Here is a 54,009-nt window from a genome sequence, read left to right as displayed (position 1 = left end):
GCTTCTTTATTAACTTGTTTGACCCTCTGTATTAATTATTTTCCTTGTTGCTATGGTGAAATAGTGACGAAACAGCTTAAGGGTTAAACAAAAAAGAGTTTCTTTCGGCTCCTGGTTGAGCACACATTCTACCACAGAAGGAAAAGCGTGCCGGCTTCTCCAGCTATGGCCACAGGAAGGTGAGGCATGTGGTCACATTGTGTCTACAATCAATAAGCAGAAAGAGGTGGATGCTGGTGTTTGCCTCACTTTCTCTTTTCTTCCCTTTTTCTTCTTCTTCTTTTTTTCTTCTTCTTTTTCTCTGTGTAGTTTTGGAGCCTGTCCTGGAACTCACTCTGTAGACCAGGTTGGCCTCAAACTCAGAGATTCCCCTGCCTCTGCCTCCTGAGTGCTGGGATTAAAGGCATGTGCCATCACCTGGCTTTCTTTCCATTTTATTCTATCTGGGATCCCACGCCCTGGGATGGTGCCACCCATATTTGGAGTGGCTCTTCCCACTCAGTTAAACCTCCCTGGAGACACCCTCACAGACACACACAGAACTCTGTTTCCTAGATGATCTGGGTCTTGTCAAGTTGACAAAATTAACCATCACACTCTCTCCACTGTCCTGTGAAATAAACACCACCCTTGTCTCTGTTATTCAAAGAGAATGAGCATGGGAAGGCTTAGTGGTGTATTTAGCTTGCTGGTCAGTGGGAATGGTGGGATTTGAACCCGGGCAGATTAAATTCAATACTTGTTAAAATACCATGAAAAGTGCTTAGATATTTGTGTATAGAATGAGTTTTAAAAGGAGCCCTTCATTTCACCCATGTTTTCAAAAGCTGGTGGGGTAAGGGTCTCACCCTTGTGTGAAGGAATAGGGAACCACTCCCAGGGCCTTTTTGGGCCTGAGGATATTTGCATCCTGGCCATTATCTGACCATGGAGGAACATGCATCATCAGTCCTGAAAACTGACTCTTCTGCTTGCAGATGGACCCTGGGTGAGCCCAGAAGGACCAGGGTCAGCCCCGGGGATGCAGAAGATATTCCATGGCCCAAAAGGACTCTGGGGAGAAGAACTCTGCTTTCTGGAGTGAGGAGGGGTTAGCATACACCAGGAGCTGCAGATCTGTGTGGTGTAGAGTGACAGAAAGAGGAAACCAGCAGAGCAGGGTCTCTCACCGCAAAGCGAGAGGGGAGCACGGGGGGGGGGGTGTCTAATAGAAGCCACGCCAGCCTTTGGCTGACCACTTTCAGCTGGGGCACCTCTCACTGAAGGATGAGGCTGCCAGGCCATTGGGAGAGGGTGAAAGCTGGGAGGTCAGAGCCGGGGCCTGGGTGGCAGTAGTTAGAGAGGGGTGGGGAGACTCTTTGGTACCGTTTTCACCTCCCGCTGCGGAAGGCTGTGGATGGCTGCACACACACAGGCCACCTGGGTTGAAAGTCAAAAGAAATGGCTAAAGGCCAGAGTCTTTTCCAGGGAGAAGTATGACCACTGATGGTTGATGCACCAGGGATTTATGGAGACGGGGAGCCCAGCGTTCCCGAGAAGTGTTACCAACCCCCTGCTTTCAAGACTTCCAGAGAGTTCCGTGGTCACCATCAGTTGTCTTCCACTTGAGGCAAAAGTCCTTCTTCACTCTTCCTGCAAGCTTCACTCTTCCTGCTCGGCCTCTGGCTCACCCCCTCCCCGGCGCCTGCTGCTCTCTTGCGCACCCCCCATCTCCCACCAAGGGAGCCTCTGGCAGCATCTCCACTTTTCTTGCTACCTGCCACAGAAGCTTCAGTGCTCAGGAGTCTCCCCCGCTCCTCCTGATCACCACACAGAGCAGTCTTTCCACACCCCACAACCTCTTCGGCCCTGTGTAGTGAACACCATCAACGGATGTTACTCAGAGCGCTGCTGAGAACCAGAACCAATAAGACACTCATTTAGTGATTTCCCCCCTTTGTGCTCAGGGAATGGGTCCTCAGGCCCTCGGTGGAAGGACATCTGAAGCTGTAGACAGCACAAACCACAGATACTTGTTTGTTCCTATACATAGACCTATGGTAAAACTTAACTCATAAGTTAGACATAGTAAAAGACGGATAGTAAGTACAATAAAATGGAACAATTATTAAAATATTGTGTTTAAAGTTATGTGAGTGTCGTCAGTTTCTCTTAGCTACCTGATTGCACTTAGTACAGGCCAACTGGTGTGTAAGATTCACACCACAGATGTGCTAGACAAAGACCTAAGAGTGTAAAAATGTCATAATTATCACTAGTCTGTTAACTAAAAGTAAATAAGAGCAATGATAGTTTAAGTTACTTGTAGCCATACTGTGCACCTAAACAGGAAAAAAAGAACATAAAATGTGAATATTCCAAAATAAAGTATAAATTGAATACAATTATAGTATCTTTTTAAACTAGGAAACATCATTTTTAAATTCATACAAACGATTTCATATGCAAGAACTGAAAAAAATTAAAGGAAAATTTATGTAATTGCACAATGTATTCCACACATGTAAAGAAACCAATCAGATGAACAGATTAGGAAGTCTGATACAGTTCTAAGTTTGTTTGAGAAACTTCATGTACATAGAAATGACATATTAATTTGGCAAAGAAGGGTAGTGTGATGGTTCATCCCAGTTGTCAACATGATGAAATCTAGAATCTCTTGGAGTCAGGCATCTGGGTATGCTTGCAGGGACTTTTCTTAATTAGGTCAATTGAAGTAAGTGGACCTGCCCACTGTGGGTGGCATCACTCCCTAGGCTGGATCCTGGACTGTAGAGAAAGAAGAAAGCGAGCTGAGCACTGGTCTTCCTAGCTCCCTGCTTCATGACTGTGGATGCGATGTGACCAGTTACTTTAAGCTCCCGTTGCTATGACTTCCGAGCCATAGCAGACTGCACCCTGAAACTGTGAGCCTAAACAAGCACTTTCTCCCGTTAGCCGCTTTTGTCAGAGTATTTTACCATAGCAAATGGATGAAGACAGTTTCTCTGACAACAATGTTACAGATCAGGTTACTAATCTAGAATAAAATAAGCCAGACCACTATTCTACCGCCCCCCCCCCGCCCCTACACACACACTCGTACACGTGGAGTCACACGCATGCATTTCATTTTGGTTGGATATAAAAAGAACACAATAGAAGCTAAATGAAGACGAGGAGGGTAGTGGTCTGTCTTTGAGTTGAAGGAAGAATTTCTCAAACAAGACAGGAAACGCAGCGACTAAAGAAAAATATAAACACATTTTATTTGTGTAAAAACATGAGACTGCCCCCACAATCAAAGGAAAAAGACAAGTACATGATAGTTTGCTAGAAAACGGGGCTGGAGATAGGGCTCTGGGGTTGAGAACCCTTGGTGTTCTTCCAGAGGTTTCAAGTTTGGATCTCAGCACTCATATCAAGCAGTCCACAACCACCTAGAACTCTAAGTCCAGGGCATCTGACACCCTCTTCCACCTCCCTGGGCACATGACACACACACAAATACATACAGACACATAAATAAAAATAAAATAAATCTAATTTATTTACTAGATTTAATAAATTTATTTGTTTATTAGATTTATTAGATTAATAATTTATTTAGTAAAAAATAAGATAAAATCTAAAAGAAAGAGAACTTGGCTGGGCTATGGTGGCACATGCCTTTAATCCCAGTACTCAGGAGGCAGAAGCAGGCATATCTCTGTGAGTTCAAGGCCAGCCTGGGCTACAGAGTGACTTCCAGGAAAGGTGCAAAGCTACACAGAGAAAACCTGTCTCGAAAAACCAAAAAAAAAAAAAAACAAAAAAAAAACAAAAAACAAAAAACAAACCAAAGAAAAGAAAGAAAGAAGAACCTGGAACACACAAAGGATTACTTTCCTTGCTTTTCTTTGTTTACTTAAAATTGTTAGAAAAACACAAATAACTTGTTAAAATAAACACACAATATGGATAGCCAAGACACAGTAAAGGAAATTTTATTTCAAAACAAGGAGTTGAAACCAGTAAATATACAAATTTTTGCGACAGCTAATGCCTGCCTCTCTGTCTCTGTCTCTGTCTGTCTCTCTGACTCTCTCCCTGTCTCTGTATCTCTCTTTCTCTTTTATCCTGAGGCAGGGTCTCATTAAAAAGCCCAGGCTGGTCTGAACTTGCTATGTAGCTCAGGCTGGCCTCCCTCAAACTCATGATACTGACAGGCAACTAGTGTTGGTGGAAGATGTTACTTTTCAACTCACCCAACTGGCACATCCAAAGGACAGCATCTATCATGGTGGTCATGTTGGGGGAAGGGGCATTCTTAGAGAAGCTGAAGTCCCAGAAACCCTTGGAGGAAAGTCAACAGACAATGTATCTGAACATTAAGAACAAGTGGCGCACACCTTTAATCCCAGCACTCGGGAGGCAGAGGCAGGCAGATCTCTGTGAGTTCGGGTCAGCCTGGTCTACCAAGTGAGTTCCAGGAAAGGCACAAAGCTACACAAAGAAACTCTGTCTCGAAAAACCAAAAAAAAAAAAAAAAAAAAAAAAAAAAAAAGAATGAGTCCTCTCCAGTGCACAGGGACCAGAGTTTGCATGTCCAGAACCCACATCCAGACATGTCCACGCCCATCTGAGATCTCAGTGCTCCTACAGAGAGATGGGAGTGTGGCTAGGCTGGTACAAAGCAGAGAACAAGAGATCCTGTCCCAAACAAGGTAGAAGGTGAGGACTTACACCCAAGGTTGTTCTCTGACCTCCACTCATGGTCCATGGAACACATACAACAAACCCATACACCCTTACGGGAACATGTGCACACACTTCACACATAGAGTTTTTTTTAAAAAAAGAATGAGCTGTCTGCTTCTGCTTCATCTTTCAGTATGTTCACCTTGTTGGGAGCAACAAGGGCATCAATAAATTCAGAGTCATGTGGAAGGTCGTGATTTATGGTAGTGCTTAGACAGGCAAAATTGGATTAAGAGAATGATTGGATAAAACATATTTAGTTTTACCATGGGATGCTGTGAAGCTACCCAGAAATATGGGTTAGGTTTTCCTATGTATTGACTCAGAGTGATGTCAATGATATTTCATTAGGTGGAAGAGAGCAAGTTGCATATGATTTAATACTGTTTTAAAAACTATGTATGTATGTGCAGTACCTGAGGAGGCCAGAAGAGGGAGTTAGATCACCTGGAACTGGAGTTAGAGGCTGTTGTGTGCCACCATGTAGGTGCTGGAAACTGAACTTAGGTCCTCTGCAAGAGCAGCAAGTGCTTGCTGTTAACTGCTGAGCCATCTCTTCAGTGTTTTTAATGTTTAATATATATATTTTGTTTTTTTCGAGACAGGGTTTCTCTGTGTAGCTTTGCGCCTTTCCTGGAGCTCACTTGGTAGCCCAGGCTGGCCTCGAACTCACAGAGATCCGCCTGGTTCTGCCTCCCGAGTGCTGGGATTAAAGGCGTGCGCCACCACGCCCGGCCCAATGTTTAATATTTTTAAAAAGAAGAGAAAAAGGTCAACAATCTACTTTTTACTTACATAGTTGTTTGTAAACACACACACTACATGCAAATGTATGCTTATAAATGAACATCTACTACTTTAGAAGCATGAAATTCAAAGAGAAGCTGACAATAAGACAGACAAAGAAAGGAAGATGGTTACTGACTGTGTATCCTTTCCTTTAAATCTTTGAAGGAATGTGGAGCCAGAAGTGTCTTGTGTCTTTGTGTCCTCCAAGCTTGCCCCACAGGTCAGTTTACATCAGTGTGAGAAGCATATTATGTAGTCGGAAGGTTTCTCTGGTCCAACCCAGCCCCAAGGTCCTGCAGCTGCTTATAAAATAATCACTCAGTGGCTTAATATTATTTACACACTGTATGGTCTATGGCAGACCTCTTGGTAGCAAGCTCTTATATCTTAAATTAACCCATTTTTATTAATCTATGTTTTGCCACATGTTCTGTGGCTTACTGACATGCCTGTCTACTGGCATGTTGTTCCTTGGGCGGCAGGCTGGTATCTCTCTAGATTCTGCCTTTCTCTTTCCTGTCTCTCTTCTTGGATTTCCCACCTGTCTCTAAGCTGCCTTGTCATAGGCCAAAGCAGCTTATTTACTAACCAATGGGAACAACATATATTCATAGCATACAGAAAGATATCCCCCAGCAACAGTATTGTGTATTTTGTGTATTATATAAAAATGAGCAAAGACAGGGCCCAGGAAATCACAAATAGAAAGTGTGTGCTACTGTCCCACATGGGCACTCAACCAGGTGTCCTTTGTTTAGCCTAAAGCCACACATAAAGGCAAAGTGGAGCGTGTTTGGGGCAGGGATGAAGAGAGTTAGGCATTTGACACCCCATATGAAGAGGTTGAAGGAAACATGGGGACGGCCAGACACATTTTGGACTTTCAGATGTTTGGCCAGTTGGCTCGTGGAAGAAAGGACAACATATCACATATTGTCTTAGAAAGAAGACATAGGAGGCAACTGCAGGGGCTTCAGCCAGAGTGGGCAAATACCGGCTAGGGTTCCTCTGAGTCCTCTTCCCCCACGCTCTCTGTAAAGGGAATAACACTACACACTAGGACAGAGAAGATCAAACGCAGCAAAGACTAAGCCAACAATTTGCAAATTGTGTTTCTAAACTGTGGCTGCTTTTACTTGGATGCATACACATATAATATATGTATTGATATATATTAATATAAAATTATATATGTACTAATATATTAATATAAAATATATTACAAATATATTGTGTATGTATTCAGATGATGTAGCAGATGAATTCAATCATAACTGCTGGGTGGGGGGACTCAGCTATTGGTAATTTGAATATAATTTAATTAATTTTAAGACAGGGTCTTGTGTATCTCAGGCTGGCCTCAAACTTGTTACATAGCTGATGTTCTTGAACTCCTGATCCTCTTGCCTTCACCTCCTGAGTGCTGGGATTGCAGGCATGTGCCATCACTGGAGTATTCTGGATATTGTATCCAGATCCTCATGCATGCTAGGCAAGCCTACCAACTGAGATATGTTCCTAGTCCTCACTGGTAAGTCCATTGTTTAGCCATTGGCTGGTTCCATAGAAATGCATAGATCTGGGGGTTGGGGATTTAGCTCAGTGGTAGAGTGCTTGCCTAGCAAGCACAAGGCCCTGGGTTCGGTCCTCAGCTCTGGGGGGGAAAAAAGCATAGATCTGAAGAAGTAATAATTGGAGTTTAGGTAACTGTAGAAAAATAAGTCTCAATCTGAGGCAGATCTGTGGGTCGCTTGTTTTTCAAGGCTCATTAGCTTAACATTTGAAGATAAAGGCTGGGATTGAGAAATTTTGAAGTGAGATAGAGTGTAGCCTGTTTGCAGTACAAGGAATGATAAGTTTGTTTAAGGAACATTTATCTGTTTCAAGCACATAATAAGCAATTCACGATTGACTGGCCACAGCTCTCTCTCCTGGGCAATCTCAAATGGGAAGATGAGAAGGACCAATTGATGAGATATTTCTGGACCTCGGTGATGCCTAGAAAAGATGCTGAGGCTTCTTCTTCATAAACCCTTAGCAGATTCAGTTATTTATAATTTTATGGCCCATGATGTCATCATGGGCCCGTGATTGACTTAACGTACCCTTAAATAATTACTGCCTAAAGAATGATTCTTAATGTGGGTCGCGAGACTCTGCTCATGTCCATTTCTACTTTGTTTTGTTGGTAACTGAAGTCTCCTGGTTGCATGCTGAGTTCACTGAGCTGGCTAATGGCAGGGCTGTGGGGTGTGTAGGAAGGGCACCAAGTGAAAACTCAGATGCAAAGACATTTGGGCAGCCCGAGATGCTGAGCAAAGCTTAAAGAGAAAAGGAGATCGCCACAAAGCTCTTCACTTACTCCAGCACTCTTCCCCCACAACCTCACAGAAAAGAAACCAGCTGACTGCCCCAGTCACAGCTGTACAGGTCCACGGTGGGAGAACAGTGGGAAACAGCAACCCCAGCCGACAAGCTGATGAACCCTGTGAATCAGCCCATGACTCAGCATCTAGCTCAACGCTAATGAGGAGTATTTAGGACAAGGAAGTGGGTGGTCCTATTCTGCTCTGCGTGGTCATGTCACTCTGGGCATTGGCAGGCTCAGAGCTGGGTTTTGGGAGGTTTCAAGAGCAGCAAAGTCAGAAGGTCAAAGCCTGGAAGAGTCTGCAAACGATGACATACACGGACCTTCCAGCTCCAGGCCTCTGAGGGAAGCAGACTGAGTTGCTTTCCACCATCAGAAGGCCTTTGGGAGACATAACTAGGATTTCTTTGTGTGGTTCTGAGGACAGAATTGAGCTTAGGGACAGCCCTGACAGGAGCCAGTAGGCTTCAGCCAAGATGCCCTAAGTATCAATGGCTAAAGAACTAAAGAACTCAATTGTAGCTAGAGTTTTCCTGCCTTGCCCACAGTCAGGACAAATCTCTGTCACCTGCCAGTCCCACAGCGGCTCAGACCCAACCAAGTAAACACAGAGACTTATATTGGTTACAAACTGTATGGCCGTGGCAGGCTTCTTGCTAACTGTTCTTATAGCTTAAATTAATCCATTTCCATAAATCTATACCTTGCCACATGGCTCGTGGCTTACCGGCATCTTCACATGCTTCTTGTCATGGCAGCAGCTGGCAGTGTCTCCTTCTGCCTTCCTGTTCTTTCTTTTCTCCTCTCTGTTAGTCCCCCCTATACTTCCTGCCTAGCCACTGGCCAATCAGTGTTTTATTTATTAACCAATCAGAGTAATTTGACATACAGACCTTCCCACATGTTTACAAGGGAAGTAGCTAGTTCTCAGGTTGGGGGCATCCAAATAGAAGCAACGGAGCACCTGACAGGGATGCTGAGTAGGAAGGAGATCTTACGTGAGGGTCAAACCAGCTGTCTGTGGCAATTCTCCTAGAATACTGAAAAGCCAGGGCTGGGGAGATGAAGTAGTTCATCCAATGCAGGCATGAGGACCTGGGTCAGATCCCTGGTACCTGCGTAAAAAGTGGCCCGGACTCATAATCTCAGAGGTGGGGAGGTAGAGACAGGAGGCTCCTAGGGCTCATTGGTGAGCTGCTGGCCTAGCCTACCTAGTGAGTTTCACGCCAGTGAGAGATCCTGTCTAAAGCACGCACAGTTGGGCTCTACCCGAGAAGGGACGTTCGAGGTTGTCCTGTGGTCTCACATGTGCATGCATATGCATCTGCACACACGAGCACATCCGCAAACACACAGAAGCACACACGAATCAAGTGGTGCCGTCAAGATCTGTGCCGTGCCGGAGGTTCCGCTCTCTCTGGTTTTACGTCCTCTCCTTCAGGACTGCTTCCTTCCTACGAGTGTGCTCTCTGAGCTGGAACGCAGTAGGGCTGTCGGGCTCAGCTTTGTTAGTTACGGCCCCTCTCAGCCATGCTTCATGTCCAGTAACTTGACTTCAGAGGTTTGGGGTTAATTCCGCAAATGCTGAGTTAGCCTAAATGAATCCTCTGCCCAGTATGTGAGAAACGAGTAACGGGATGGGAGCGATTTCTACTTCCTAAGATGGCCTGAACTGACATTCAGGGGTGTGGGGCTCGACGGCATTGCCGACACTCTCTAGAGGCTGAGGCAGAAACGGTATGATGGGAGAGCAAGCCCAAGGGCAGAAATGGATGCACATGCTAGTGCAACTTATCGCCACTGCCAATATCCAGACAACTCCCTTTGCTCTAGTTCCGTGTGCAAATAAGCTTTGGACTGTAATTTGCTTCCATGTAGTCTCAATTTATAATCAGTCCCTACTGAATCATTTTCCACTTCCTGTTGTACCGTCTATCATATTTTCAGTCCTACAAATTCAAGAACCAAAAGAGAAACTGAATGTTCATCCAAGGAGGCCGTGAACTTCTGGGGTGGATCTGGCGCCCAATGTCCAGAAACATATATCCACATAAGACCTGAGAAAGCTTTAAAAAAAAAGGGGGGGGGGTCTAAACACACAAAAATGGAGCCAAACACGGCTTCCTACTCTTGTGTCTCCCATGCTGGCCATGGTACAGAGACATGTCTCCCAGCAACTACCTATGTGCCTGAGCGGCCAGTGTGCAATGAGCCATGCGACAGGTTTAAGGTTTTGCTCATGCAAACAGAAAAAGTTAAAGATACACAGTAAAGCAGGTTCAGATGGGGGAAAAAAAAAGATTTGTGCCAGTTTTCTCAAAGTTGGATTTCCAAATCATGCATACTTGGGAACTGGAGAAAAGCGGCCACTTGTAATCGTGGCCGGGGAATCCTTATCGTCCTCTTCCCGGATCCCCTACCTCAGCTGACTAAGGCAGATCTTCTTGCCTGACCTCCAAAGAGCAGTTCTTACAGATATAGCTATTGTAGTCTCTGCCCACAACATCCAGCAATGGGGCTGTGGAACAAAAAAGTTACAAGGACACCAGTGTCCACGGAAAATGTAGCTGTTACTGAGAATTCTTTTTTTTTTTTCTTCTTCTTCTTCTTCTTCTCCTTAAGGAAAAACAAAGAAGTTTCTAGGGGATAAAAATCCCCCAAGGTTCTGTTGACGCTGTTCTTTGGTTAGTTATCTTCTCAAACTTGGCGTTGGATCAGGCTAGCTAAAGGAAGTCCTAGAGAGGACACATTTCAAACCCACCCTTCCCAGACGGAAGAAAATAAAGCCCGAGGGCAATGTGGTTCATCCAAAGGCACCGGGTGCCTCTAGGCACAACTGGGACGGTAGCCAGCCCTAGCCCACTTCTGCCTAGGCCTAGACACTTCCTGTAGGCTGCCTTTTGGGAAAGGTCCAGATCACCATAGCCTCTGGCCTTGGGCAAGTGGAAAGCTGGCCTCCCGCGCGCTGTTCTTTTACAGACATGAAAGGGACGCCCAGGCCCTGACAACACGTCTCTCCTTCAAACCCTTTCTCTTGTACACAAAATTCAACGCCTGCCACCCAAACGGCCTTACCTGCCCTGGGGCCTCACCAGCTTGAGCGGAATGCCAGGCTCTTGCCCTGTCTCTTGACACACAAATGTTCCAGAGTCCAGAGTGGGAAGCTTGGTTCCTTCTCCAAGAAGTAGCAACATGGTAGAGGCTCCTAGACTGTTCTTTCTCTCCAGAGATCCCAGTAACAGATGTTCCTGCTCTCCCAAGAAAACAGCTGGGGAACGTCTCAGCACCTCTGGACACAGACCAGCTACTTCATCAGCAGGGCCTAGTGGAGAACTTCCACGACAGGCTCCTTGTCCAGAAACCGATGTGAATGACAAGTCTGGGACAAAGTAGTCTTTGCTTTAAATTTCTTATGAGTGTATATATTAATTATACATAATAATGAGTTCAATAGTGACGTTTCCGTACATGTATATAATGCATTTTGATCTTATTCAGACACCTCCGTTTACTCTTTCTTATCCTCTCCCGCCTCCCATAATCTCTTCTTTCTCTTCTCTTCCTCTCTCATGAGTTTCCTTAGGGTTGCTTACAGGAGCATGGAGAGGCAAGTTATTTACAGAAACCCGGGCACCTTACCCGTGGCCATACCACTGAAGAAAGTGGAACAGTGTACTTGAAAGTCGGTGCGAGGTTCCTAGGGCCAGAACCAGTGAAGCCCACCCCGCTTGACTGGGTCCCAGTGGCATGGGAACGATGCTGAGGTTCTATGGATCCCAGAGACAGGGAAGGCCTTCTGGACTCCTGGTGTATAATTTGTTCATTTCTTAACCCGTTTCTGTTTCCTGCATCTGTCTGCCAAGGGACAGGCAGCCCAGCGCGGCGTTTAGAGAGCCAAGTATTTCCTAACACAATGCCTTGTGTTATCCTCAGTGTTTCTGATACTCTCCCATTTAAATGGGGGAAAAGAAAGCGGTTAATGGGTTAATGTGGAAGATGGATGTGCAATGGAGTGGACCGTGATTAGGCCAGAGTAGTGTGTGTACCATCTTCCTCTAAGGCTCTTCTTCTGTTAGGGCCTGGCTGTGAGGCCTCCGGTAGCACGCAGTGAAAAGAGCAGCCAGCTAGCTAGGGTCCCTCTGGCACCGGCAGTGTCATTTGTGATGCCCATGCGCCCCCCGGTGCCCCCCGCCGAGTCCTGCACCCCCCACCCCCACCTCCAGGCTTCCAGAAAGCTCCTGGTGCATTCCCCGGCATTCTCTGGGCGTGAGTCATGCAGGTTTGCAGCCAGCCCCGAAGGGGGTGTACTTGAGCCGAGCACTATAAATAGGGCGCTTCCCCGGTGCTCACTACCAGCGTCACCAGGAGGAGCGCACTGGAGCGACGCTGCGGACCGGTGAGACATCCGCACCTTTCCTACCCCAGCGCTGTGCTGAAGCCACAAAGGGAGGGATGGGAGGACGGGGACAGCAGCCAGGTGGAGAGATGGCGCAGCCCTGGGGAAGTGGGAGGAGGCCAGAGTCCCGTCACCAGGCAGCCGAGCCTCGGGTCGGATGGCACGGGGGCTGCGCGCTGGCTCAGACTCGGGAGTCCCGGTGTTCATTAGCCCGGATCACAATTTCAAGGTTGTGTAATAGGCCGCAATGCAAAGATCTTCCTTTTGCAAAAATGGGGAAACTGAGGGTTGAAGCCTGCGCTGCGTTGCGGGAGGCGCAGGGGCGCGAGCGGCTGCGTGCTGCGTGCAGGTGCGTATCTTGGTGGGCGGCTGATGTCTTACATGCATGAGTCACCGTGTTTACACCTCCCTTCTAGCTCCTGGGACAGCACATAATAAAAAAGATGTGTGTATAAGGACGCGCTGAAGCCATTCAGTCCTGCTTAACACAGGGCTGAATGCATTCAGTCTTTCAGAGAATTGCTCCACCAGGCCTGAGACGTCTGACCCCACCAGATCGCGTTATACGTTAAACGAATGAGAACTGAAGCCCGATGGCTTTCAGAATTTCTGGATCCAATTTTAAAAACTGCTGCTGCTGCTGCTGCTGCTGCTGCTGTTGCTGCTGCTGTTTTAAAGGAAGAAGTTAGGAATCCAAGTGTCTATGCAGGCTCTGTAACTGGAAGCTCAAGAGAGTACCATTTAGTGCCCAACCTTGTGAGAATAATAAAATAAACCTCAAATGTTAGTCAGTGGGATATTAGACAGCCACAGATGTGTGACTTTAAAGAATATTTGAAAACAGGACCTATAAAGGGATGGTTCATAAAAATGCATTGAAAATAAATGGAGGAAATACGCCACAAGGGAAAAGACAGTGTTGTCCTGTTAGATAAGGAGGTCCTTGGCCCTGGGGAGGCTCATCCACTCAGGGCAGTTGGTAGCCAGGCAGCGAGCCAGCCTCCGAATGACGAGAGGAAGTGAGTCAGTGTAGAGAGGGAGGGCACCAGGCTGTGTGCATTGTCCTTGGACCAACAGCACCGCAGCACCTGGAAGCTTCTGAGACAAGCAAATTCTGACCCAGAGTCAGCATTACCACCAGACATCAGGGGAGTCTGTACTTGGGAGATTTACAGAGTGGAGGCTCCGTCGATCGCTCCTTTGAGGTCTGTATCAGGTCCATTTTACAGATAAAGAAACCGAGGCGGAGAGATGTAAGACTTTTGATGTCAAGGAAAGAATATTAAAGTGGGGTTTTGGAGTGCTGGGCTCTCATCCTGGGGTGGCCATTGGCTTACGGTGTGTCTTGGGAGACTCAACAGTAACTGGGCTTTGGCACTGCCATAGAGGTGCAGAGGTTGGGTGGAAGAGCCACCCTCCCCTTTCTTATCTGGGAGCTGGGTGGCTCTCCAGGCCCCAGGTCTCCCTTGGCAGGACCCAGGGCCACTGCCGCTCATCTTGAAACCATCTCACCTCCCTCCCATTCAATGCTCTTCCTTGGCTACCCTGCCCTGCTTCTGGGCATCATACTATCCTCTGGTCAGAACCCATTTCCAAGGCTGTTGAATGGATTATTTCCCAAAAGTCACGCTCGAGGCTTCTCCCACCCACAGGTATTTCTGTGGCTTCATCTCTGATACGGCCAAGGGTCTGTCCCTGCCTGAGGCGTTTCAGGCCTCAGTGAGCATCTGGGAGACCGGGACCTTCCTAGTGGATCTGAAACCAGGCTGGTCCAGCTGCCCACCCACTGCTGGGGAAAGTGCCTGTCTCTTCTCCCACGCGGCTCCTCTGCCTCTGTGTCCATAGCTACACCTCAGTAGAGGCCTTCCCTATTAATGATCTACCTGGTGTGCCGATGGGCCTGTCCAGCTGAGAGCATGTTTTAGAGTGAGCCATTTCAGGAAGAAAGACCGCTCCTCCCTTTTCTGTTCCTGTGGCTGTGGGAAGTCGGTGATAAGCCGTTCTGCGTAGGGTTGGAGATACGAGGCGTGTGTGTGTGTGTGTGTGTGTGTGTGTGTGTGTGTGTGTGTGTGTGTTTATGCAAACAATCCAGCTTCTGGGAAAGGATCCATTGTGTAATCCTGGGGCTTCAGCCTGTGTCCCCTGGCTCAGGGCAGCCAGCCCAGTGGTGGCAGGGGCACCTTGGCAGAGCATGCTGGTTCAGGCTTAGAGGGAACAGGCATGTGAAAGGGATTTGCTGGAGCCAATGGGTCTGTCCTCCTGAAGGGGCTTTCATGGGGCCCACTGCTAATCTCCGGCTTTGTCTTCCCCTTCCCTCGCTCTGCTTCTCTGCTTCCTACACAGTCCTTCTCTCCTTATTTTGCTTCTTTACCCCCACCCCCACCCCTTGAATCCATATTCAGCCCAGCAAACGCCTCACCCAGATGTAGTCAAATGGACTGAATTTCCATTTGTGCTGACTGAAGGGGGTGAATGTTACCTCTGACTCCTGAAAAGCACACTTAGATAGCCCTGGGGGCTCTGAGGGGATCATTGAAGGGGATAGGAGAGGGATGATTTTCCCCCCTATGTTCCTCAGGGATAAACTGCAGTCATGCTACCCGAGGGGGACAGACAGACAAGGGCCACAGATTACAATCCCACCCCATCTCCTTTCTCAGGGAGCTGTAGCAGGCTGCAGGAAATTCATAAGGAGCCCACCCGGCTGGTACCATGATGCTCTCCTGTTCTTTCCACACAGACCTGCTAGGACTCCTGACCCAGAGGAGGCCGCACCATGAAGATTCTGCTGCTGTGCGTGGGACTGCTGCTGGCCGGGGACAATGGCATGGTCCTGGGGGAGCAGGAGGTCTCCGACAATGAGCTCCAGGGCAAGTAGACTGAGGAGACTCAGGTGGTGGTGGGGTCTGGGGTAGGGCCACCTCTCCAGCTCATCCCCAAGTGCTGAGGGCTGTTTTCATACTGCACCCTGGGTCTGTCCCTGTCCCTGTTCCGTCTGAATCTCTAAGCTCCTGTTTTGTTGTTGTTTGTTTTGGTTTGTGTTTGTGGTCAGGTGCCTTCTAGACATTGACCTCTATGTCCCAAGCCACTCATTTATTCCTTCCTGGTCTCCTCCCTGGCTCCCTTACTTTTCTCTCAAAGCTGTGCCTAGACCATTTAAAACTTTGTCAGTTTTACCGTTGCATCCCTCAACCTCTCCCCCTGGAAACCTGGTTTCACCAGTGTCCTTCTCCGGACAAGAACAATACAGGTCAACATGAAGTAGTCATCTGAGGTCATCCCCTCCTCCCCATCTTCCAAGGCTTTCCCGGAAACCTGCCTTTCCTCCTTCCTTCTCTCCCAACCTCTTGTTCATAGCTGTGAGGGTTTTCATTTAAAAACCCAGATATTTGGGTCAGTCCTGGGTGTGAGTCTGCCCTATACTCTAATTCAGTGGTCCTCAACCTTCCTGGGCTGTGACCCTTTACTACAGCGCCTCATGCTGTGGTGACCCCAACCATAACATTATTTGCACTGCTACTTTGTAACTATAATTTTGCTACTGCTATTAATCATAATGTAAATATCTGATATGCAATGTATCTGATACGTGACCCCTGTGAAATGAAATGGTCATTTCACACACACACACACACACACACACACACACACACAAAGGAGTTGTGACCCAAGGTTGAGAACCACTGTTCCACTTGTAAACCTTTGGGCCACTCTCTTGATCTGCTCTTAAACTCAAGCTTTACTGAGATATGATTGACACATCAAAACGATATATTACAGAATACAACCCGATGCTCTCATGCTGATATGCATGGTGAAATGATTGCCATTGTCAAGCTACTAGCTATCCATCACCTCACCTTATTGTTGCGGTTCAGACACTTAAAATACATCCTCTTAGCACATGACAGAGGGCAGAACACAATATTATTAACCATGAGCACCGCGGGGACCATTGACCTCCAGGCTTACTCATGCTGCGTAATTGAAACTTCGTGCCCTTGGCTCAACGCCCCCGCCGCCCCCCGCCCCATCCACTCCCCCTTCTCATTGGATGTGTGTGACCCTGGCATCAGGAATAGTAGACAGAACACATTTGAGGTGTGGGAAACGGTGCTTGACACAGGATAAGCATCCAGTAAGCGGTGCCGCTGTGACACCATGTGTCATCGCCTCCGTCACCTGCTGCTGTGCCCTGGTTACAGTCTCCATGGTGACCGCAGCTCTTCATTTACCTTCCTGTCTCCATGGTGTCCCGTGCTCTTTCATTGATTTTCCTGTCCTCATCACCTGACACTGTTCGCCGGAACAAAGAAGTTCAAAGGCCGGGCTGAGCTGAACAACTCCAGAAAGATCTATATCCACAACCACAGATTTTGTTTCTATTTTGATGCTTAAGAGGTTAACTAACGCTTCTTTTCCCCCTCGTTTCCTTGAAATATCCTCGGGGGCCGTTGGCTCCTCAGGGTGGCATGGCAGGGACCAGACATAGTATGGCTGCCTCTCTCTGTACTGCTCCTGTGGTCCGTGTTCCTGAGTGGTGGGGGTGGCATCTACCATGACCCCTGTGATGAGACACAGAGGCAGGACAGAGACCATCGCAGCTGCCACTGGCTTGGGGTGGTGGTGACAGTGTCTCAGCTTGACCGCTCCGACCGCCCCCATCAGAGCAGGGCTTTCTCAGAGCCCCACTGGCTCCCGCGGGCTATTGCTCCAGCCCTTTCTTCCATTCAACTCATTCTACCTTCCTCTCTCTCTCTCTCTCTCACAGAAATGTCCACTCAAGGGAGTAAGTACATTAACAAGGAAATTCAAAACGCCGTCCAGGGAGTGAAGCAGATCAAGACTCTCATCGAAAAAACCAACGCGGAGCGCAAGTTACTGCTCGACAATTTAGAGGAAGCCAAGAAGAAGAAGGAGGTAGGGCCAAGCCTTGCCTGGGCCTGGCCCTCTCCCTGCTGGAGGGGAGGAAGGGGACATGGTGGGCAGATGTCTCGTGGGGTTGCCATGGTGTCCTAGTGCAGTCTGTACAGGGCTTTGCTGAAGCTGGGCTGGACCAAGGAAACAGAGAAAGCACATTTGCTTGTGAAAGCCTCGGAGCTGAGGTCTTGGATCTGGTTTCCTTGCAAGTCTGGCCCAGGGCCTGAAGCCCAGATTCATTTCAATAGATTTTTCTAATCCTTGGTGAAGATAGGGCATGGTGCGGGACTCGGGAGGGGATCACAGCAGCGTCTGGCTACTCTCCACTACTCCTTTCTTCTGTATTCAGAATTACTTTTAACATGAAAGTGTTTATTATAATATTTAAAAATTAATGTGAAAACTTTGTAATCTGTCCTTAGTCATCTATCCAACCCCACTTAGCCACAGGGGGCAGGCTTCAAGACCCTTAGTGGAAGCCTGAAGCCGTGGATAGTACCAAGCCCTCTAGACGTGTGTTTATGTACCTATCTATGATAATGCTTATTTTAGAAATTACAGACAGTAAGATATGAACAACAACAAAATAGAACAATTATAATGTTATACTGCAGAGAAAGTTATGCAGATGTATTTCTCTCACTCTCAAACATATCTTAATTCCTCACAGTTCACGATACTATTTTTAGAATGTAATTGACCTTCAGTAGCTAAGACCACTGATGATAATTGAAGGCTGCTGTGTTACCATTTGCTTAACTTGTCTTCTACATTTGAGCATCTCAGTTGGCTCTGGTGCACACTCACACACACACACACACACACACACACACACACACACACACACACACACTCACACACAGAGAGAGCAGAATTTATATACATATCCACCATTCACACACATTTCTTTTCCATATCTATACGTAGACGTCCACATCTGCAGTAAACTAATATCTCTTCAGGCACAGGATTTAAAATTTTTATTTTGGCACTCTCTGGATCCAATGACTGGGCCAAGGGCACGTTAATGAGTTTGATGGTTGGTGTGACTTCTGTTTTGATAGCTTCGATTTGCATGTCAGGGGCCACAGTTACATAGAAAGATGGGACTGGTGTCTTGGGGGAAATGAGAAGAGGAAGTGGGGCGTAAGGGAGAGGTGGAGCCTGAGGAAAAGACTGTCAGAGTAGTAAGTCAGAGAGGTCAGGGAAAGCTGAGAGCATATCCGGGCCTTGGAGGAGAAGAGGCTGCCGAGAGCCCAGTGGGGGCAGCAGGACAGGAGGGCTAGGGCGAAGATGAGGGCTGAAGTAGTACATTGTACATAGACCAGGGAGGCCTGCCAGGACTCTGTGTGGCTCACCTGGCCCTGTTATCTTCCCAAAGGATGCTCTCGATGACACCAGGGATTCTGAAATGAAACTGAAGGCATTCCCGGAAGTCTGCAACGAGACCATGATGGCCCTCTGGGAAGAGTGTAAGCCCTGCCTGAAGCAGACCTGTATGAAGTTCTACGCCCGTGTCTGCAGAAGCGGCTCTGGTCTTGTTGGCCGCCAGGTGAGAAGGAGACGTGTCCACGGCCTGGGCTCTGAATGAGGAACATGGAGAATCCATGAGATAGGCCTCATCCCATATGCTGGATACGGTTGATTAGCACTGCCTGATGACTTGCCTTTCTAGTGTCATGGTTGATTGGTGATGTCTGACATGAGTGCACATGTAAACAATCATCCCAGGTCTGCTTGCCAGGTACCATCTCTTAGAAGACCTTGAACTAGCTGGGTGAAATGGCCTCATGGTATGGCAGAAACCTGTGCTCAACTAGGAGAAAGGAATTAAGAATATTTAGCATATTAACGTTGATTCTGTCCCTACCTGTGAGCTCCACAAGGTTGGGATTTCGTAAGAGTCACTGTTTCCTGAAGGCTGACCGACCAGCCCAGTGGGAGTGGCTGTCCTCTATGGTCAAAGGTGACAGGGGATTCTTTTGAAGAGACCTGTGAGAGGTAGATGAGTGACATGAGCTGACAGAGTATTCTTGGGGAGGCAGAACAGTGGGAACCGGGGTCACCTGCTGTGTGATCAGAGGAGGATGCACTCGGGGCTGGAGTCAACACCTCCTCACTGTGCTCCTCTGGGTCCCAGCTGGAGGAGTTTCTGAACCAGAGTTCGCCTTTCTACTTCTGGATGAACGGCGACCGCATTGACTCCCTGATGGAGAGTGACCGGCAGCAGAGCCAAGCCCTAGACGCCATGCAGGACAGCTTTACCCGGGCGTCTGGCATCATGGACACGCTCTTCCAGGACCGGTTCTTCACCCACGAGCCCCAGGACACCCATTTCTTCTCACCCTTCGGCTTCCCACACAGGAGGCCTCACTTCTTATATCCCAAGTCCCGCTTGGTCCGCAGCCTCATGCCTCTCTCCCACTATGGGCCCCTGAGCTTCCAAAACATGTTCCAGCCTTTCTTCGAGATGATACACCAGGCTCAACAGGCCATGGATGTCCAGTTCCACAGCCCAGCCTTCCAGTTCCCAGACGTGGATTTGATAAGAGGTCAGAAAACCCTGCCTTTCTTTCCCAGGAGGAATGGGAACCTCCCAGATGTTAGGGCTCTTCCGGGGCTTGGCATGTGCTGTTTTTTTATGTTCCTAGCGGCCCTTTAGGCTGGTATTCTCTCCATTTACAGGGCCAAGGAGCTAGGATGGGGGTCAAGGAATGAGACGACAATGTGGGGTCCAGTTCAGTTTAGCACTGTAAAGATTGGAGCCTGTGTTCTTTGTGGCCTGGGTTGTGCCTCCTACAGGACCACAGCGTCTTTCTTAGGAACTCTTGAGGGCGAGGTGTGTGAAGCCTGTCCCTCCGGGCAGTGAACTGTATGTATTACAGCCTTGCTCGCCCTTAAAGAAGATGTTCATGGCCGTGACCTTAGTGTGCAATGTCTGTAAGGATGAAATGTAACGTGGACACAAGAAGCCAGTGTCTAAGGAGCAATATTCTTCATTGGTGCTTTGTGTCTTAACACCATCTTCTACGCGGTGTGGTTTGCACCATGGGGCTCACTGATGGTCAGTTAGGAGGGACACCAGCCAAGGAGAATGAAGAGCAGAGAACGCTGTCATGCCAGAAGGCACACAGCTGAGGGGATATGGCAGGAGAGAGCTCCTCAGATGGAGACGGTGGCTACACGGGCCGTACCTGCCGTGAAGCCATGGGGATATCCGATTCCATGTGTGCAGGCAAACAGCCACGCCGCATCTCCCGCTGACCACAGGGCTGAGCAGAGGTGTGGAGTCGTGTTGGGTGGGCTCCCTTCCAAAGGGCTGTGTGCCTCAGCCTGCCTCTTTCTCCCTTCCTATGTGTCCAGAAGGTGAAGATGACCGTACAGTGTGCAAGGAGATCCGCCACAACTCCACAGGGTGCCTGAAGATGAAGGGCCAGTGTGAGAAATGCCGGGAGATCTTGTCTGTGGGTGAGTCGGGGACCAGTCTATAATCTGGCACTGTGGTCATCTGACTTTGGGTCACCTGTGACTCACTGGCAGGGTCCTTCTTCAGAGACTAGCTCTCTGTCTGTGAGCTGGGGGTCCCTGGAAAAGTCCTCACCTTGATATACAGCCTCCTGTCCTCCTGTCTAGAGTTAGGGTCGTGATTTGGGAGCTGGAATAGTGCTCTACCACTGAGCGACACCCGTTGTACTTAAAATCAAGTTCAGATGCAGACTGTTCTAACACAGATGAGGTGTATCTAAAGCACCCACCACCTTGATGGCCCATGGTAAACCCGCAGTCCACGGTGGGTGTCGCCATAGAATTTGACTATAGCCACCAGCAATTCCCGTGGTTACTTTGTCCACAGTGCCAAGTACAGTAGGCCTTGTTTTTTTACTTTGTATTATGAAATCTTAGACGGCATGCATTTTATTTAACGAGCACTCACCACGTGCCAGGCACTGCTGTAAACATTTCAGATGTTTGCTCACCCTTCAGAATGACCTTGTGAGCTGGGTACAGCTCTTTTCATCTTGTAGAATAGCTGAGTGACTTACCTAAGATTATGAGACATGAGACATCTCACTTAGGCTGTGCTTAGGAATAGCACCCTGGGGTTTCTCCCATGGGACCCTGAGCTATGTCTTTGTGACAGTGGTCCTTGGTATCCTGCCACATTCTTTTTGGTAGATGAGTCCCTCAGAAGATGAAATATTTTCCTTCAGCAGTCCCCCAGGCAATCTGGGTGTGATGGTACCCCTCCCATAATCCCAGCATTTGGGAGGCTGAGATAGGATGATTCAAGGCCAGTCTTGGCTACATTGTGAGATTCTGTCTTAAAGAAAACAAAACAAAATACAAACAACAAACAAAACTGTTCCTCAAAGTTTTGTCAGGTCTGGCTATCGATCAAATGCCCCATGCCTCAAGCCCAGTCTTTACCGTGGTCCCCGGACTTTGCAGCGCTCCCTGCTCAGATCACAAAGGGTTAATCTTCCTTATCAACCCTGTGGTTTTGCTGTTACTTCATACCTGTGGTTGGCCAGGACAGGCCTTCAGAGTCTGGTTAAACATTCCTAGCCTCACTCCTGCGATGTTAGGAGCCCATGCAAACAAACATTAGTGTTTGCAAAGGTTGTGGTGTGAAATGTTAGATAAGTATATGGCCACATCTGCAGGCTTTCCCCAGGAAACTGTCAGGATAGTTGAATGACAGAGAGTCTGACCACAAGGAAGCCAGTCACCTGGATCTCTTACATCAGGCTTAGTGATCTTAGACCACACTCTAGCAGTCACCATGTCTAGCACCCATTAGCTCTTATTTATGGTGCTTACAGTTATATGGATAGGCTCTACCAGGGACGTGTAGCCTGGGACGTCTTGATTCAACCCTGTGGGGCAGGCCTTTGCACTGCTGAGCACTTAACAGCATCTTTGGCTTCCACCTGCCAGATGCCCCCTTCCCTCCACTGTGACCATCAGAAATATCTTCAGAACTTCCAGAATGTCCCCTGGTGGGTAGCAAGGTCCCAGGTTGAGAACCACCAACTGTGTAGCCCCACAGGGACTTCTCCTTGTTTGGGATATTCAGTAGTAAGTAATAACATTCAGGTTATTTCTCACAGATTTCTTCTCAGCCTGGCTTCTTGTCTCTAATCCTGTTTCTTGCCCCACACAAGATTTTGTCTTATTTTAGTATGAATGATCGCAGCTGCACATAGGCCCAGAAGGCTCTCTTCTCTCTTGTCTTGCTTCATTTTCATATAGCCATTCCTGGATGTTTTAAAAATAATGGGGGGGGGGGACTGGTTTTCAGACGATATGGACACTCTGTAGGTCCTAGAAACCTGAGATCTGCAGTGCACTCAAGGACCAGAAGGGAAGACTGCAATTTCGCTATTCTCTTCAGGATCCCCCTGGCCAGCTGTGGGTGGATGAGGACAGCCAAGGATCGAACCCCCCTCCCCCCAGCACCAAACCAGAATGTCCAAATCTCTCAAACATGCTCAAAAATAAGCTTGGCGAATGTTGTAGAACCATTGTCTCAGAGGAGGAAGAGCTCAGACTGAGGAGTTGAAGATGTGGGTTCAATCTTGGTTCCAAAGATTGTTTCTCTTCTAGATCTGGGCAAGTTTCTTACTTCTGAAAACCCCGTTTCGTTACTGGTCAAACAGGAGTTTTGGTGCATAAGTCAAAACAAGCCTACTTTGAGAGCAAAGGACACCTGGAGCACCTGATTGTGTCTGGCACACAGTAGGTGCACCTAGGTGCTCCTCTTCTCTGGGGAGTGTCCAGTGCACAGTAGGCTCCTTCTGTTTGGAAATGACTCCCGGGAGGCACTAAGGCAGCGAGAGTTAACTCCAGGTCTGAACACATGGAGCAGTTGACCTCGGCGCTCCCTAGAGAATGGTCAGCAGCACTAGGGCAGGTCCCCAAGACTGGTCCCGTCTACCACTCAGAGAGAACTCATTCACGCTGCTCCAGCACAGCTTAGCCCCTCCACCATTGTTTCCCAAAGCATGAAGGGAGCAGTGCCTTGGTGCCCATTTCGGGGGGACTGCTTCATGGTTTGTGGACCTCCACTCAGCAGGAGCTCCGCTGCAGATTCCAGCTGCAGGCGCTGGTCCCCCAGGGCGTTTTCATCGCCCCCTAACTCTCCCTTCGGGGTTCTGTTCCTTTCTCCTCCGGACAGACTGCTCGGCCAACAACCCTGCGCAGGCTCACCTGCGCCAGGAGCTGAACGACTCCCTCGAGGTGGCCGAACTGTTGACCAAGCGGTACAACGAGCTGCTTCATTCCCTCCAGAGCAAGATGCTCAACACCTCATCCCTGCTGGAGCAGCTGAACGAGCAGTTCAACTGGTTGTCCCAGCTGGCTAACCTCACACAGGGCGAGGACCAGTATTACCTGCGGGTCTCCACCGTGAGTTTGCGTTCCAGTCACGGGCTTAGACTGGGGCCCGTGGGTGGTCTAGAGATGATGTGTGCCTCTTAGAGGTGGAATGGGACAAAGGTACCACACAAGAGCACCTATGAGTTCCACTGGCAGGGACTAGGGAAATCCTATGCATGCTTTAGCATTGACATGCCTTCTTCGCCCTTTGAGGTCAGACATCCAAGGACGTTTCCAAGAGAAGGGAAGTGAGAGGGTCCGTGGCTTGCTAAGGGTGGGGAACTTTGGGCAGCTTTCCTGCCCATCGACCCGTCAGCCTGACTGCAAAGCTGCTTTCTTACCGGGGATTGAGTTAAGTGGCACATGAATTGGTTCATTGTCAGCCAGTGAAAACAGCTTCCTTTTAATGCTCAGACCTCCCCCTCCCCGCTTCAACCACAGAGCAGCTAACATTTGTACAAGTGGATGTTGGGGCCAGGCATGCTGTAAGCCAGCACTGGGGAGACTGAGGCAGATGGGTGGGGAGCTTGAGACCAGACTGGACTACATAGTGAGACCCTGTCTCCAACAAAGCGGGAAAACAAGAAAATAAGACAAGATAGCAAGAAAACATTTGAAAAATCAAGTTTCTGGAGTGCCTGCCCAGCTGCTCATTTTCAAATGACATCTGTTCTTTCAGACTGGGATATTTTTACTCTGAAATGTCTAGACATCTTGACTAGTGACAGATAACAGAAGATTCGTATTTGCTTGAAGGGGCAAAGAAAAATCCCATATCCTTTGACAAAGAAAGGGACACTCTAGACATCGTGTATGGATGCCTCATTTGCCTCCTTCTGCCTAGGTGACAACCCACTCTTCGGATTCAGAAGTCCCCTCCCGTGTCACTGAGGTCGTGGTGAAGCTGTTTGACTCTGACCCCATCACAGTGGTGTTACCAGGAGAATTATCTAGGGATAACCCCAAATTTATGGACACAGTGGCAGAGAAAGCACTGCAGGAATACCGCAAGAAAAGCCGGTAAGCAGGCAGCCTTTCTGTGACCCGAGGGACTGATAAACAAGCCTTTCTGAGACCCTGGGAGGCTGGAAAGTCCTCAGAAGTCCAGATAAGGAGCAGAATGTGCATTCTGGGCACAGTGCCTATCCCTGTGGCTGGAGCCTATGGGGAAGCTAGGAAAATCATGGGAATTTTCTTTTCTTTGCTCCGGGAAATGTTTTTCCTTGGTTGTAAGAATGTGGGTGTAGGTGGCTGCTTCTCAGGGGGGATACTGATTCCCTTCTCCACTCTTTTTTTTTCAGAGCGGAATGAGACAGAAACATTGCGTTTCCACATGTGGGGTCCCCTAGAAGTGAAGGCCCCCCCCCAGCTCCCCGAGGTTGCCACAGACCTCTAGAGAGCTCCGCATGTCTCCAAGCGAGTAGGCTTCGACCCCAGCAGCCTCTCCTTCCTTTGGATTCTGCACTCTAACGCCTGCACTTGCTGCTCCTGGGAAGAACTTCCCCACGCAACTAATCCGATAATAAAGCTGCCTTGTGATCTGTGTCGCCCGGCCTGTTTCCATACCTGATTTTCCTGCCGACCGCATGTTTTCATTTGGTACGGGGAAGAAACAGAAAGAGATGGGTCAGCTGGGGAAGTGCTCGCCACACACATGAGCTCGGTCAAGTCAGGCATGGCGGCACATGCTTGTAACCTCAGCGTGGTCAAGGTGGGGGAGAGAGGGCCTTGGCACTTGCAGGTGAGGCAGTCTCAGTCTCACCTGATCAGTGAGCTCAGGTCCCCGAGAAAGATCTCATCTCAAAACACACAGGTAGAAAAGCAGGCAGCCTTTCTGTGACCCAAGGGACTGATAAACAAGCCTTTCTGAGACCCTGGGAGGCTGGAAAGTCCTCAGAAGTCCAGATAAGGAGCAGAATGTGCATTCTGGGCACAGTGCCTATCCCTGTGGCTGGAGCCTATGGGTAAGCTAGGAAATTGGCGGAGCGACACCCAAAGCTCCACACAAATGCAAAAGAAACCTTAAAAGTAAGGACCGAGATTATAAAGGACTCACCATACAGTGGAGAGTAAAGAATATTGGGGGACCAATAAAAGCTGGGGGGACCTCTGGTTTGGAGAGAGGCATGTTCCACTAGCCCACGGAGGCAAATTCCTGAAGCTCGAATCCCCTTACAGCACTGTCCATGTGTCCTGACCGGTGGGGCAGTCTCCCAGAGAACGCTCTGAAAATCAAGGTGTAACTGTGGAAATTGGCCAGCAGGAGGCCAGACTAAGAGGCAGTTTTCTTTTTATTTGTAAGAACTTGGAACTCTGGGAAGCCTTCTGGACCATGGTGGTCTCTGATCACTTTCTCTCCATACAATCTTTACCTCTCTATTGGGTGTTTATTTCTCTGCTCATGTGGTTTTTAAAGTTCCTTCCTCCACAGCTCAGGCTCAGCTCTCGGTCAGTTGCAGTACCAGGTGCTGCCAGCAGGTGACGCCGACCAGCCATAGTCTACATCTCCATTGAGTACATCCTGTTTGTCACTTGCTGGGATCTCAGGCCATTGAGAGTGACACTGTAGAAACGATGCGGGCCATTTATTTGCAGTCCTGAAGCTAGTGCAGAGCAGATTCAGGGACCAAGGGGCTTCACGGTGGCCTTACGCCAAGGCTTCTTCTAGCTCAGTGTCCTACGCAGACTGAGCCTTGCTAGGTGTTTTCTAGAACAGTTGGGTCAATCTAGGTTGCACAAAGATGAAGAGAAGGTACAGAAAGGGCTTGGATCATCAGAGTCCAGCACTGACCCTGCTGGTGGAGTAGCAAACAGCACACCGTGCGGAGCAACCTCACAAGGTTCACAATGAACTGTTTGCCTCTGCACACTCCGCACTCCAATCCGGTTTCACCTCTGATCCCAACATCCCAATTTCAGTCCTCACTGACTATGACATTGCTTTGTGATGGCCGGGCAGCCTCAGTGCTACAGCTCTTCTTCCCCAGCTCAGTGACTTATGGTCCAGCAGTGGCACTGACCATCTCTGGTCCAAATGGAAGTGGATGAGGGTTCGTCTAGGCTTGGGATGGAGTTGTCACAGGTTGGGGTACCATGGTCAGCCTGTCCTCACTTGTACCAGCACCCAGGGGAACAAAGACCACGTCTTAAGGTGGCCCCAGGCCCACTCTGTGACCTCATCTTTGCCTCCAGTCTCTCTAGGTGTCCTAAGGCACATCACAGGATTGGGGCGACTGGAGGGCCACTTTACCCCAGATCATGTTCATAAGTGATCACGAATGCCATGACACCTTTGCCAATGATGTTGTGTGTGTAAGGCCACACAGTGACACACTGACACCAATCCCAGGAAAGGGGCGCATTTTTCAGATCGGCAGCCAACAGGTCCTAAAGAAAGGAGGTAGTTCTTTGAAACTGGTCCATGATGACCTTGACAGCCTTGAACACAACATGCTACTGCCTTACTCTGACTGTGTGAAGACATCCTGTGTCTAGAAACACATGTCAAGATCATGAAACCAACAAACTCATAGGAGACTCCTTTTTGGAATTTTCTGGAAATGTCTGGGCTTCTCTTGACCTTTGAAAGGTCCTGTCTCATGGACAAGACATCAAGACAAGGTTGATGTCAGCAGCACAGACCTTTAGTGACATCTGCTCCCCATCGCCTGGTGATATTGCCCCTCTTTGTAGATTCCAATTTCAAAGTCTCCCTGGCCTGTGTGATTAGACTTTTTGGAATGATTTTTTTCTGGCTTCCAGTCTTCCATTCTCGTGATAGAATCTGTTTTTTTTTTTTTTTTTTTTTTTTTTTTTTTTTTTTTTGCAAGACCTCAGGAAGGGACCTTACTTACAGGGACCGGAGAACTTCTAAATCTGAAGTCAGCTATGGTTTGTAGAGCTAGTGTCTGCTCCCTTCTCTGAGACATTCAAGGTCATTTTTTTGTTTGGGCCATGGAAGATACACATATTAGGTTTTAGATTTTTCCCTCTGTACAGCCACTGGGGACAGCTTGAGGCCCAGTTCAGAGACCTATAAGAGGCTACCACAGAATGACTAGAGAGGTCCCTTCCTGTGCTGTGTGTTCCCTCTGTTGATGAGCTTTGAGGGCCCTTCCCAGCCAGCTCTGCCAGTGTGCCTTCCTGACAGGTCACTGTGTCTTATCTAAGGTTCCAAGGTGACAGAGTCAAAATACCCCAATAACAGCAACCCGAAGGAGAAAGAGCGGGCAGTTCCAGATGCAGCCCAGTGAGGCTTCATCTCCTGTCAGTTCCACAACCTCCCCAAACATCTGCATCAGCTGGAGACCAGGTACTCAGACATAGGAGCCTGTGGGGGGTGGGGGATTACACATTTGGGCCACCATGCAGGTGGCCTGGCCATAGCTTGTCTAAGTTTGTCCTATCCTGAGCCAGAGACCCCAGGGCATAAGCGCCACATAAGCCTTTTGAGTATATTAATCTTTAGCAAAAACCTCAGAGTAACGAGCTGGTGGCTGCATCCCATGGGAGCCTCAGAGCCTACCCGCCCCCCCCCCCCTTTTTTTTTCAGCTGCATACCTAAGGAGCACGGGGACAAGTGGGCATCTGGAGAGAAGTGTGCTTGGTTACTTCTCTCCCCAGATCCAGCTTGGAGAGCTGATGCTATGTTGTGATCCGATTTACCCACCCGACCCTCACCCCAGGAGGGCACTGGTCCTCATTGTTCAACTCCATTTTAATTTCTTGTATGCTTTAATGATTACTGCCCACTTGTTAAGAGTCCAGGCTGGGCAGACAGGAACAGGCACACACCTCAGTACCCATGAGTTCCCACATCCAGAGAGGAGGCTAGTGTTTGCCACCAGGGGGATGGATGATCTGGTTCCTGATGCTTCAGGCTCAGCTGACGGGGAGGCAGCCGCAGACAGAACCCAGCCGATGGGAACTTGGAACAGAGGAAACAGAAGAAAGATAGAAGGAGGGAGGAAAGATGGCTCTAGATCAGCAATGCCCTCGGGAGGCCAACACAGGTTCAGCACACATCACTCAGGGCCAAAAGGACGGTGCCATGAGTCTTCTGGACGGATGGCGCTCAGGGGTCAAAAGACACCAGCTCAAAGAAAGAATAAATTGCACTCATCAGAAGCCAAATCCCCTAAGGATATGCAGGTGTTCTGGCAACTGGAACGTGTATTTCCAGAACACTGGGTTGACTGAGCAACCTGGGAATTGAAGAATTAAGGAACGTGGAGGTGTCAGACCTAAGTCATTGGACTGAGTCCCTCACTGCCTATATGTCTTGAAGAGAATGCTCAGTCCATAAAGTTTAAGAACTGAAATGTAAACCATCTAAACATCCATGATGTAAAAGGTTCTCCTGTCTCCACCAGTGGGGGATGCTCTCCCCAGGCTCCTATTGGGTGTAGCCTGATGGAAAAAAAAAAAATGAAGCCAGTATGAAGCAAAATTGGAGTTGAGTAGGTAAAGGGAAGTTCTGGACTTAAGTCAATACAGGCTTTAAGTGTGGGCATGGGAAGAGACAAACATTCAAGAACAAAACATCTGAGGAAATAAGGACTTCTCAAGGGATTGGAGTCACTGGGACTCTGGATAGTCCCCTGTATGAGCAAACTGAACAGGAGATTGTGAGTTAAAATGGGGTGGGAGATTCGATGTGTGGATTTTTCCAGAATAGGGGTCACTTATTTTGTCCTTTATGGGGTTTTCCAGATGTGTTATGGCATCAGATAAATAATGGGGAAGGCAATGTCGCAAGCCCAGTGGTGACAAGCTGCCATTATCGTGACGTCAAGGACAGTCAGTGGCCATGTTGGTTAGGTCGCGTTGGCCCCAGCTGGATTTGGGTGGTTTCGTTTTTCACTGATGGAGCGACACATGATGTTTCACGATCGGACAGCTCTGTGGTTTCATTTTTCTTCCTCCCCCACCCCTCATGTATATACAGCCTGTCTCATTCCCTTCACTTTGTGTTGAAGAGTTTAAAGACATTGTCTTTTGTGGCTTACTCTGAGGTACTGACAAGTTTCCCCACTTCCCTGAGCCTCAGCCTTCTCTTTTATGGAAGGGAAGGGGGTGAGGTGACTTAGACCTGGTGATTTCCAATGCCTCAGGGTTTAGCTTGCTATAATTTTTAATTTTTTTTTTACTTGTGTAATATGCATGTGTGGGGTTGTGCATATGAGGGCAGGTACCCACAGAGTCCAGAGGAGGGAGCTAGAGTTATCGGTGGTTGTAAGCCTCTTTTTTTTTTTTTTTTTTTTAAAGATTTATTTATTTATTATGTATACAGTGTTCTATCTGCATGTGTCCCTGCAGGCCAGAAGAGGACACCAGATCTCATTATAGATGGTTGTGAACCACCATGTGGTTTTTGGGAATTAAGCTCAGGACCTCTGGAAGAGCAGCCAGTACTCTACCTCTGAGCCATCTCTCCAGCCCCGGATATAGGTCTCTTGATCATGTGCTGGGAATCATCAAATCCAGGTCCTCTACAAGAGCAGCGCATGCTCTTAGCTCTTGAGCCATCCCTCCTGCCCCACGTTTACTCTTGTTAATCACGCCAACCCGTTCCAGAGCCCTCAAGAGAAAAGCAACCGATGGGTACATCAAAAGTGAGGGATTCGATGTTGGGCTTAGCACCGTGATTTCAGTCTGCAAGGCAACCCTGAAGGCTGCAAACTCCGGTTGAAGTTAGTGTGGACTCTTCACAGCCTTGAAGTTCCCCCCTAATGGGCTCATCTAACTTTTTGGCTGGTCAACATGGCACTATCATCTATAAAGTTCACATGCGAGAAACAGGCAATCGAGTTTAAAAAATAACTTAAAAACTATAGCATTTTGGGCTGGAGAGATGGCTCAGAGGTTAGGAGCACTGACTGCTCTTCCAGAGGTCCTGAGTTCAATTCCCAGCACCCACATGGTGGCTCACAACCATCTGTAATGAGATCTGGTGCCCCTCTTCTGGCCTGCAGGCATACATGTAGACAGAACACTGTATACATAATAAATAAATCTTAAAAAACCAACTATAGTATTTTAAGTAAGCTTTTACATTAAAATACTTGTTGTTGATACTAATAGTATGTCACCGTGGCTTCATCTCCACTTTCCTAAAACAGCGGTGTTGAACATCTTTTTCCATGTCCGGTGGCCTTTGTGTAGCTGTAGAGAAATGTCTATCCAAGTCCTTCATCCCTTTGTGATCTGGCAGTTCTGTTGGTAAGTACACTCTGCATTTTAACTCTTTATGAATTGAAATACGAATTTCTCAAAGGCAGAAAAATATCTTCAGTCTTTAATTTATAAAAAGCAGCTGGAGCATCTTGGTTCTCCAAGGAACACTCCAGAAAGACCACAGAGCAAACTAAAATCTCATTTGTGAAGAGGAAGGTGAGAACAAAACCAGGGACTTGGTGAAAGCCCGGCTCTCTAAGGTGATGGGAGAGAAACAAACAGATGAGTGAGTTCCACTCTGAACACCCCCTGAAAGAGACACTGTGGGTGTCAGGCCATGACAGTCAGGCCAGGTGGATCCATCTGGAAGATGGCTTGTCCAGGACCAGACAGTCTCTGGGCATCCGAAAGAACTTTTGAAGAGAGAAAGCAGAGCGTGCTTCATGCCACCTCTGTGCTGAAACACTTGCTAAGGGATCCCTTCTGCATTGGGCCGCAGAACCGCAGGCCTCAGAACCTCACGACACCTGGCTGACAGGTAGATCCTAGGAACCACCAAATCCCCAGTCTGGATTGGAATGTCTGTGGGACTCATGGGAATGCGAACAGGGATTTAAAGGAGAGGCCACCTCTTGCCTGGGGTGCTGTGAAGATGGTGGAGAAAGGAACAGAGAGGCGCCCCCCTCCCCTCCCCGCCCAGAGCTCCGCCCTTCTGTGTGGTCAGGAGTGGAGGGTGGCTCCCACTGTGCCTGTGGGCCACTGCTCCATTCCCCAAAGGTCACAGAAGCCTGAGAGGTGGGGGAGGCTAGCTGCCACCCCTGCTCTAGTAGAACACCTTCTCCAGGTACGAATTCAAGAACATCCCAGTGGGGTCCAGCTTCTCGCGGATGCCACAGAACTTTTGAAAGGCAGGGTACATTTTCTCAAAGTCCTTCCTGGTGCAATTGTGGGCCTGTGGAAGCAACGGGAGGCAGCAGGCTTTGACTTTACAGAGCTGGCAGGTCAAGCGACAGGCCAGCACCCCAGAGTCTCTGAGCCTGGGTTATGACACTGATCCCCCACCTCCTACACACAGTACAGACCCCCAGACAGAAAGTAAAGCTGAAGCAGCTTAGAATTCATCACTGGTATCTTCATCCCATAATATTGTGGAGGGCCTGGCTCTGGTCCCACCACTACACAGGCCTTCACTTTCCTAGCTGTTAAGTGGGCACACCGATGCCTGCCTCATCCTGCTCACAAGCTCCATAGGAAAATGATAAAGTGAAGGAAATTGCTATGAAGACCCCAAGGGCCCAGCAACCTCTGGGCTTCTGGAGCTGGAGCACAGGAGAGGCGTCTGGTGCCCTTTCACTAGCTGGTTGGGTTACTTAGAGTAACGGAGGAGGGGCGCCCTCTGGTGGAAGCAAAGCGCAGAGCAGCAGGCCTGTAGCTATGGGTGCAGGGCAAAGTTACCTTGGCCCAGTGGGGTCTGCCTCCAAACTTCTTCATGATGGTCTCATAAGCCAGCCAGTAGTCTAGCCGAGGCACATCCTTGCCATAGGGCCTAGGGCAGAGAGGAAGAAATTGGTTAGCCAGCCTGCCCTTGCTGTGGGATGGTCTGTATGTCAAATTGTTCTGATTGGTCAATAAATAAAACACTGGTTGGCCAGTGGCCAGGCAGGAAGTATAGGCGGGACTAACAGAGAGGAGAACTGAGAGAACAGGAAGGCGGAGGGAGACACTGCCAGCCGCCACCATGACAAGGAGCATGTGAAGATGCCGGTAAGTCACGAGCCACATGGCAAGGTATAGATTTATAGAAATGGGTTAATTTAAGATGTAAGAACTAGATAGCTAGAAGCCTGAGCCATTAGGCCAAACAGTTTAAATAATATAAGTGTCTGTGTTTATTTAGTTTATAAGTGGGCTGTAGGACTGCCGGATCTTGGCAGGACCCGGAGAGAAAACTCTCCAGCTACATGCCTGTACTATGAAGGGCCTCCACTGCCTCAGGTGCATTCTCTGTGGCCTGCTCTAATTGGCAGGTGACTAGAGATCAGGCTGGCTCTCCCCGCAGGACAGCACAGTTAGGACAGGCACCTGAGGCCTTCTGCTCATAGCACATCCAAGGGATCTCCAAGACTTTGTCCCCTTGTGTATTCATCGGTTGATAGCTAGACATTACTGTGAGTTTAATATTGACCAAAGACCCTAAGGTAATGGAGCTGAAAAGTTTCTCTTGTTCTGGTCATTGCTTTACACAGGTTAGCTACCAGAGTATAAAACAGACACAATGTATTGCCCAGGCAGACAGCCTAGAAAAAGCAGGGGTATGCAGAAGGGCATGCCATCTAGGTTTGCACAGGGTGACACTGTGACAAAATTGCGCATGGTGTGTTTATCAGAATATGTCCCCTTTGAAAGCAACTCCTGACTGTCACACAACACACACACATTGTTCATTCATACAGTATCCAAACAATATACAAATACACATTCCCTGGATGACCCATGTCTGGAAAGCATGGCCATGTAACCTAATGAAATGTCTTCAGTCGGTTCTCCTGCCCAGCTACTCAGCCCCAAAGTGACTGACCCCCGAAGCTGACTTCAGTGCTAACATTTCCAACAAACACATTCAGATGCATCCCACGGCAACTCTCACTTAGGCATCTGAATTCAAGGAGCAAGAGAACGGAGACCCACAGATAGTCGGCATGAACTTCACCATAGCCACGTCCTCTACGAACTAGACTACTGTTCCTTCTGTGTGTCTTTCAGAAGCTCTTCTGTGGCTCTTTGGGGCCCCCTAAGAACTGTGAGTTCAGCTGTCCTCGGCTTTGCGATGATTTGGGACCTTACGCATGGGGGAGGAACACCCTAGAAAGATCAGGATGGCCACTGGTTTGCAAAGCCAGAGAAGGCCTGTGACATGTGGATGCATGAAGTGGGGTGGGTGGCAGATGAGGGATATATCTTAGCAAGGAACCAGAAAAGACAAACTCCTTCAGGTACCTCATGCTGGTTAAAAAGAGAGAAAAAAAGATCAGCCATGGGCTTGGGTTCAGTCACCGGGATTGACAGGTACATCCTAACATCAGGTTAACATCTCTTCCACTGAAGTTAAACCAGCTTCAGAACTGGTCTGTGTGGCTTCCAGGCCAGCAGAAATCTTACTGACTTAGGCACCTGAGCTGGGATATATTGCTCATTCCATTCTATGGTCCTCATAAATGGTAAATATTCCTCATGAATATTAGCTTACTATTAATGCTAGAATATAGTGATGGATCACAGACTATAAGTGGTACACGTCACAAGAGTCTACAGGCAGAGAGTAATAGAGAACTCCAAAGGGGTGAGATGCCATTTCCAGCTGCTGAGATCAGTGTGATCTCCCAATAGAGAAGATGGCCTCAGAAACCGGCACGAGGAGACGGAAGGAGAGGAATCCCTTTATATATGAGAGGACTGCTCCCTCCACCCCACACCCTGCAGTGAGCTGTCACCTGTACATGATGATGTTCATGTAGCAGCTGTCCCTCTGGAAGCAGGGGCTCAACAGGATGTCGTCACCTCGGGTGAATCGCACCTCCACAGGGAAGTGGGCTACCACATGGGGGTGGGCCTCCAGCATGGCCTTCAGCTCCAGCAGGGCCTCCTTGGTCTTCTCCCTGCCCTCAGCCCGGGAGAGACCTCAGAGTTGGAAGGGACCTACCCCAACCCTCCTCCATGGCTCTCTCTATCCTGGGCTCCCGGGGACCTCAGCCCAGGATGCTCAGGGCCATAGAGACTCCCAGCCCTAGAGAGGCCCATGGTTCACGGTGGGCCTGGAGGAGGGCACTACCTGGGGATGGCCCAGTCCTGGACGTGCTGCTTGAAGCGACATTCGTAGGTGAAGATCTTGTGGCTGAGGTCGCTGCTCTCCTTCTTGCCGTTGAACAGCAGCCAGAAGAAGAAGCGGTTGATCCAGCCCACGAGGCATGGCAGGAAGGTGCTGCAGGGGGCAGGGCAGAGGGGTTGGGGGCCAGCATGGCGTTGGTCTGGGTAGGGACAATGGCCACTTTGCCTCACCTTTCTCCTGCCACCAGCCCTTAAAGACTGTGTGCAGTGTCTTGTCACTTCCTGCCACACAACCACAAATGTCCATGGCTCAAAGCCTTGTGGGTTAGCTAGGGCAAGGCTGAGTGGAGTTTTAACTCCGGCAGGTGCCTGCCAGGTTTAGCTCCCTAAAGAGTGTGCCATTCACTCTCCTAGACCCTGGGAGCCTTGATTCAATGCTGCCAAGCATAAGCAGCCAAAAAAGGAAGTGTCCTGGGAGAGGGTCTTGGGTTAGACTCTTGTCCTTAGATACAATGCTGGGAGTTCCCTGGGGAACTATAGAAAGACAGCTCAGTGCTTCTTGGGCCAAGACACAACTGGCTCCTAGCTTTGGGCTCTAGAAAGTTCACCATGACATTGTTTAACACACACACACACACACACACACACACACACACACACACACATACACACACACAGCCTTGCTCTTTAGATAATGAGCTGGGTGCTACTTTTATCAGCGGGTTGACATACCATCAGTGATTTCACAATTGTGTGGACTATCAGGAGATGGGGCTCGGTTGCAGGAATTAGGTTACTAGGAATGTGCCTCTGAATGTGCACCTAGCCTCAGACCTCTCCTCTCTCCGCTCCCTGCCTGCTGTGAGATGGTCAGGTTTGGGCCACCATGCCCTCACCATCATGAGTCTCTGCCTCAGCCCCACAGCAATGGCATCAATGACCTTAGACTGTAACCTCTGAACTCATGAGCTAAAGCAAATGTCCCTTCCTTTAGGATATCTTTCTCAGGTGCTTTGTCATAGCAACCAAATCTGACTAACATTTAGAACCATCCGCCCACCCACCAAACCACCCATCCACTCTTTTACCTCGACTCCCTCTGACTTGTTACAGGCACTGCTCGTGTGGACTCACCCCCTCCTCCCATCCCATATTCCCTTCGCCTTTCCCAGTCCACTGGCTCATGGCCCCCAGGGTGCCTTATTCTCCTTCAAATCCTTATAGTGACTTTTGTTGCCCTTAGAATGAACCCCAGGCCCTCCAGGTGATTCCACTACACGGCCAGGGCTGAAACCATGGCCTTACACACCCAGGAGGCAGACCCAGTTTGCAGATGTAGTGGCGGAGGCATCCTCCACAGCATACAGAAGATGAGACAGGGGTCCCAAGGCTTTCCTACCTGGTCCAGAGCAAGAACTCCAATAGGTAGAACCCGATAGCATAGTCCCAAAACCAGTTAGATGTAGAGGAGGGGGCCTGGGAGGGATAAGGGATCACGAGTTAGGCACCAGGGGCTCAACTTCTTTCTGACTTGTTTATGATGATGTCCCATTAGAAGACTGTTGTGGAATATGATTTTAAGATGTGCTACGTTCGTTTATGCTGTGGAAGATGTAAAGATGTGTTGCATTCTTTTATGTTACATTTGTTTAACTCTGTGAAGCTGTGTGACTGTGCCTGTCTGAAACACCTGATGTGTCTATTAAAGAGCTGAACGGCCAATAGGTAGGCAGAAGAAAGGATAGGCGGGGCTGGCAGGCAGAGAGAATAAATAGGAGAAATTTTGGGAAGAAAAGAGAGAGGAACAAGAAAAAGGAGAGAAGACACCAGGAGCCAGCCACAGAGTAAGAGTGAAAGTAAGATATACAGAAGTAAAAAAAGAAAAAAGCCCAGAGGCAAAAGGTAGATGGGAGAATTTAAGTTAAGAAAAGCTGGCTAGAAACAAGCCAAGCTAAGGCCAGGCATTCATAAGAAAGAATAATCCTCCATGTGATTTATTTGGGGAGGGAGGAAAATGGATGACCCACCTACTAGGACAATCAGGAGCCTTATTTTTCCATGACAGAGCTAATCTCCACCATGTGGATCCCAGGAATTGAACTTAGGTCATCAGGCTTGGCAGCAGATGTCTTTTCAGGAGAGCTACCTAGGCCTGCATTTTTTTTTCATATATACCATCTGTCCTTCCTCTTGAGATCCTATGATCCAGGTGTACATCAGCCACCCTTTACAAACCCTACATTGTCCCTTAACACAGAGTAGGATTTGGGATACTACTGACATTCATTTTTAAATTATGGCTTTTTAAATGTTCATTTTGTGTGTGTTTATATATGTGCCTATGCATATGTGGAGGCTGGAGGTCAATATTGAGTACCTTCTTTAGTCTCTCCATCTTTTTGTTTGTTTGTTTGTTTTGTTTTGGTTTGGTTTTTCGGGACAGGGTTTCTCTGTGTAGCTTTGGAGCCTGTCCTGGAACTCACTCTGTAGCCCAGGCTGGCCTTGAACTCACAGAGATCCGCCTGTCTCTGCCTCCTGAGTACTAGGATTAAAGGTGTATGCCGTGGCCACCGCCGCCACCACCACCCAGCTAGTCTCTCCATCTTAACTTTTTGAGACAGTCTCACACTGAACCTGGAGCTTGCTAAGTAGCTAGACTGACTGACCACTGAGTCCCAAGACTCCTCCCGTCTCTACTTCCCCAGAGCCAGGATAAAGCTGTGTGCTACCACCCCCAGTCTCTTTATAGTTTTATTTTTTTCTGGATGCTGGGGATCAAACATAAGTCTTCATGCTTGCATGGCAAACACTTTATCAACTGCGCCAACACCTCAGCTGGTAAGTGATGGTTTTGTTTGTTGTGGGATAGAATATTACTTTATGTAAAGATGGGTTACATATGTTTATGCTGCATTTGTTTAATGATGCAAAAATGAGTTTCTGTTTTACCTTGCCTGCCTAAGGCACCTGATTGGTCTAATAAAAAGCTGAAAAGCCAATAGCTAGGCAGTAGAGGGATCGGTGGGGCTGGTGCAGAGAATAAGTAGGAGAAGGAAGCTAGACTGGAGTGGAGAAGGACAGAACAAGAGAGAAAGAGAGGGAGATGCCTGGGGCTAGCCAGCCAGGCAGCCACCAGCCAGCCAGTCAGACGTGGAGTAGGACATACAGAATAAAAGAAAGGTAAAAAGCTGAGGCAAAATGTAGATGAAGAGAAACAGGTTCATTTAAGTTATAAGAGCTAGTGGGACAAGCCTCAGCTAAGGCTGAGCATTTGTAATTAATTATAAGTCTCCGAGCCATGATTTGGGAGCTGGTTGGTGGCCCAAAAGAAACCCTGCTATATTTGTTTCCGTCTGCTGAGAAGCCCCTTATTTGCAAGGCTGTGAGGACAGGAGACAAAAATTTGTCTCTTCAACTCAAGTGGAGGTGTTACAGAAGGCGTGCATGAAGAATTCTGTAGTCCCAGCCCAGCTGTCTGATACCCAAGTCCATCCTGCCTGCTCCTACATACACTTCTGTTCTCTGTGTCTCTCCCCCACATCTAGGTTTTCCCTTTGACACACTGGACCCCAACTTAGCCACCTTCCTTCCCACCTTCACCTCTGTCTCTTCCTCTCTTCATGTTCAACGACAGCCCCATTCCCCTGGCCATCAGGACAACAAATGTCAGCTACCCTGGGATGGGCAGGGTGTGCAGGCCGTGGGTGTGATGAGGATTGAGAGTGCGTATGTATGCTAGTGACCAGCGGCCCCCTGCTCTGGGATGCCGGGCAAGGTTGGGCCCACACTGCAGCTACCTTGTTGGTGTGGTCTTGGTAGATGATGCTGACGTTGTCACTGTGAGGAAACCAGAGGAAGCGGAAGTATTCTGACTTCTTCAGGTGGCTGTCCAGGTTGTCTAGAACCTGGCACAAGAGGGTAATAAGATGGGTGATCTTGAATGTCAACTTGATTGGATTGAGAAACACCTAGATTAGTTAAGCCCACCTGGGTAGGTCTGTGGGAGTGTCTCCAGAGATGATTAGATCACTGACCAAGCCAGGCTCTTTTCCTTTTTTTAAGTTTTTTGAGACAAGGTTTCTCTGTGTTAACAGTCTTGGCTATCCTATAATTCACCTGGTAGACCAGGCTGGCCTCAAACTCTGCCTGCCTCTGCCTCAAGAGCTGGGATTAAAGGTGTAAGCTGCCACCACCACCACCTGAACAAGCCAAGCTCTTGATGGACTCGTAATGTGAAGGCATTAGGGGAAGGCAATGGGTCAGAGGTCGGGCGTAACTCTGGCCCCTCCCTGCTGCCTGCTTCCTGCTGTCTGCTGTGCTCTCCCAGCAGTGGTGGCAGAATGTCCCGAGAGTGTGAGCTCAAAGAAACCCATCCCCCTTTAAGACATGTCTGTCACACATTGGTGACCATCATGCAAGAGAAACCAGTCCAGGGAGAGACTGTCAGTCACAGGAGGAAGTCGGTAAACCCTAGTCAAGGCCTAGGTGTGTTTTGGTTTACTTCAAATAGAAAGAAATACTGAAGTTATCTTAATATTACCAAATAGCTTGGTATAGTCTTAAAATATGCTGGGTGTTAAAATCACTCACACACATATTGACTTCCCCAAGGAGCTTAGAGGAGATAAATGACATTTTACCCTAGCTTAAGGAATTATTAGTGGCTTGTATAAACCAGGGCCAGTGTGAGTGATGAATGGGGATTGTTATGAAGATCAAATGAGATAATATGGCCAGAAAGTCCTTAAAGTGGTACCAGACACAAAGGAGTCACTACATAGGCTTCAAGTCCTGCATCCAGTACTACAGCTTTAATGCTGATTGCCATCACCGTCATCATCACCATCTTCCTAACATCATTACCATCATGACCATCATCCTCTTCCTAACATCACCATCATCATCTTCCTAACATCATCATCATTATCATCGTCATCTTTTCTAACTTCATTACCATCACCATCATCATCACCATAATTATCTTCATCTGTCTTCAACTTCATTTACCACCACTATCATCATCACCATCATCCTAGCCATCCTCATTACCATCTCCATCATCTTTGTCTTCATCACTACCATCCCTCATGTTCACCACCATCATTTTCATCATCTCTTGTCTCTGACACAGAGTAGATCCTAACATCACTCATTATTGCCTGCTTGGAGATAGTATCACAGCACAAATAATGTCTCCATGGAACCCACCAGGCAGGTGCAGTACAAATTTAGAACCCAGAGTATAGATAGATTTTGGAGTTGACAGGCAGCTGTGGGGTGAGGAAGAGTCCTGGTGTTAGAATGGGTTGTCTGGATTGAACTCTAGGACCCCAGTAGCGAATGTAACAGCACCATTTTCTGGGCTTTGGATCTTGAGAGGCTTGTTCAACATATCTACTTATCTTTCCTCCTAGGGTGGCTCTAGTATTCATAGGCAACAGTGCCCTTTATGACACTGAGTGGTTGCTGAATGGAACCATGTGTGGTCCCACCCATTACAAAGAGAGCTCTTTCCCATCCAGGTTCACAAGCTTTGTTCATATGAGCATGCACATATATATTTGTGCTTCCGTGTGATCATGCATGTTGTGAGAGTACATTATACATGCAAGTGTGCATATGTGTATGTGTTCAGGAGTGTGCATATGCACATGTGTGGGCTTATATGCATGTTGGGGAGGCAGCCTAAGAAGAAGCCCTAATAGACCCAAGGTTTGTCCATAATTGATTTTAATGCTACTGAACTAGGGCAAAGGAGAAAGGACAAGCAGGTGTCAAGGAGATAGTCTATTCACCTAGCTCTGGCACTCTAATGGAAATGGACGGGGCGGGGTGTGTGTGTGTGTGTGTGTGTGTGGGTAACTCCCATCCTTTGGAAGGAAAAATCAAACCCTGCCGGGCAGTGGTGGCACATGCCTTTAATCCCAGCATTTGGGAGGCAGAGCCAGGCAGATCTTTGTGAGTTCGAGGCCAGCCTGGTCTACAGATCGAGATCCAGGAAAGGCACAAAGCTACACAGAGAAACCCTGTCTCGAAAAAAACCAAAAAACAACAACAACAACAAAAAAACCCCAAAAAACAAAAACAAAACAAAACAAAAAAACCCAAAAAACCTTTCTGTTGGTCAAAAGCTCCAGATTAAGCATCAGTACATTCCAGCTGGATTTAGAGCAGGACAAAAGATTCAACAACGCAGCATGCAAGATTACAACCTCTTTCTGATGGAACATGGTCCTAGCTGCCCATCCCTTCCTGGTCTATGATGGTCCTGCTCTCCTTAGCCTGTAAGACCTGCTGCAGCTGTTCTCATGGAGGTCAGCCATGGCCTCCTGGGATCGCTCTGACCTGGATATTGATCTGGTTCCCGGCAGCACTCAGGGGCCAGCCATTGCCTGTTGCTTTGGGAACCCATCCCTCTCCTCTCCGTCTTCACTGCTGTTTTTCTAACCCCTCTGTGTTCTCATCAGCCAAATGCCCTGTCTTCAAAGGCCCCTTTCTTTCACAAAAGCCCACTTTTAGGGGGTGATGGGTCCTCTCATCGATCAGTTTCCTAGGGGGTTGAAGCTCTCTGCCACTGGCTGAACGGTGTCTACTAGATTACTACACCGAATCCCTAACCTCCGCACCCAGAATGTGACCCTGTGTAGAGATTGTGCCAGAGCTCAGCCTGTGGTGCCTTCCATGGTAAGGGAGTCCTGGTAAGTGTCCTCCATAGCACAAGTGGGAGCCAATGCCCTTAAGAACAGCCCGTCCTCACTTTTTCCTGGGGCGACTCTCTACCCCAACCCCTTCCACACCCACATGTCAGTAACCCCTGAGGTTCGTCTGCATTTTAAAGCCCACCAGGATTCTGAGCACAGTCTCTCTTGGGCCAAGAAAAAGGGGGTAGTAAAGTGAGACCCCCCCTCCTTCAAGCCACCAAAAGTCCATGGGAACTATCTGAGGGCCAGGAGACCTTGGCAGGACCTCCGTTTGTTTTCTGAGGCTGGGCAGTGGAGAGCAAAAGACTAGTACCTCCTTGAGGGTCGAGGGAAAGGACGTCTCCTGCAGGTGGAACTGTGGCACACACTGCAGGGTCACGGTGAGGATGACGCCCAGACAGCCCAGGTGTACCCGTGCAGCCTGGAACACATCTGCATTGCTTGACTCGGAACATTCCAGAACGACTCCATCAGCCGTCATCATGGTCAGGGCCACCACCTAGCATTGGGAGAGGGGTCGCACTTAATAGCTTGCTCAGAATCACCCTACTTTCTGGCTTGTCCTTATAACAGAGGCCAGGTAGCACCTATTCCCAGGGGCCACCATGGCCAGTCACACAACTCCCTAGCCAGGTCTATTGTCACTACCTGAGAGGTGTTCTGGGAACTGGGGTAGAAATGGGGGAGAGGAAAGCTGCCTCTGGCATCGGAGCTCAGCTCTCAGTAGGGTGGAGTCCATCATCATGTGGGGGACCCTGCTGGCTTGGCTTGTCCTCCGTCATTCTGTGGCCTCACAGTCAAGAAGCAGCTAGCCTCTACTGCCCGGAGATGCTCTGGGGACACAGGCCCCCAGGATCGGTGTTTGACTAGGCCAAGTGAGCACATATGTGCCCTGAAATGGGACTGTGATTCGGGATCCCAACAGTCTTGCCCAGCCACATGGAGTCTTTGTCTTCAATAGAGGATTCTTCTCTAGGAGGAAATGCATTCTCCTGCTTAGCTTCATCTGACCAGAAAGTTTGGGTTTCTGTGAGTACTGAGGCATTTGGTTGCATACTGCTGGAGGCCCCCAAGGTCCCCACTTCCAGAAGGGCCCTCTTTCTCTCATGGCTATTGAGGTCCTTTTCTATGCTCCACTACCTGCTAATTTGGAGGGAAATTGCTTCTGACATGTGCAGTTGGTGGTTGGTTGCTCAGGGAGAGGACAGCTACAGCTGAACTAATTCTGATTAACAGTGACCAGAGAGCAGAGAGGAGGAACCTGACAGAAAAGGGACACTGTGGCCAGCTGTGGTGAGAGGGGACGTCTGGTATTTGTTACAGAAACTGGACTGTTGTTGAAGATTCAGAGCCTTGAGAACAGCGTGCCTGTGAGATGCGTTGTGAGCATCTAAAGGCCTGTGAAGGGTGGGGCTCTTCATTAACTGCATCTGTGACCTTGACAGATGATAGTCCTCACTGCCTAGGAAGGTAGGAGGATCAAGCAAAAAGCCTGCGATTAACCCCCCTGCTGTAAGCTGAGGAGAGGTGAGAGCTGTCCACCCCTTCACTTTGCTTCTGTGGTTTTGCTTGAATTCGAATGTCCCCCAAAGGTGCATGTGTTAAAGTCTTGGTTGCCAGCTGATGGGTCTGGGGGAAGCCACTAACTCACGACAGACCTAACCTCATCAGTGATCCACGGGTAGACTATTAATTTGATGGAGGTTGTGAAAATCAAGAGTGGGGTCTAACCGGAAGAAATACACTACTGAAGATGTGCTGGAAGGATCTCTCCTGTCCCTGGTCCTTTCTTTTGCTGTCTCTGTTTGCTGGCTGCTGTGTGGTAAGCAAGTTTCCTGGGTCATACCCTTCCTCCAAAACCATGAGCAAAAAATACGCTTTTCAGGGTTGGGGATTTAGCTCAGTGGTAGAGCGCTTGCCCCAAGCACAAGGCCCTGGGTTCAGTCCTCAGCTCCAGAAAAAAAAAAAAAAATACACTTTTCTTTCTTGAAGATGATTTCCCTCAGACATTTTATAGTGCCAAAAATGACCAATATGGTTGTCATCCGTGCGACTAACACAGAACAAGCCCACCCCTTTGATTCCAGGCCGGCTCCGTGGGACTTCCAAAGAAAGGCAACCAATAAATCCTATGTGCATTTTTTACTAGTGACCACTTTAATTTCACACCCTGACGAGCAGGGTGTAGCAACTGACACGGCCATCTTGACATCAGTCCTAGACTGTGAAAAGAACTGGGCTCCTATCTTGGGAGTCCTGACTGTATCCCCAGTTACCCCTGGCCCCTTGGGCAGTAAGCCTGGCTTTGAGGTGGCAATGGCTGTTAGGAGCCTGCCCTCACTCCTGCACATGCGCAGCTCGGGGTCTTGCATCTTACATCACCAGGGGGCGCTGGCGACTACAGTACGTGCCTTAAAAAGCCAGATGCAGACCCCCACGTTCTTTCTCTGCTCTCTCCTCTGCTCCTACCATCTTTCTCTGGCTCTCCTCTCTCCTACCCCCTCCTCCCTCCCAATAAAGCTCTCTGTATCTCTGGTAGTCGTGGTGTGGCTCGTACCAGCTTTTCCGCCCGCAACCAGCGCCGATTATCATCCTTTCAATGGCCGTGGAAGACTCCCAAGTTGACAGTGTGGAAAGTTGAAGGCGTTCGGTTTCAGAAAGGCCGTTCCTGATGCAGGTACCTCCGAACTGCCATTTGGCCAGACGCTATTTAATGAGTGCTAATTCATGACCTTAAGTCTATATAAGTCCTCTCCCTGTGGACTGGGCTATCTTCATTTTAGCTGAGGATTTTGACAGCCATGTACCCAGAAGCTAGGGAATCTGCCAGTGTGCACGTAACCAGGGAGTAGTAATATGGATAAAAACTTTTTTTTGATAAAGGACAGACAGACTCTACCACAGGTTACCCCCATGCCTTCCCCAGGTCCTACCTCCGCTGCTACTGTGCCTGGCTCCTGGTTATAACTTCCAGTGGAGTTGGTTCCCCCTTGTCCTGTGCTGCTTGTAAGGATATGTGTGTGGGGATGAGTGTCCCTTGGGATGGCTAAAACACTCATAAGCTCCTTCAGGCCTGGTAAGGTTTTGGGGAGGAAGTTGGTGTTTCTGGGCACACTGTCAAGTGCCTGACGTCCATGTGGAGCTAGACCTACCCTGCCATGGGTGCCATGGACAGGAGAGACTCACCTGGGTGGCCAGGATGCCGTGCTTGATCCCTGTGTTATGTGTTCCAGACCCAATGACGCCAGCAACTGTCACGTCGGACACCGCCCCTAGACTGGGCTCAGCAGGTGGAGCGAGAGGTGGACAAGAGATCAGTCAGACTTCTCAGGGCAATGGGAGCCCCAGATGCAGCAGGTGTTACTTAGGACCGAAGACACCTTTCTGCTTGAGAACCCCCCTTCACCTTCGATGGTCCAGCTTGTGATCAGCCCATCTCGCTGGGCCTCAGTTCCCTGATCTCCATGTCCAGCATGGGCCGGTTTGCAGGAAGGCATACATGTTTAGTCTTTGAGGTCTCTGCAGCTCAACAGGCAGGCCCCCTTCCTCTAACTACCAAAGGCATCTTCTCTAAGTGGAGCCCCATGTTCTGGCTGAGACTCCTCTGCCCCCCAACCCACCCAGGCTCAGGTACTGCCCTGGTTCTAAACACACAGACATCGCAGCAGGTCTATGTGGGTGTGCCTCCCTGAGCTGGAAGGGCAGGAGGGGGAGAGAGGGCCCAGTCACCTGTCCTCTTTGGAAACCCACACAGCTTCCTCGGGGCTCTGGGGGAGAGCTAAGCTCCTGAGACTGGGGGGTCCAGGCCCAGAATGAGTAATGGGGAACTAGGGTCCCCTTCGGCACCCTCCACATGTCGCTGACACTGAACCCACTGCCTGCACCGTACTGGTTAGTTTCTGCATCTAGTACCTGCCCCATGCTGGAGCTCCTCGAAGGTGGGGTCTGGGCTTCATTTGTCCTTGCTTCTAGAGCCTAAACATGGTCTATACATGGCGGTCACCCTATGAATAGCCTAGCCATCCTGATCTTTGGAGAGGGGTGGGAGACAACGGTTTCCACGCTGTAGAATTGTGGGGCCTGTGCTAGCAAGGCTGAGGTGAGCTGACCGCAACACTTGAGGGTCAGCCACAGATGTCCACAGGGTTAATTAATTCCACCTGCAGTGAGATTTCTACACCAGTGTTCAGGCCGTGCTTTCTCTCAGGTGAAAGCCATTCACAAGGTCACCTTGATAGAACCCCTCAACTGTCTTATCCTGGTTCAAGACTATTGCTCGAAACTCTGCTAAGCTTGGACCCGTTTCCCCCCTTAACCTAGGGGGCAGGACAAGTAAGGCACCCTGCGTGGAAGAGTGAGGAAGGGGTACACTCCAAGCAGTGTGAGCACCCCACTGCCAGATCCGTGAGTATGGGGACCAGAGCAAGGAGGGGAGAGGCAGCCCCAGCCCAGTTGGGCCTGGAGGAGGGACTCACTTAGACATGGCCAGGCCGTGCTTGTCCAGCTGTAGGTGCAGGTCCGCCAGGAGGATGCCAGCTTCCACTGTGACCTGTTTCTTCTCCTTGTCCACCTGCAAGAGCCAGCACAGGCTGGGAGGAGCTACGCCACACTTGGTCCCCAGTCAGACCCTTCTGGAATGTGAGGATGGCTAACCTAGCCTGTGGTCAGCTTAAGCCACTTTTCCATCTAACTAGGGTTACTGAGCCCAAGAATGCTGGGACACTGGGGACAATTTGTCTTTGCAACAGTCTTAACTATGTAGCCCAGGCTGGCCTCAACTGTGCAATCCTCTTGCGTCCACCTTCCAAGGGGAGGGATTACAGATGCATGCCTCAGTTCCTTGGTGCTGGTCTCACAAGTCAGTTCTTCATTTAGGGTTGTAAATGGAAGCCCGGGCCTTTGCACATGCTGGGCAAAGACTCCCCGCTGAGCCCCACTTCTAGCTCTTTGGGGATGTTCCATGCAAGTGCTCTTTTCACGGGCAAAGGGAATGAGAACCAGGGAAGGGAAGAGCTTTGCCCAGGGACACTTGGGCTAGGATGGGGACTGCCACACCTATGCTCCTCACCTTGTCCACACTGGGAAAGCGGGACAGGGTCTGTTGCCACAAGGCCTGGCCGTGCTATTTGAAGGACAAAAGTCTCTGCCTGCTCTCACCCCGAGGACCCGGGCAATGGCTAAGAACCGGGAAGGGAGAAAAAAATGGCTAAGCACAGTTTGTCAGGGTACTGTATCCTGAAATCTGACTGCAGCCAGGGGAGGTACCAAGACCCAAGGTCATGTAGACAGAAAAGTCAGAGATGGGACGAGAATCCACCACCACCCCCAAATACCAAGTACTTGCTCCTCCAGCTACCCAAGGAACAGAGCTTGGGAAATCAATTGCTGGAGCCAAGTCCTCGCTACTTGGCAATCAGACTGATTGCCATGACTGATGTTCGCTGAGAGATAGATAGGGCCTGTCGGTGTGAGCAAATACCAGCACAGTAGAGAAACCTAGGTCATTGCTAGCTGGCTCTGGGGAGGGGAGAGCATTCTCTGGACTTCAGCTCAGGGGAGCCAGCCCCGGCAGGTGAGGACTGCAGTCCTATGCACATGTTTCTGGGATTCCCAAGTCCCCTGTAGGCAAGTGGAGGCCACAGTATCTCAATGGGAAGCCAGTGGCAGTTCTGAGTCTGGGTCCAGCTTTGCTGTTGTCTGCTGTGTGACCACAGGCAAGTCACTGCCCGTCTCTGATCTTCATTTCTCTCTGCGTAAGCCTAGTCCAGTGTCAGTTTGGGTGCCACTGAATCAGCCACTGTGAGTCCACTCTTGGGAATGTATTTCTCCGTACCTCTCTGAATGCGTTTGAATGGAATGGTTAGCAAAAGATGAGGTGGATATATATCATCTCTGTGGTCACAGAGGGCCAGGCAGACTTGACAAGTGGCCTGAGCAAGCCCAGGGAGGGCTCAGGTGACAGTTGCTCAGAGGAAGCCCAGGGATCAGGGTGTCGCTCTGAGGACCCAGGGCAGGAAGAGGCTGAGGACTGAGGCCAAGGCTGGGAGATTTCATGCATGGAGTCTGGGACATAGGCTGAAGCTACTCAGCTTAGGAACAAGCTGAGAGTGGGGGACGACCAAGGGCCCCAGTACCTGGAGGACCCGGTTCATCTTGCCCATGTGGATCATGAAGCCATCAGTGCAGGCGATGTCTGAAGGCGAGTGGCCGCCACCCACCACCTTCACTCTCTTGTTCTGCTGCCGAGCCAGGGCCAGCACCTGCCGAGAAGACAGTGTCAGTCAGGATCTGCTCAGAGAGGAAGCCAGGGAGCCCTTCAGGGCTGGGGGCAGCCTGCAGGGTGTGGGGAGAAGCTGGAGGGGGTGTCTTTGGTATTCGTGGCCCTGCCTGACTCCAGAAAGCTGAGAGAGGGGCTTCCAGAGAAGCCGGGACAGAGAACCACAGTCCTTCTAGTCTGTGTGTGGCTCTTGTTCCCACTACCGCAGCAGCTCCAGCCCTTTCCATTTTGGCTCTAGACAAGATCTTGCTATGCAGCTCAGCCTGTCCTCTAGTTTGTGGTCTTCCTGGCTCCCTGATGGTGTAATTACAGAGCCACCATAGGGGCCAGTTGAGGGTCCCTCCCTTTGGGGACCTATATAACCCAGGCTGGCCTCAAACTCACTGTGTAGCCAAAGCTGGCCTTGAACTCCTGATCTTCCTGCCTCCTCAGTGCTGGGATCACAGCATATATTGCCAGGCCATACGTGCAGTGCCAAGGATGGAACCCAGGGCTTTGTGAACGTGAGGTAAGCATTTAAAAGACAAATCCTACTGCATTCCTCAACAATAAAAAAACCTTCAAAGGTATCCTAGTGACAGGATAGGACCCAAGTGCCTCAACGTGGCTTCAAGCACCCTTCATCTACCCCACGCTTCAGCAAAGGGCCATAGAGAATGGTGACCGTGGCTGACTGTGACGCATCCCAGGGCTGGCAAAGGTAGAGCGTGTCTGGAGATACTTGGCTCGATGAGCATGTGGATCCACAATGCTACCTCAGTGAATCCACTTACGTCCTCCTCATGTTTCTGCTCAAACACATTCATCCAGGTGCCGCGGGACCACATTTTACAAATCCTATTGCATCGCCTGAGAAATGCTGGCTGTGCCGCCCGCTCCTCCCAGGGTACATTTTAGGCTGAAGGCCGAGCAAGTCATTAAGTCACACCACAATCCTGGAACTGCTTGGTCACACACCCATTTTCATTTTCTCTGGGTTTTGCCGGTCCTCCAAGGAAAGACTGCCCCTTACCCTGTCACTACCACAAGGTCAGGTGGGCTCAGAAGCCGTCTTCTGGTGGCTGTGCCGGAAGCGCACTCCTGGCTCCCATCCTCATCCCCTAATTGCCCAAGCTCCATCAAAACCACTTTTCTGCTTTCCAGCTTGTTTTCGTCTCTTAGGGTACAGGCTTCAATCCCTACACTGGTGCCCTTCCCCAGCAACCCTGATTCTTCTCAGAAGGTCATCTCATATGCAAGTGTAAATGTGTGTCTGTGCATGTGTGTTTGTGTGTGCAGAAGCACTCATGCACATATATGTGCATGGGCTTGCACGTAGATGGATAAGTATATATGCATGTGTATTCACAAGCCTACTCAAAAAAATGTGCATAAATGCACATTTGCACAAGTATCTGTGCACACAGACCTATTTGTGTGCCTTGCATAGATGTATGTACTTGTGTGGGTGCATCTGCACAGCTGCATGTACATAGGAGGCCTATGTGTGCATATGAATGTGTACATGCCTATACACAGGAATAGGTCCACATGCATGTATTTTCATGCAAATGATGTACATAAGCATGCATGAACATGTGCACATGTATGTGTGCACGCATGTACACAGGTATGTGCATGGAGTTCATTGCAGAATTCTGAGAGGGGAGTGCAGACATGGCCACCCTTGGTACACTACTGTGCAGGCTTGGGGTGGACATGCCAAATTATAACAGGCTGCAGGGCAGACCTGGAGCTGGGGAAGGCAGGAAGAGGAGCTTTGTGTTTACCCAACCAGGTCAGCAGTTAGGGACCGAGGCGGCTCATTAGGCCAGGAAGCCCCACGCCTGCCTCTGCTGCAGGACCAGGGCCACGGCTGCAGGCTGTGCAGCCCGTGTGGTGTCAATGGACCCACCTCTCTGACCTCCTCCACTGATGTGGGCTGGTAGTACATCTCTGGACAGCAGCCATAGGTCTTCGCCCAGTTTTGGAACTGGACCCCTTTGTGTCCATGGACCTGTACCAGGAAGAAAGCCAGGTCTCAGCAGGCCAGCAGCCACTATCCTAATTGTATGCAATCACATCACCAGCCCCACACCCTGCCACAAAGCAGGGGAGTGGGGGGGGGTGGACTGGACACATGGACGAGTTCCTTTTGGCCTCCATGGTTCTTTTTTTTTTTTTAGAGCTGAGGACCGAACCCAGGGCCTGGAGCTTGCTAGGCAAGCGCTCTACCACTGAGCTAAATCCCCAGCCCCACCTCCATGGTTCTTAGGTCAAGGCCACTTAGGAAGATCAAACGGGTAGCGGCTGCTCTGAAGGTAGCAGCCCACGCAGGGCTTCCTGATGTTATCTTGTGATCCCTCCCGATGAGACAGATGGGAATTCTGCCCAGTCTGAGGCCAAGTGGATGGATGGGGTCAAGCAAGGATGGAGCCTGATAAACCAGGTCAATCCCTGCTCCAGGCACATTGATGTCAGCCCAGCAGGGCTGTGGGCACAGAGCTGGAAGAGGTGGCCCTGGAGACAAGGGCTGGGGTCTGGCTTCTCTAGCAGGGTGTGTCTCAGGGGCTAAATAAATGGCACTATCATCTTCTTGGCCTCAAGCCTGGAAATCAAAATCCTGTTTGTTTCACACCACTGTATAACCAGACACTGCTGGGTCTTCTATGTGTCATATCTTATTAGATCTTATAATAATGTCACCAAAGAGAGGATATTAGTCCTCTTTCAGCTGCCAAAAATTGAGGCTCAGAGAGGTAAAGGGTCTTCCCCAAGCTTGCAGAGACCCAGCGAAGGTGTTAAAAGAGTCCAGCCTAGGCCTTCCTCTCATAACTCTTCTAACGCCAACAATTCCCCAAGTGCACTTGGAGGGTCCCGTGGCCCATCCCATGGCTCTAGCCTTGGCCTGGCTTTACTCTACCACATCTGGCTCATAGGTGCACCCTCCCACAGCTGGATCACAGGTGCTGTCTGGACACGGCTGGCTCACAGGTGCTGTGTGGATACAGCTGGCTCACAGGTGCACTCTCCCACACCTGGCACACAGGTGGTGTCTGGACACAGCTGGCTCACAGGTGCACCCTCCCACACCTGGCTCCCAGGTGCCACCTGGGCACAGCTGGTCAGATCTGCTGGCTGCAACATGGCCCCTGCCATTCCTACCATGATTCCAGTGGTCCGGGGTGTCAGATGACTTGACTTGAAGCGTTCCCAAAGAAAGTCGGATGAAGCCCCAGGCAGTAGGTTCAGCAGTCAGGCAACCTCGGCTCTGGGTTGCCTCAGTCAGAATGGGACTGGATGTTTAGCCACTCGTACCAAGGCCTTGGGGCATGGGCAGGTAAACAGTGCTGAAGAGGCTCCTCCCCCTGCAAGATCCAGGCAATCCCTGTAAATAGCAGCTGGGCCCTGCCCCCTGCCTGGATGCTCCCAGGATGGCTGAAAGATCGACCTTCAACAACAGGTGTTGTGCTCCTGAAAACCCACTGCCCGAGCTCTGAACCCAATCTTGGGGGTTCGGAGCTGAAGGTCACCAGCCACGCTCCCAGGCTCACAACAAAGCTGACTGCCTCATGGGCCCTTCAGAGCCAGGTACCTATGCCAAAGTCACGTACCTATGCAGCCCTGAGCCCCCCAAAATAGCTTCCCACTTCCACCCTGGCCTATGGTGATTGTGGGAGGGAGCTGCTGAGTGACAGTCTAGTACCATTCAGAAGCAGTAACCTGGTATATCCTACTGAAGCTGACATTTAAAGCTGTTTGGTTAAAAATCACTGACTCGCTGGGCGGTGGTGGCGCACACCTTTAATCCCAGCACTTGGGAGGCAGAGGCAGGTGGATCTCAGTGAGTTCAAGGCCAGGCTGGTCTATAAAATGAGTTCCAGAATATCCAGGACTGTTACACAGAGAAATCCTGTCTCAAACCCTCCCCACCCCCCAAAAAAATCAGACTTCTCACTTGGGCCCTCAAGGTAACTAAAAGCAGGATAGGAGCCTGATACATCTGCCTCCATTTTGTGTCTGTCCTTCTGTCCTTTACTGAAGGCATGGAGACAAGTCATGTCCTTCGAGCCACCTTGGATTCTTTTTGTTTGTTTGTTTGTTTGTGTGTGTGTGTTTGTTTGAGACAGGGTTTGTCTGTGTAGCGTGGCTATCTTGGAACTCACTCTGTAGACCAGGCTGGCTTTGAAGATCCACTTGCCTTCAGTGCTGGGATTAAAGGTGCGAGCCACCATGCCCAGCTACCTTGGATTCTAAGCACAGCAACACCTCACAGTACAGCCCACCCTCCCAATTAGGGCGATTATCCATGAAGGTGAGGGATTATCCATGAAAGTGAGGCTGTGTTCTGGAGCCCAAGGACTCATCTCTTGAGAACTAAATGCTCTTGTGTGGAGGGCAAAAAGGCCTTGGGCACACAGATAAGCACTGGAAAAGCCAGGAAAGTTGAACCCGCAGCTCACCTCTTCAGTTTCGGAATGAGGTGCTTAGCAGCTCTTCCTGGAATACCAGGGATGGTATAGTTTTATAACCTGGTGGTCCCTTGCTGTCTGAAGAGACAGGTTCTGTTGTGTCTCCCAGAATGTATGTTTTTACTTAGTCAAGACCTTTTTCCTTAAATCTTGAGCATTGCTTTTAGACCATAAAACCCACTCATGGGTGATGTCACTTGTGCTATATACAACAGCCTCAGTTGACTTCTATGTTTTGGCCAGACCAATCCTGACACCTGAAAAGTTTCTGCACCCACATAAGCCTCTCTGCCAACACAGCAATCCAAATCAAACCGTGAATTAAGAAAAAGCCCAGGTTTAATGGGTAAAACGCTCCCGGATGATTTTCCAGCCCCCAGAAGGGAGTGTGTGTGTGTGTGTGTGTGTGTGTGTGTGTAACCAAAAAAACCACGTGTCTGTTTTCTGAGGTGCAGTTTAAATACCCTGTGGGAGTGGTCTTGAGCATCTCTGGGGGAGGAGCGGTGTTTGGTGGGTCAGGGTTTGGGGGGAGAGAGATGGGGGGGGGGAAAGTTGAGGTGGAGCTTCCACCAGAACATTCCAGACTCTGGGTATGTGGGTGCCAGGGCCTGAGGTGGAGTTTCCACTGGAACAACACCCACATGTCATGTTTATGTCTGTCATGCTCTGTAGACCCTTATCCTGAGCACTGATCCTAAGTCCACAAGAAACCATCACGGAGATGAAGCCACATGTACTTGGCAAAGAGTCAATGCAAACATGTCCTCAATTGTTGTGTACTTGGGACTGAATTGTTACCTGAATACTCTTTTTCCAAAATTGTGCCGCGCTTAAAGGCCGGAGTAAAATGGTTTGGGCCAGACTCTAGATGTCCCAGGCCAGTGTTGGTTACCGTCAAATCGGGCTGAGCCTTACCTCACCCTAATTGTTTCTCCCCTGCCTTCTGTAAAGCCCACATGGGAATTAGTTACCACAGCTGGCACCCCAACTTGGGACACTCGACCCTGGGAGAAGGCAAGGGAAGTTTTCTTTAAATAGAAATTAGGAGGTTTAGGAAACTCGGTCCCCTCACCCAGTGAGAGAGGAAACTAACATGGGTTCTTCTCAGTCCCTTGAGACAAAGCCTTTTGTGCAATTATTGAGATTAAGATTCAGAGGAGCAAATTATTCAGAGCTACAGCTCTGCAATGTTATAAGGACAGGACAAAGGGGAGATAAAAATACCGTTTAATTATTTTACAAGCTGCAGTACAGTAATATAGTGCTTGGAATCAAAATCAAGTAATATTGCTTGGAAGAAAAAGGGGAAAAAAGAAGAAGGAAAAAAAAAGGAGAGAGAAAATTTTCTGCCATGCATCTTGGCAGGTCTTAGCAGGGTGAGACAAATGGACTCCAGTGACCCAAGCTTCCCAGTGGTCCCAGAGCCATATTGGGACTCCTGCCCTCCTGAGTGAACTGGCTGGAACTCAAAGCCCTCCAGCAGCTTTTTTTTCTTTTTCTTCCTTTTGCCTCCAAGGTCTAGTGGAGGAGAGTGAGTTCCAAGGAATGACCTGTGGGACTCCACCACCAAACATGAGCTAGCTTGGTTGCCTCGGAACTTTTTGTTTGCTTGCTTTTTGTTTAAATGTTTGTCTTTCCCTCATAACAGGAATAACTCAGTATGGTCCCTTCATGGAAAAAAAAAAAAAAGAGGGGTTGGGGATCTAGCTCAGTGGTAGAGCTCTTGCCTAGCAAGCACAAGGCCCTGGGTTCAGTCCTTGCGGGGGTGGGGGGGTGGGGTGGGGGTGGGGTGAAAACAAGCGCAACTTCTAGTTCAGAAATAATTGCAGCCAGGGCATAAAGCACTAAGCCAATGCTGTTTAAATTTCAAGAGGTATTAGTTGGCTGGGTGGCAGTGGTGCACACCTTTAATCCTAGCACTTGTGAGGCAGAGCCAGGCAGATCTCTGTGAGTTCAAGGCCAGCCTGGTCTACAGAGCAAGATCCAGGACAGGCTCCAAAACTACACAG

General features: G+C 49.2%; 2 protein-coding genes across 4 annotated transcripts; one reads left to right on the top strand and one right to left on the bottom strand.

Moving 5' to 3' along the window:
* The first annotated feature begins 12,165 nt into the window (after positions 1 to 12,165).
* On the top strand, positions 12,166 to 25,117 carry Clu (clusterin). Of its 3 annotated transcripts, none has more exons than XM_028890006.1 (9): positions 12,166 to 12,272; positions 15,013 to 15,142; positions 17,044 to 17,192; positions 18,574 to 18,744; positions 19,333 to 19,744; positions 20,556 to 20,660; positions 23,371 to 23,600; positions 24,415 to 24,590; positions 24,872 to 25,117. In XM_028890006.1, the coding sequence occupies exons 2-9, from the start codon at positions 15,049 to 15,051 to the stop codon at positions 24,879 to 24,881; spliced, it is 1,347 nt and encodes a 448-aa protein (XP_028745839.1). In that variant the 5' UTR covers positions 12,166 to 12,272; positions 15,013 to 15,048; the 3' UTR covers positions 24,882 to 25,117. The 3 variants fall into 3 exon arrangements, with proteins under 3 accessions (XP_028745839.1, XP_037064339.1, XP_028745840.1); XM_028890007.2 differs by lacking the exon at positions 12,166 to 12,272 and adding an exon at positions 13,326 to 13,477 and having other exon boundaries at positions 24,872 to 25,116; XM_037208444.1 differs by lacking the exon at positions 24,872 to 25,117 and having other exon boundaries at positions 24,415 to 24,594.
* Positions 25,118 to 31,439: 6,322 nt separating this feature from the next.
* Positions 31,440 to 50,849, bottom strand: LOC114707320 (L-gulonolactone oxidase). Its single transcript, XM_028890031.2, has 12 exons — positions 50,694 to 50,849; positions 49,444 to 49,545; positions 47,407 to 47,532; positions 45,748 to 45,842; positions 44,459 to 44,549; positions 41,586 to 41,771; positions 38,369 to 38,476; positions 35,971 to 36,047; positions 34,576 to 34,725; positions 34,238 to 34,402; positions 32,202 to 32,292; positions 31,440 to 31,698 (listed from the first exon to the last, which is right to left on the bottom strand). Exons 1-12 carry the CDS (start codon positions 50,694 to 50,696, stop codon positions 31,570 to 31,572), a joined length of 1,323 nt encoding a protein of 440 aa, XP_028745864.1. The 5' UTR covers positions 50,697 to 50,849; the 3' UTR covers positions 31,440 to 31,569.
* Positions 50,850 to 54,009: the final 3,160 nt, after the last annotated feature.

The sequence above is a fragment of the Peromyscus leucopus genome, chromosome 9 (assembly GCF_004664715.2).
Source record: "Peromyscus leucopus breed LL Stock chromosome 9, UCI_PerLeu_2.1, whole genome shotgun sequence".
NCBI classification, from domain to species: Eukaryota; Metazoa; Chordata; class Mammalia; order Rodentia; family Cricetidae; genus Peromyscus; species Peromyscus leucopus.
The sequence above is the reverse complement of the archived record's forward strand: the minus strand, read 5'-3'. Positions and strand labels throughout refer to the sequence as shown.

What these genes read in the sequence shown, in the direction of transcription:
- Clu (XM_028890006.1), top strand. Translation starts at nt 15,049, where the DNA reads ATGAAGATTCTGCTGCTGTGCGTGGGACTGCTGCTGGCCGGGGACAAT. An exon ending in CTCCGACAATGAGCTCCAGG is followed by an intron (nt 15,143 to 17,043) that starts GCAAGTAGACTG and finishes TCTCTCTCACAG; the next exon opens with AAATGTCCACTCAAGGGAGT. An exon ending in AAGCCAAGAAGAAGAAGGAG is followed by an intron (nt 17,193 to 18,573) that starts GTAGGGCCAAGC and finishes ATCTTCCCAAAG; the next exon opens with GATGCTCTCGATGACACCAG.
- LOC114707320 (XM_028890031.2), bottom strand. An exon ending in ACGGCATCCTGGCCACCCAG is followed by an intron (nt 41,772 to 44,458) that starts GTGAGTCTCTCC and finishes TCCCAATGCTAG; the next exon opens with GTGGTGGCCCTGACCATGAT. An exon ending in ATGAACATCATCATGTACAG is followed by an intron (nt 32,293 to 34,237) that starts GTGACAGCTCAC and finishes TCTCTGCCCTAG; the next exon opens with GCCCTATGGCAAGGATGTGC.